Source organism: Scyliorhinus canicula, chromosome 3 (assembly GCF_902713615.1).
Source record: "Scyliorhinus canicula chromosome 3, sScyCan1.1, whole genome shotgun sequence".
Taxonomy (NCBI): Eukaryota; Metazoa; Chordata; class Chondrichthyes; order Carcharhiniformes; family Scyliorhinidae; genus Scyliorhinus; species Scyliorhinus canicula.
Genome location: NC_052148.1, coordinates 147,327,337 through 147,399,425, shown reverse-complemented (window position 1 = coordinate 147,399,425; position 72,089 = coordinate 147,327,337).

Below are 72,089 nucleotides of genomic sequence, written 5' to 3'. Positions count from 1 at the left end.
ACAGTCAAGCAGCAACCCCCCTCCCCACTCCCCCACCACTCTGCTATAGATTAGGAGTGAGTTGGTTGTGATACCGTTAATTCCCTGTGAGACCGTGAGAACGATTGAACATTAGGCTTTAATATCCATGAACTCGCCTGCCAAAGTCGGCTGTACAAATGAGTGCCACCCACAGGTGGCCGGACTATCTATGGCCCTGGTGAGGGCGGAGCCAGAGGCGGAGCCCACGGGGTTCCAGTACAATACTTGGAAGTAGCCCGTATTATCGCTTGCAGGTCATGGGTCACGTTATTATACAGGCAGTACAGACAGCTCTTGCATTAGGTGAAGTACATTCACCACATTCACCCCTTGTTAAAAAAATCAAGTCCAGCGGGGGTGACGTGGGGTCCATTAGAGATTCAGTCTGTCTGGAGGCCGGATCGATCTTTTAGACCTCCTCAGCTCTGGTGATGCGGCGGGCATGGTTGTTGCAGATGGTGACTCCGGGGGCGTCGTGTCTGGAGCTTGAGCCTCAGTCCGGCGTGTTGGAGGCGGTTGGAGGGTAGGGGTAGGCAAGAGGGTGGCGTGTGGTGGCTAGGAAAACAGCCCCAGGCATCGTTTGAGGGCCTTGAAGCTGTGGGGAAGGGGGAGTTCTGTGAGGGGGTGCACACGGTTGGGGTCAGGCCCTGGGACTCCGTTCTCCACGACGTAGCCGAGTATGGCCAGTCGTGTAGTGAGGAAAATGCACTTCTCTTTGTTGTACGTGATGTTGAGAGATTGGGCGGCCGGGAGGAACCTCTGAAGGTTGGCGCCGTGGTCCTGCTGATCATGGCTGCAGATGGTGACATTCTCCAAGTACGGGAATGTAGCCCGCAAACTGCACTGGTCCACCATTCGGTCCATCGTTCTCCAATAACCGAGACCGCGTTAGTGACACCGAAGGGGACCCTGAGGAAGTGGAAGAATCGGCCGGCTGCTTCAAAAGCCGTGTAGTGGCGCTTTTCGGGGCGGATTGGGAGCTGGTGGTAGGCCGACTTCAGATCGACCGTTGAGAACACACGGTACTGTGCGATCTGATTGGCCATTTCCACGATGCGGGGAGGCGGTACCCATCCAGTTGTGTGAACCGGTTAATAGTCTGGCTGTAATCTACAACCATCTGGTTCTTTTCCCCGGTCCGGACGACCACCACTTGCGCTCTCCAGGGACTGTAGCTGGCCTCGATAATCCCTTCACTCAACAGTCGCTGGACCTCTGACTTGATAAAAGCCATATCTTGGGAACTGTACTTCCTGCTTCTGGTGGCGATGGGCTTACAGTCAGGAGTGAGGTACGCAAAGAGCGAAGGGGGGGGGGGGGGGACCTTGAGGGTCGTGAAGCTGCACACCGTGAGGGGGGAGTAAGGGTCCGCCGAACTGTAGGGTCAGGCTTCGGTGACTGCATTGGACATCTAATCCAAGCAGTAGGGGGGGGCAGAGGTGAGGGAGGACGTACAACTTAAATGGGCGTACTCGGCGCCCTGCATTGCGAGGTTAGCGATACAGTACCTGCGGACCTGGACCGAATGGGATATGGAGGCAAGGGAGATAGTTTGGGATGCGGGGTATATGGGAAGGGAGCAGCGCCTTACCATGTCGGGGTGGACAAAGCTCTCCATGCTCCCGGAGTTGAAAAGGCAGGGGCCTCGTGCCCGTTGATCCGGACGACCATCATTGGGTTTTTCAAGTGCTTCGGCTGGGACTGGTCGAGGGTAACTGCGCCCAGCTATGGGTAGCCAGCGTGGTCGACGGTGTCGGGGTCACAAAATGGCGGCCCCCATAAGTCACACGTGTCGGGCTGGGTCCAAGATAGCGACCAAGGTGGCCGCCCCCGTCAGTCGCACTTGTCGGTCGGTGTTGGAGTCAGCGGGCAAGATGGCGGCCCCCACGAGTCGCACGAGGCTGATGATGTGTCTGAAGGGGGCGTTCCGGGCAGGCACGCAGCCGCGTAGCGGGGTCGGCGGGCCTGTGAGTCCACGGGTCGGGCCTGGTAAGTGTTCGATATCGGGGCTTTAGGTCAGCCCAGACAGACTCTGGCGAAGTGTCCCTTTGTCCCACAGTCGCTGCACGTCACTGTGCGGGCTGGGCAGCGCTGCTGGGGGTGTTGACCCTGACTGCAGACGTAGCACTGCGGTTTCCACAGTGCTACGTCTGCAGTCAGAGTCTAACGAGGTAGCTAGCTTTACCGTGTCCTGTAGGTCTGTTTTCCAGTTTTCCAGCATTCGCTGCCTGATGTAGTTCGATCGGACCCTAGCCACGTCGGTGTCCCGGATCTGTAGATTCATGTGTTCCTCTGCGTCACGTCCCGGTAGCTGCAGTTCCTTGCGAGTAGGGTCAGTTTTTCCAGATACTCATCTAGCGATTCCCCAGCGCGTTGACAGCGAGTCGTGAGGAGATGTCAGGCGTACACCTCATTTACAGGCTTTACGAAATGCGCCTTTAGGGTTGCGACTGCCGTCTCGTACGTGGCCACTTTCTCGATCATCACAGAAATTCGATGGCTCACGCGAGCGTGGAGGAGTCGCAGCTTGATGGTTTTAGTGGGAGGTGTTGTGAAGGAGTTGAGGTAGGCCTCGAACCAGCGGAGCCAATGTTCAAAGATCTCCTTGGCTTCTGACGCGCGTGCGTCAAGTTCGAGCTTATCTGGCTTTAGAGCAGCTTCCAAGATACTGTCGATGGATATCAAATTGTCATGCCGTTGATTCACTCTGAGACCGTTAATATCCATGAACACATCTGCCAGAGTCAGCTGTACAAATGAGTGCCACCCACAGGTGGCCAGACTATATATGGCCCCGGTGAGGGCTGAGCCAGAGGCGGAGCCCACCGGGTTTCCAGTACAGTACCTGGAAGACACCCGTATCATCACTTCCAGGTCATGGGTCACATTATTATACAGACAGCTCATGCATTAGGTGAAGTACATTCATCACATTCGTGATCTGGATTCTGATTTTTAACAGTTTGACCTCCTACTCATCTCAAATCCATCCATTGTTTGGGGTTAAAATTCCCCCTGTAGGTTCTGGAAATGTAAAGAAATAAGTTGCGGCCAGGAAAAAGAGAGACACGTGTTTAAACAGCATTTGCATGACCTCAGGGTGTTCCAAGAACCTTACAGTTGAAGTTAATGAAGTAATTTTGAAATGTAGTTTCTGTTGTGATGTTGGAAATACAGAATTACATTGAAACCATTATAATTTATCACTGAAAAGTGGAGTGGATGGTGCAGGATCTAGATTCTGACCTGCAAGATTTGAGTATGAAGCATTGAATATTTCACTGGGATTTGTTTGAAAGGTCCTGGTTTTGTCCAGGTCAAGTATCTCAGAAATGAATAACGTGACCCAGGAGGAATTTTCTCTTCCATCGTGCAGATGATGAACTCACCTTGAAAAGCCAGCTTGTTTGGAAGCTTTCGGCTGGATTCTCCGTTCCTGAGACTGTTGATGCAGGCGCAGGATTCGTGGATTTCCACGACAGCAAAACTGACGCAACACGTGGACCGATTCGGCGACTGTTAAGGGGCTAGCACTGGTGCCCCGTAATCAATTCCAATGAGAAACGGTGCTGGATTCGCCGGGTTCGCGATTGACACTCGGGAGGCTGACAAGCTGCAGCCGCGTATACACACTTCAATCCCCATACACACCATCCCAGCCAACAAGATGGCAGCAAGGAGAGCAGCTTCACGATTTCCGGACACTGAGCTGGAGACCCTCCTGGACGTGGTGGAGGAGAGATGGACGACCCTATACCCTGGCCCGGAAGGAGGCTAACAGCAGGCACTTTTCACCATGCATGGGCGCAGGTGGCAGAGGCAGTCAGCGCCATGGGCAACACCATTCGGACCGGCCTGCAGGGCAGGAAGAAACTGCATTCCCTTCTCAGGGCAGCCATTGTGAGTAGGCAACAGTGTGGTCTTAGCACTAACCCCGTCCCATACACCCACGACCCCACCCCCACCCCCCCACCTGGAGAGGTGGCAGAACCCCCACCCTACACCACATTTTGCCGCCCATACCCGCTGTGGCCGGGTGCCCTCGCCACTACCTACCCCCACCATGTGCTGCATGTGTCAAACTGTCTAACAATGTCATTTCTGTTCCCCCCACCACTCCCCAAGAGGCCATCCATAACCGCAGGGAGTGGGAGAAGACAGGAGGGGGATTGCCAAACCTGCGGCCCTTCACCATGGCAGAGCAGAGGGCCCTGGATGTGATCGGCGGGCTCGAAGACAGGGAAGTCACCAGGGTGGAGGTCAGCTGGGGGCGAGAAAGTGAGACTCCACTGAGTTGTGGTTTCCTGTGACACGTGTGTCAATCACTGCCCCCCCTCAACACCACCCTCACCCTCAATCCTACCACCACCCTCATCACCACCCCCACACCACCCTTGCCCTCATCCCCACCCTTACCCCCAAACCACCCTCATCCTCAATCCCACCGTCATCCTCACCACCACGCTTACCCCGAATCCCACCCTCAACCCCAGACCACTCCCACTCCAACCAGACGCACGGACTAATCATGCATCTTGTCTTGTGTCTTGCAGGACCTGCTGGTGATGGGGCGGGTCCATCTGATGTTCCCTGCCCCCAGCCAGTGCCACAGCCGGAGCCCCCTGTGAGCTGAGCAGTGACGAGGAGAGCAGCTCGGATGGCAGCCCTCGCCCCGAAAGCCAGGACACCCCGGAGCTCGAGTCAGATGTTGACACAGATTTCCCATCACGGTTGTCTCCAACACCCTCCACCATCCCAGAGACACTCGCCTCAGTTGGGCACGTTAGTGAAGAGGCTCCTGGGACACTCTCTGGAGCTCACAACACAGCTGCTTCAGTGCAGCAGGTGGCGGCAGGATCTCCCGAGGGGGTGGACAGTCAGCAGGCAGTCCCCATGGACTAACTGCCGTCCAGACGGGTTTCGGGCTTCTGGTACGGACAGTCCCATCGATTGTGGAGATGCAGTCGCAGAGCCAGTTGGAGGAGGGGCTGGTTTAGCTCACTCAGCTAAATCGCTGGCTTTTAAAGCAGACCAAGCAGGCCAGCAGCACGGTTCGATTCCCGTACCAGCCTCCCCGGACAGGCGCCGGAATGTGGTGACTAGGGGCTTTTCACAGTAACTTCATTGAAGCCTACTCGTGACAATAAGCGATTTTCATTTTCATTCATTTCATTTCAGGAGTCCAACAGCATGCAGGAGCAGGAGGTGGTGCCGACCATGCATGCCACCCAGGCCAACACTGCACGGGTGGCATCCACGGCGGAGGCATTGGGGGCAATGGTTTTGGCTATGCATCAGCCTGGGGAAATCTGTGCAGGCAATGGCTGAGGCTCAGGGCAGGGTTGCCGACTCACAGGTAGCCATATGCCAGAGCCACCCGGACATCGCAGCGGCACTCCTGAGCATGGCCCAGTCACAGCAGGCCATGGCTGAGAATGTCGACGGCATTGCCAAAGCACGAGCCAATGTGGTGCATTGTGCACAGTTGATGGTCAGATATCCCCTGCATTGTTCATCGAGTGGAACCCCTTTTGGTTTGTGTAGAGCAGCCTGTCATCCGCAGGTGCTCACAGGATGACATGCATGCCGTCAATCACTCCCTGGACCCAGGGCATCCCGTCGATGGTGGCGAACCACGCTGCCTGAGCATCCGGTTGGGCTCGGTCCACATTGAAATGGATGTATTGTGCCGATTGAGCAGACAGCAGCTCTGTGACGGTGCGGATGTACCCTGTGCTCTGAGCTCTGTGAGATCCAAGACAAGGACCCCCTGGTGTAGAAGTGCAGGGCAACTGTCACCTTGACGGTCACCGGGAGCAGGTGTCCTCCCCCATATCCCAGCAGTGCCAGGTGTGCCATGATCTGGCAGATATGTCACAATGTGTCCCTGCTCAGCCGGAGTCTTCGATAGCATTCCTGGTCCGGCAGCTCCTCGAATGACAGTGTACACAAGGCCTCATGTGGCGCCTCCTTTGCACCTCCTCCTCCTCCTCGGCCTGTTGGGCGGCTGGCTGAACGGCAGGGGCGCCGTCAATAAAGCCTCCAAACTCGTACCCTTACAAGATGCCACCTCTATTTGCTCCCTAACTGACCCCTCCCCCACTACCCACTTCCTGACCATCGATATATTGGCCACCCAGTAATAATTAATAAAACTCGGGAGGGCCAAGTCCCCCTCCCTGCGGCCCCATTCCAGGAGTGCCTTCTTCACCCTCAGAGTTTTACCAGCCCACACAAAACCCGAGATCGCACCATTAATTTTCCTAAAAAAGACCTTCGGGACAAAAATCGGGAGAGATTGAAAAAAGAATAGCCTCGGGAGGACCGTCAGCTTCACCGTTTGTACCCTCCTCGCCAGTGTCAGCGGGAGCATGTCCCACCTGCGTAAATCCCTTTTCACCTGATCGACCGCTTTACCCAAATTTAACTTGTGGAGCTGCACCCAATCCTTAGCCACCTGGATCCCCAGATACCTGAAGCTTCTCCCCACCACCTTAAAAGGTAACTCCCTCAGTCTCCTTTGCTGCCCCCGTGCCTGAATCGCAAACACCTCGCTCTTTCCCATGTTTAACTTGTAGCCTGAGAACTGCCCAAATTCTTCCAGTGTCTCCATAATTCCAGCCATCCGCACCCCCCAGCGGGGTCTGTGATATAAAGCATTAAATCGTCCGCGTAAATTGAGAAGCAAAACCCTATGCTCCACCCCCCCCCTCACTATCCTGCACCAGACATTCGATGACCTAAGGGCCATTGCCAAGAGCTCTATGACCAGGGCAAACAGTAGCAGGGAGAGCGGGCATCCCTGCTTGTCCCCCTACAAAGACTAAAATATTCTGACCGGACCCAGTTGGTTCTTACATTCGCCACCGGACCCTGGTAAAGCAATCGGACCCAATCCACAAATCCCTGCCCAAACCCGAACCTGCCTAAAATATTCCATACGTACTTCCATTTCACCCGGTCAAAGGCCTTTTCTGCATCCATAGCTACTACCAGCTCAACCTCGAGCCCCTCTGCTGGCATCATTATAACATTCAGGGGCCGTCTAATATTGGATATCAGGTGTCTGCCCTTCACAAATCCCGTCTGGTCGTCCCTGATTACCTCCGGGACACAATCCTCTATGCGTGTGGCCAAGATTTTTGTCAGCAATTTAGCGTCTGCACTCAAAAGGGAAATCGGCCTGTACGATCCACAGCTCTCCGGGTCTTTGTCCCGCTTCAAGATGAGAGAGATCGATGCCTGTGATAACGTTGGGGGGAGCACTCCCAGCTCCTTAGAGTCATTAAAAGCCTTAACCAGGAGCGGCCCCAGTAACCCAGGAAACCTTTTATAAAATTCCACTGGGTATCCATCAGGTCCCGGGGCCTTACCGATTACATTGCCCCCAACCCGTCTATCACCTCCCCGAGCCCAATTGGATACCCCAGGCATTCCACCAGCTCCTCATCTACTTTCGGGAACTCTAGCCGCTCCAAAAATGGCTTCATACCTTCCTCCCCAGCTGGGGGTTCTGATTCATAGAGTTGACTATAGAATTCGCGAAACACATTATTTATCGCCCCCGGGTCCATCACTACCTTCCCCCTCATATCCTTTACTTTCCCAATTTCTCTCACCGCCTCCATCTTCCTCAGCTGATGTGCTAACATCCTACTGGCTTTCTCCCAATATTCATATATTGCCCCTTTCACCCTCCTCAGCTGCCCTTCTGCCTTACCTGTGGACAGGAGCCCAAATTCCATTTGCAGTCTCTGACGCTCCTTCAGGAGCTCCTCATCCGGAGACTTCGTATATCTCCTGTCCACCTACCAGCCTGTCCAACTCCACCCGTTCAATCTTCTCCCTGTGGGCCCGAATCAAAATAAAATTCCTCTCTGATAATCGCCTTTAATGCTTCCCAAACCACCCCTGCTGCGGTCTCTCCTGTGTCATTGCTCTTCATGTACCCCAAATGGACTCCCTCATCCGCTCACAAACCTCATCCTCCGCTAGCAGTCCTACATCTAACCTCCACTGTGGATGCTGGGTCTTTCCTGTGCTCACCCATAGGTCTATCCAGTATGGGGTGTGGTCCGTGACCACGATTGCTGAGTATTCAGAGCCCTTCACCCCTGCTAAGTGTTTTGTCAAGTACGAAAAAGTCAATCCTGGAATACACCTTGTGCACATGGGAGTAGAATGAATACCCCTTGCTCCTTGGCCGCCCGAATCTCCATGGTTCCCCCGCCCCATGCGCTCCATGAACCCCCACAGTTCTTTTGCCATCGCTGATACTTTTCCCGACCTGGAACTCGACCGGTCTAACCTCAGGTCCAGAATTGTATTAGAATCCCCCACTATAATCAGCCGGTGCGAGTCGAGGTCCGGAATCTTCCCCAGCACCCTCCTGACAAACACAACATCATCCCAGTTTGGGGTGTATATATTCACCAACACCGCAGCCATTCCCTCCAGCTTCCCACTGACCATAATATATCTACCCTCCGGCTCTGCCTCTATCTTCCCCACCTCGAATGCCACCTTTTTATGAACCAGGATTGCCATCCCCCCTTGTTTTAAAGTCCAGTCCTGAATGGAACACCTGTCTGACCCATCCCTTCTTCAGTTGAACTTGGTCTCTCAGCATCAAGTGCGTCTCTTGCAACATGGCCACGTCCGCTTTCAGCTGTCTCAAGTTTGCGAACACACGGGCTCCCTTGACCGGCCCATTCAGTCCACGAACATTCCATGTAACCAGTCTGGTCGTGGGGGAACCTGCCCCCCTCCCCTGTCGATCAGCCATGACCTTTCCTAGGCCAGCCCTTGGCCAATGTGCCGCTCCTCACCTGGCCTGCCGTTCGGCAGCTACCGTCACCTACTCTCCCCCTCCAACCTCCTAAATGTCCCATCCTCGTCAGCTGCCTTCCCGCACCTCCAACCCCATCTTCCCCCACTACATTAATCTTCAGCTCACCCCCCACTTTGCTTCCATGAATTAGCCCTTCCAGACAGCCTAGCAGCTCCCGCCCCCGGCGCCTAGCATCCTGCCACCTGCTGGTTCCCCTCCCTCCCATATCTAGTATAAGTTCCCAGAACAATGGCAAAAAGCACAAAACAAACAAACAATCCCTCCCAAGGCCCAAGCACAAAGGCCCACCCCTCCTCCCTTAACAAAATCTTATCTATTCTAACACCCTCAAGCAGGACCAAATAAGAAAGACCGGACAAAGAAAAATGAATTATCCATGTAAAAACTCAAACAGCTTTTCAAACGTCGCTATTTAAATTACAGAGTTAAAAGACTAAGGTTTTTAAAAGGGCAACACATAACTTCCAACTCAGTTCTCCACAGTCAAGGTTTAAGATCGTTGTTTGTCTACCCGGTTATTGTCCTTCATAAAGTGTGCTACGTCCTCCGACGAGCTAAAGTACAGCTCCAGATCCTCATAGGTCACCCAAAGACAGGCCGGGTAAAGCAGACCTTATTTTCTTCTTGTACAGAGCCGCCTTGACGTTATTGAAACTCGCCCTCCTCTTTGCGAGTTCTGCTCCCAAGTCCTGGTACACCCGGATCTCAGAATCTTCCCAAATGCACCGTTTCGTCTGCCTGGCCCATCTCATGATGCTTTCCTTATTGAGGAACCGATGCAGTTATACCACCATTGCCCTCGGGGTCTCACTCCCCTGGGGCTTATGCATAAACGCTCTATGGGTCTGGTCCACCTCCAACGGCTTGGAGAACGAACCTTCCCCCATCAGCTTCTCCAGCATCTTCCCCACATACACACCAGCATCCGATCCTTCCTTCCCCTCTGGCAGAATGATGATCCGGATATTCTGTTTCCGAGAGCGGTTCTCCAGGTCCTCCACCTTCACCAGCAGCCGGTTCTATTGGTCCTGTAGCATCCCGATTTCCATTGCCATTGCAGTGGACTGCTCCTCTCGTTCCACCACCAGCTCCTCCAACTTCTGGATCGCCTGCCACTGGGCCGTCAATCTCTCCTCCACCCGGTCGACCAACGCCCTGATCGAGTCCACCGCCCGGGCCAGGTGTATCGAACTGTATTGAACTCATCCTCACACATGAGGAAGTTGAGTTCACCCTGTGCATCGCCTCACTCCACACTCCCCAACCTATCTCCTCCCCCAATGGGTCGCTGGATGGTGTAGAATGGGTCACCAAAAGGTCACCAAAAGTGATCCCCAAAGATCTCCTGATCCTTATTTCCCTTTTCTCTTTGGGTAAATTCTCACTGCAGTAGAGTGTATAACCATGTGAAGCTGATGTAGAAGCCAGTGCCGTGGACTTCCTTGCCTCTCTGGGCCACAGCTTTGTTGGGCAGTTTGCAATCAGAGACTTGCAAAATTCTCTTTGGGTGGCATTTCCTGCTACTGTGTTCAGTGTCAGGATCTGTATTATTTCTTGAGTTCAGTGTGTTACTCGCAAACCCCTTGCATCTTTTATCATTCTTTCAGTTATTATTGTTATATATATTGAGTTGTGGGGGATGAGACCCATGCAGACACGGGGAGAATGTATCATTCTCTCAGTTAACCCGGACAAACAGCCTCCTCCAGCTCTACAAATCCCTATGTCGACTGTTTTCACTTCCGAATTGTCTTTCCACATCGGGACTCCTGTCTTTGAAGGACGCTTCTTTTATTCATCATGTCCCCTGTCGCTATCCACCCCCTCTTCCCAGGTACTCAGCCCCAAGTAGCCGTCTCTGCCGTGTGGCTACCTGGACTCCACCAGCTGAATCGGTTCCTCTACAGCAAGCACTGTTGCATCTATCTTTATTGGGGCTTGAATTGTTCGCCAAGGACTGGCAACTAAACTACACTTGTGTATATAGGAGCTGGTAAAATGTTGCAGGTGTATGGAATGGAATGTGTCTGCACATTTTGCATATTGGTCAGCTGAGTTGTGCCAGCATTGCTTTTTTTTGTTGCATGCTTTCAGACTGTTATACAATTTACTGGGAACCGGTACTGACAGGCATCCAGTGACATTCTGTATGACCATGTTTTTAGTTCTGCCATTAGGGCTTCTGTTTCTGAAGTGGAAGTTTTGAGTTTCATTTCCTATTCGAGGTGGTGTTAGATCTTGAACGCGTGGACATGATGCTGTTAGTACTCTGCAATATTCAGCCTGTTAATCTTTCCAGCGCTTGCGGGCAATTCTCCAAATGCTAACAATGAGTGTGAAGATAGAAAATAATCAAATAATCCCAAATTATACCCGTAAGCAAGGTATCAGGGTGGATTTGGCGTTTCAGATGAAACAGCTGCTCAATTTACAATTTTACATTCAATAATACAGAAGTGCCAACAACGAGTGCTACAATTTTCAAAGTAATTATTGCAAATCTTTTGTGAATGTGGCGTGGAACGCAAGAGTCGGTCATTCTGTAAACGTGGGTTGCTGGAAAAAAAGTTTGAAAAACACTGCAGTAAGTTACATTTTGGCAGTTTGGGAAACCCTCTCCATAGCTTCCACTTGCATTCACCTGAATTTGCTTCCTTTCGGAAACTCCATCCTCTCCCGCAGCTGTTCCATGTAAACCTCTTATCCATGTGTAAATCCCTCGCCCTCACCAGCACCACCTCTCTCCATCTCCAATAAATGCCATCCGTCTCCCCCGGCTTAAACCTGTGTTAGCACTGACATCCCCTCCATCCCAAAGTGTCTCCTCAGCTTTTTCCACACCCTAATCTGGACTGTACCACCGGGATCTCAGTACATTTCCTCGGTCCCACGGCAGCGCTATCATCACCATGGCCCTCAGGCTGTACCCCCGACAGGACTCCTCCTCCATCCTAACCCATTCTAACCTCTCTCCTTCCCACCACCGCCTCACTTTCTCCACATTCGCCACCCAGTAGTAGTGCAACAGATTTAGTAACGCCAACCCCCCTTTTCTGCCTCTGCCTCTGTAGCAGGGCCTGATGTGTTGGGCAGGCTGGGTCTATGTGGACTGCGCTTGATGCAGTGTAGCGAGAGACAGACTTCCAACACTTGATGAGATGCAACACGATTTTATTTAACATCTAACTATATTACATGCTTAACTGTGGGTTGACACTATGCTGACTTGACTGGAGACCTGAGGCTAGCCTGACCAGACTAACTGACTACCACATGGTGTTTGCACTGGCTATGCTCACAAGCTCTGACTGTCTCAGAGGCTGGATCCCAAGAGAGCAGGAAAACTGGTGCCCTCTGGCTTTATAGTGGTCGTGTCCTGTCTGGTGATTGGCTGCTGGGTTCTGTGTGCTCATTGGTCATCCTGTGTGTCACTCACTGCATGTCTGCACTCCATTAGATACATGGATGTATATTGTGACATCTCCCTCCCATTTTTTTTGAGGTTTGTGTTCAGATAATAAATATTAAGGTGCATGTGCGTGAGGATGTGTATATGTGCGTAACTATATACAGAATGTGCTAAAATGGACTTATATACATAGGAAGGTGTCGCTATAGCAGATATAGTGCAGATGAAATGGTAAAAAAACGATATTTACAGAGGTCAAAATGATGAGGTAACAAAATTGTGCAAACGTTCAGTCTATAAGTTTAGTCTCTGTGGCGGGCGACGAATTCTGGTTGATCGAACGAGCACTTGGCCCTGTTGAGTCGGAGGCCATGCTCGTAGATTCTGTGGAATACCTGCTTGAGGTGATCGATGTGTTCTTGAGGAGTTGTAGACCAGATTATGACATCGTCAACATACACAACATACACAACATACCCTCCATCATCTGTTCCATTATGTGGTGAAATACCTCTGAGGCAGAGATGATGCCAAAAAGCATTCGGTTGTAGCAGTAGTGACCGAACGGGGTATTGAATGTGCACAGCTTGCGACTGGGTGTGTCCAGCTGTATTTGCCAGAACCCCTTGGAGGCGTCCAGCTTCGTAAAGAATTTGGCATGAGCCATCTCGCTGGTCAACTCTTCTCATTTTGGTGTCGGGTAATGTTCCCTCATGATGTTGCGATTTAAATCTTTGGGGTCAATATAGATTTGAAGCTCCCCGACGGCTTCTTGACGCAGACCGTGGAACTGACCCAGTCCGTGGGTTCTGTGACCTTTGATATGACACCCTGGTCCTGGAGGTCTTGCAACTGCTGCTTGAGGCGGTCCTTGAGGGGTGCTGGCACCCGATGTGGTGCGTGAACCATAGGGATGGCGTTTGGTTTCAGCAGGATTTTGTATCGGTATGGGAGTGTACCCATTCCGTCGAACACGTTACGGTACTATAAGACCATAAGACATAGGAGTGGAAGTAAGGCCATTCGGCCCATCGAGTCCACTCCACCATTCAATCATGGTTGATTTCAACTCCATTTACCCGCTCTCTCCCCATAGCCCTTAATTCCTCGAGAAATCAAGAATTTATCAATTTCTGTCTTAAAGACACTCAATGTCCCGGCCTCCACCGCCCTCTGTGGCAAAGAATTCCACAGACCTACCACTCTCTGGCTGAAGAAATTTCTCCTCATCTCTGTTCTAAAGTGACTCCCTTTTATTCTAAGGCTGTGCCCCCGCGTCCTAGTCTCCCCTGCTAATGGAAACAACTTCCCTACGTCCATCCTATCCAAGCCATTCATTATCTTGTACGTTTCTATTAGATCTCCCCTCAACCTCCTAAACTCCAATGAATATAATCCCACGATCCTCAGACGTTCATCGTATGTTAGGCCTACCATTCCTGGGATCATCCGTGTGAATCGCCGCTGGACCCGCTCCAGTGCCAGTATGTCCTTCCTGAGGTATGGGGCCCAAAATTGCTCACAGTATGCTAAATGGGGCCTAACTAGTGCTTTATAAAGCCTCAGAAGTACATCCCTGCTTTTATATTCCAAGCCTCTTGAGATAAATGACAACATTACATTTGCTTTCTTAATTACGGACTCAACCTGCAAGTTTACCTTTAGAGAATCCTGGACTAGGACTCCCAAGTCCCTTTGCACTTTAGCATTATGAATTTTGTCACCGTTTAGAAAATAGTCCATGCCTCTATTCTTTTTTCCAAAGTGCAAGACCTCGCACTTGCCCACGTTGAATTTCATCAGCCACTTCTTGGACCATTCTCCTAAACTGTCTAAATCTTTCTGCAGCCTCCCCACCTCCTCAATACTACCTGCCCCTCCACCTATCTTTGTATCATCGGCAAACTTGGCCAGAATGCCCCCAGTCCCGTCATCTAGATCGTTAATATATAAAGAGAACAGCTGTGGCTCCAACACTGAACCCTGCGGGACACCACTTGTCACCGGTTGCCATTCCGAAAAAGAACCTTTTATCCCAACTCTCTGCCTTCTGTCTGACAGCCAATCGTCAATCCATGTTAGTACCTTGCCTCGAATACCATGGGCCCTTATTTTACTCAGCAGTCTCCCGTGAGGCACCTTGTCAAAGGCCTTTTGGAAGTCAAGATAGATAACATCCATTGGCTCTCCTTGGTCTAACCTATTTGTTATCTCTTCAAAGAACTCTAACAGGTTTGTCAGGCACGACCTCCCCTTACTAAATCCATGCTGACTTGTCCTAATCCGACCCTGCACTTCCAAGAATTTAGAAATCTCATCCTTAACGATGGATTCTAGAATTTTGCCAACAACCGAGGTTAGGCTAATTGGCCTATAATTTTCCATCTTTTTTCTTGTTCCCTTCTTGAACAGGGGGGTTACAACAGCGATTTTCCAATCCTCTGGGACTTTCCCTGATTCCAGTGACTTTTGAAAGATCATAACTAACGCCTCCACTATTTCTTCAGCTATCTCCTTTAGAACTCTAGGATGTAGCCCATTTGGGCCCGGAGATTTATCAATTTTCAGACCTTTTAGTTTCTCTAGCACCTTCTCCTTTGTGATGGCAACCATATTCAACTCTGCCCCCTGACTTTCCTGAATTGTTGGGATATTACTCATGTCTTCTACTGTGAAGACTGACGCAAAGTACTTATTAAGTTCCTCAGCTATTTCCTTGTCTCCCATCACTAGATTACCAGCGTCATTTTGGAGCGGCCCAATGTCTACTTTTGCCTCCCGTTTGTTTTTAATGTATTTAAAGAAACTTTTCCTATCATTCCTAATGTTACTGGCTAGCCTACCTTCATATTTGATCCTCTCCTTCCTTATTTCTCTCTTTGTTATCCTCTGTTTGTTTTTGTAGCCTTCCCAATCTTCTGACTTCCCACTACTCTTTGCCACATTATAGGCTCTCTCTTTTGCCTTGATGCATTCCCTGACTTCCTTTGTCAGCCATGGCTGCCTAATCCTCCCTCTGATAACCTTTCTTTTCTTTGGGATGAACCTCTGCACTGTGTCCTCAATTACTCCCAGAAACTCCTGCCATTGCTGTTCTACTGTCTTTCCCACTAGGCTCTGCTTCCAGTCGATTTTCGTCAGTTCCTCCCTCATGTGCCTGTAATTACCTTTATTTAACTGTAAAACCTTTACATCTGATTCTACCTTCTTTCTTTCAAATTGCAGACTGAATTCTACCATATTATGATCACTGCTTCCTAAGTGTTCCCTTACTTTAAGATCTTTTATCAATTCTGGCTCATTACATAACACTAAGTCCAGAATAGCCTGTTCCCTCGTGGGCTCCATCACAAGCTGTTCCAAAAAGCCATCCTGTAAACATTCAATGAATTCCCTTTCTTTGGGTCCACTGGCAACATTATTTACCCAGTCCACCTGCATATTGAAGTCCCCCATGATCACTGTGATCTGCGCGATGATGTCATCAATTTCAGCCTGGAAGTTTTCATCAGGTGAGGCCGTCGCCTGTGAAGATGACATGGTGTGGACTCGTTGAACCAGGTTCAGGAGTTTGCAGGCCAGAGCACCGAGCAGGGATGCTCTGTCAGGTCCTACAATCTCAAACCGCAGCGTCGCTTTAATTGACTTATTGGACACTCCGAGTTGGCATGAGCCACTGGCAGCTATGGCATTGCCATTGTAGTCAAGGAGCTGGCAGGCCGGTGGAAGAATACTTGGTCTGATGCGGATGGTATTGAGATCGGATTTTGAGATGAGGTTCGCCGATGCGCCGGTGTCCAGTTTGAACCGGATGCGAGCCTTGTTAACTGTGAGGACAGCACACCACTCGTCTTCGGGATCCAGGCTGAGGATCAGGAGGTGCTTCACTATCTTGGAGAGAGGCAGCACATGCTTCGTAATGATGCCCACCCGGTATGGGGATTTGAGGCACTTCGCATCAGGATCTGTTGGGCTGTCGAGGTTGGAGTCTGTCACGGCCTGCTGTATTGAACGGATACTTCTGCACCGTGGCTGGGTTCGCTGGATGCTGGGCAGTGGAGCAGAACTGCAAAGGGCTGCGTAGTGGCCAAGCTTGCCACACTGTAGACACCGTCGTGATTTTGCCAGACTTTAAATGGGCGGAGCCACAATTCGGACACCTCATGACACCAACGTCAGCGCGTTCCGTGCGCCAACGCGCATGCGCAGTGCGGTTCAATGATGTACGCACCTGCGCAGGCTGGTCATCGGTCTCGCCATCCCCTTGGTCATGGCGCGCATGCGCTGGAGCCCGGGAAAAGCGCGCAAAATGGCCATTCTCATCGAGATTCAGGCCCTGCATTTGTGCGATGGCCTGCACCCGTTCCACCTCGTGGGGGGTTAGCTTTGCCGTTTCTGCTGCCCTGATGTGGGAGTACCGGTTGTTAGCGTGCTCGTGGAGGACGCAGTTTTCGATAGCGATGGTAAGGGTGAGCTGCTTAACTTTCAGGAGCTGCTGGTGTAGGAAATCGGAGAGGACCCCGAAAATGATCTGATCCCGGATCATGGAATCAGTTGTGGAGTCATAGTGACATGACTGCGCGAGGATGCGGAAATGGGGCAAAAAGGATTGGAAAGGTTCATCCTTACCCTGAAGCCTCTGCTGGAAAACGTACCGTTCAAAGCTCTCATTCACCTCAATGTCACAGTGGCTGTCGAACTTCAGCAGGACTGTTTTAAATTTTGTCTTGTCTTCGCCTTCAGCGAATGTAAGGGAGTTGTAGATGTGGATGGCGTGGTCCCCGGCTGTGGAGAGGAATAGTGCGATCTTCCTGGCATCCGATGCGGCCTCGAGATCAGTTGCTTCGCGATAGAGTTGGAACTTTTGTTTGAAGATCTTCCAATTTGCACCGAGGTTGCCGGCGATGCGGAGCTGCGGAGGAGGGCGGACGTTTTCCATGTCACCGGATGGCTGTTTGCTGGTCAACGCTGATTCACTCAAGGTAGGTCCGTCAATTTTCAGCATCACTACCTGGTACCATGATGTGTTGGGTAAGCTGGGTCTATGTGGACTGCGCTTGATGCAGTGTAGCGAGAAACAGACTTCCAACTCTTGATGAGATGCAACACGATTTTATTTAGCATCTAACTATTTTACATGTTCAGCTGTGGGTTGACACTGTGCTGACTTGACTGGAGACCTGAGGCTAGCCTGACCAGACTTACTGACTACCACATGGTGTTTGTACTGGCTGCTGCTCACGAGCCCTGACTGTCTCAGAGGCTGGATCCCGAGAGAGTGGAAAAACTGGTGCCCTCTGGCATTATAGTGGTCGTGTCCTGTCTGGTGATTGGCTGCTGTGTTCTGTGTGCTTACTGGTCATCCTGTGTGTCAATCACTGCCTGTCTGCACTCCATTAGATACATGGATGTATATTATGACAGGGCCCTCTTCACCGTAGGTACATTCCTCACCCATATAAACTCCAAAATCGCTGCATCCAGTTTCCGGAAAAAGGCCTTTGGAATGAAGATCGGAAGGGTTTGGAATACAAATATGAACCTTGGTAGAACATTCATTTTTACCACTTGGACCCTCCACCCCCAGTGACAGGTGTAACGTATCCCATCTCCTAAAGTCCTCCCTAAACTCCTCCACCAACGTTGTCAGTTCCATTTGAGCATTGTCGCCCACTCCCCCATCACCTGAACCCCAAATACCTAAACCTGACAACCCTAAATGACAACACCCCAAGATTGACTCCCCAACTCACCGCATTCACGGCAAACACCTCACTCATTCCCACATACAGCTTATAGCCCGAGAAGACCCTGAACCTCTCTAGTATGTCCATAATTCTCCACACACTCTGCAATGGGTCTGATACGAACAGCAGCAGGTGGCTGCATACAGCAACACCTGTTGCTCTCTCGTCCCTTTGTAATCCCCTGCCACTCTGCTGACCCCAAAAGGGCTCTATTGCCAGTGCAAACAACAGTGATGACACAAACACCCTTGCTTTGTTCCCATGTGCAACCCGAAGCCCTGCAAGCTCAAAACATTCATCTGTACACTCAGCACCGGGACCCTGTACAGCAGGCGCCCTACGCCACAAACTTTGGCCCGAACCTAAACCTTCCCAGAACCTCAAACAGGTACTGCCGCTCCACCCAGTCAAAAGCGTTTTCCGCGTCATCGAGACCACCCCCTCCGGTATTGTTCCTTCGACGGGGTCAAGATCACATTAATTTTAAAAAAAAATTAGAATACCCAATTCATTTTTTCCAATTAAGAGATAATTTAGCGTGACCAATCCACCTACCCTGCACATCTTTGAGATGTGGGGGTGAAACACATGCAAACAAGAGGAGAATGTGCAAACTCCACACGGACAGTGACCCAGAGCCGGGATCGAACCTGGGACCTTGGCGCCGTGAGGCAACAGGGCTAACCCACTGTGCCACCGTGCTGCCTAAGATCACATGTAATGACTGCCTAATGTTACTGGAAAGCTGCTTGGCCTTCATGAAACCCGTATGGTCCTCTACAACCAACCTCAGAAGGCATCCTTCCATTCTCCTTGCCACTAACTTAGCCAACACTTTCATATCTGTATTAAACAGTGATATGGGCCTATATGACCCACACTCTAGTGGGTCCTTCCCCTTCTTTGGAATTAGCGTGATCGTTGCCTGCATCAGTGTTTCCGGCAGCTCCCCCTTTTCCAGTGCCTCACGAGATACCCCCAATAAATGTGGTGCCAACTCCATCGCAAACTCCTTATAGAACTGCACTGGGTAACCGTCTGGCCCCAGGGCCTTCCCCGACTTCATCCCTTTTACGCTTTCTATCACCTCTCTCAACCCTAATGGCTCCTCAAGCGCCTGTCTCCTCTCCTCATCCAGCTGTGAGAATTCCAGCCCATCCAGAAACCTCCCCATGTCCCCTTTCTCTCCCCCCCCCACCCCGGATTGGCCCTATATAATTTCTCATAATACTCTCTGAACGCCTCATTTATCCTCCCCGGCTCCGACACTACTTCCCTCTTCCCTATCCGTACCCTCAGGATTTCCCTCGTTGCAGCCTCCCTCCATAGTTGATGGGCTAGCATATGGCTCGCCTTCTCTCCATATTCGTATTGCACCCCCCTCGCCCACTGTAGCTGCCTCACAGCCTTTCCCATTGTCGGCCTGTCGACCTGCCCCGTAACTTCTTTCTCTTGCCCAATCCCTCCAAGGTGGGGTCCCTCGAGTATTCCCTGTTCACCTCGACTATCTCACCCAATAATCATCCATTCTCCTTTCTCTTTCTCCTATCTCCATGCGCCTTGAACGAGATAATCTCCCCGAATCACTGCCTTTGATGCCTCCCAGATTGTGGCCGCCAATACCTCCCCATTTTGGTTCAGCTCCACATAATCCTTCATCACCGACCACACCTTATCGCAGAACCCCCTGTCCATTAAAATCCCCGAGTCTAACGTCCATTCTGGCCTCTGATCCTGCCTCGAGCTAAGTCGAACCTCCAGCCAGTGTAGTGCTTGGTCCGAGATCACGATTCCCGCAAACTCCGCCCCCACCGCCCCCACCAACACCTCTCGGCTCACCACAAAAATATTCAATTCTGGAGTGTGCTTTGTACACCTGCGAGCAGAAGGAGTACTCCCTCTCTCTGAGTTCCTAAACCTCCACAGGTCCACCATACCCTTTGTTTCCATGAACCATTCCAGCTCCTTCACCACCCGCAGCCTTCCCAGTGACTTGGGGCTCGATCTGTCCACCCTCGGCTCCAGCACACAATTCAAGTCCCCTCCCATAATCAACTGATGCGTGGTCAAGTCTGCAATCCCTCCCAGCAACCCCCTCACAAACCCCACGTCGTCCAAATTCAGCGCTTATACATTCACTGGCACCACCGGGTTCCCCTCCAACACCCCGCTCAATGTCTGGTATCTCCTCCCTGGATCCCGCACTTCCTTGGCACCTATAAACTCCGTTTTTGCTCAACAGAATGGCCATCCCTTATGACTTTGAATCAGACCCCGAGTGAAACACCTGATTCACCCATCCCTTTCCCAACCCAACCTGATCCCTCACTTGGAGATGCAGAAAAGCACTCCCGCCTTCAAGCTCCTCAAGCGCGCGAAGACTCAAGACCTCTTCACTCACTGGCCTGTTCAGCCACCGTACATTCCATGTTATGAGCCGTACCAGAGCCCTGCGCCTCCATTCCCCTCTACTGTCCAACACCCTCCCCTTCCAATTCTGTCCCCTTTAGTTTCACCCTGAACCGAACCCATCCAATATGGTCCCCTTCTCCATCCATGATCCCGCTCCTACTCCAACATTGCCACGTCACATCCCCCCAACCCCCAACCCCACTTCCCCTTGGCTTCCCCCCTTAACCCCTCCACCCCTTGGCTTCCCCCCAACCCCTCATCCCCTTGGCTTCCCCCCCAACCCCTCCTCCCCTTGGCTTCCCCCCCAACCCCTCCACCCCTTGGCTTCCCCCCCAACCCCTCCACCCCTTGGCTTCCCCCCCAACCCCTCCACCCCTTGGCTTCCCCCCAACCCCTCATCCCCTTGGCTTCCCCCCCAACCCCTCCTCCCCTTGGCTTCCCCCCAACCCCTCCTCCCCTTGGCTTCCCCCCAACCCCTCCTCCCCTTGGCTTCCCCCCAACCCCTCCTCCTCTTGGCTTCCCCCCCAACCCCTCCTCCCCTTGGCTTCCCCCCAACCCCTCCTCCCCTTGGCTTCCCCCCCAACTCCTCCTCCCCTTGGCTTCCCCCCCAACCCCTCCTCCCCTTGGCTTCCCCCCCAACCCCTCCTCCCATTGGCTTCCCCCCAACCCCTCCTCCCCTTGGCTTCCCCCCTAACCCTTCCTCCACTTGGCTTCCCCCCAACCCCTCCTCCCCTTGGCTTCCCCCAACCCCTCCTCCCCTTGGCTTCCCCCCTAACCCTTCCTCCCCTTGGCTTCCCCCCTAACTCCTCCTCCCCTTGGCTTCCCCCCCAACCCCTCCTCCCCTTGGCTTCCCCCCTAACCCCTCCCCTTGGCTTCCCCCCCTAACCCCTCCTCCCCTTGGCTTCCCCCCTAACCCCTCCTCCCCTTGGCTTCCCCCCTAACCCCTCCTCCCCTTGGCTTCCCCCCTAACCCCTCCTCCCCTTGGCTTCCCCCCTAACCCCTCCACCCCTTGGATTCCCCCCTTAACCCCCTCCTCCCCTTGGCTTCCCCCCTTAACCCCTCCTCCCCTTGGCTTCCCCCCTAACCCCTCCTCCCCTTGGCTTCCTCCCAACCCCTCCTCCCCTTGGCTTCCCCCCTAACTCCTCCTCCCCTTGGCTTCCCCCCAAACCCCTCCTCCCCTTGGCTTCCCCCCCAACCCCTCCTCCCCTTGGCTTCCCCCCCAATCCCTCCTCCCCATGGCTTCCCCCCAACCCCTCCTCCCCTTGGCTTCCCCCCCCAACGTGGTCAGACCCCCACGGCCACCTCGCCCACTTCACTTCCGTTCACCAGCATTACCCGCCAGGCGTGGCGGCTCCTGCCCGAATGCTCCGCCAAACGGCGGCACGGTCGCACAGTGGTTAGCACTATTGCTTCACAGCGTCAGGGTCCCGGGTTCAATTGCCGCCTTGGTTCACTGTCTGTGCGGGGTCTGTACGTTCTTCCCGTGTATGTCGGTTTCCTCCGAGTGCTCCAGTTTCCTCCCACAAGTCCCGAAAGACGTGCTGTTAGATGAATTGAACATTCTGAATTCTCTCTCAGTGTACCCGAACAGGCGCCGGAATGTGGCGACTAGGGGCCTTTCACAGTAATTTTATAGCAATGTTAATGTGAGCCTACTTGTGACACTAATAAAGATTATTATCTGCCCCTCCATCCCTCCCCCCACCTTTCCCTTCATGGTCTGTGCAAACGGCTCTCTGGACACCTCTCCCTCCCCCACCCAAAATAAAAACACATCCAAAACCACAGGTCATCTCCTCCGAAAAATAAAAAAACACCACGGGGGGAGGTGGGGGAGCAGTTGCCCTCTGACAAACGTTTTGCCCATTAGCGCACAATCACAACAACAAAATCACCCCACCCGAGAAGAACCCCCTCCCCCACCCTCGGACATCAGCCTCTCCATCTCCCGGATCTGCGACCCCTGTGCCTCCAGGCATTTCTCAACTTTCAAGGGTGCTACCGCGCCTTCGATGGCCTTCGACCAATCCTCCTCCATACTCCTCTCTGATGAACACCATCAACTGCTCCATCTGGGGTTTCCCAGCCTGCGACAACCCTTCCCCCTCTGCCACCTTTCCAATTGTTGCTGTACCACGGGTCTCTTCCAGTTCCTTGGCTAAGTCTCTAACCTTCTTCTGCCGGGTCCAATAACCACTCCTCCACACCTTCAACTACACGTTGCTGTCAAAATTTCCCCGTTTTTGGGTACAAAGAGATCTAATTGACGCCTTCGAGCCTGAGCGACCACTCACTCCATGCCCACCACTGGAAGTCGTGTTGAAACATTCCTGATGATATCATGCCAGGAAGGGGGTTGGGTCTGGTAATTCTCCAGTTCCAAATAAAGATTACACATCATTCATTTGGAATTCCACTGTTACCACATTGATATGTTAGCTGTGGCAATAGGTGTACTTTCTACTCTGCATAGCCCCTTTATGATTTTGAACACCTCTATCAAATCTCCCCTTAACCTTTGTCTCTCCAAGGAGAACAGTCCCAACCTCTCCAATCTCTCCTCATAACTGAAGTTTTGCATCCGTGGAGACAACTTTTTTTCTCTACTCCCAACTGTCTACTTAAGTCCTCTTTTGGGGCCTGCTACCTGAAACAGTGGGCCAATCCAGCCACCATTTTGTTAACCTACTTGAGGTGGATGGTGCCAAGTGCCTGGGTAAGTGATCCAGTTTCATTTTCACATTCTCTCAGCCTATGTATCCCAGACAGAGGGAGGTAACGTCAGTAGCTGTGTTGGCAGCCGAATAATATATTGTACGTTGGATGGCATAATCAGTTTGCTATTCTGCCTATCATCACCTGGCTTGTTCTGAAGAACAACACAAAAGACCTTCTGGTGTAATCATCACTGAGGTGGGGTGAAGATGAGGACGATGAACAGGTGACCAGAGTCAGAGGGGTGGATAGTGCAGCAATGAGGATGGAGTTGTTTAGCAGACGATAGGGAGGGCCGATCGTGAAGAGGCATGAACACAAAGAACAGAATTCGAGAGAGGCATTGGCGAGCACAAGAGGTGACAGGTGAACGGGTCTTCACGCAGGGAGGATATGGGAAGGACAGTTTTTTGATAACCTTGAGGGTGGAGAATTAGGGGCCTGATCAGAAGATGACAAAAGCACCGATGGTTCAGCAGCCAAGGTGCTGAATCAGGGGTGTTGCTGAGTGATATTACAAAGGTGGCAGTTGCCGCTATTTGTGATGGGGAGCATATGGGTGCAGAAAGTCAGCTCAGAGTCAAGTAGGAAGCCAATATTGAACAGTTTGCTTTGATTTAACACTTTGGCTGGAGAAGAAATAGAATTGATGAGGAAGGAAAATAATTTGTGACTATTACGTTGTGTGTTCAGACTCTGGATGAGGTTCTTCGGGGTTTGTCTATTTTTCCTAAGTAAGCTACTCAAGACTGGAGTTTGTTAAAATAATTATTATCCATTCACAACTGTATGTACATCATAGGACCACTGTATGAGATTAGGAACATTGGGGGCGGGATTCCCCTGTTGACCAGCCATGTTTTCTGGAGCGGTGTGCCCCCACCGGCAGTGGGGTTCTCTGTGAAGAAATAGGTGCTTTCCAAAAGTGGCCAGTGTGAAAACATAGCCAAAACTATAACATGTTCCCCACACTACTTCAACACATCGAAGAAAACCATGTTAGTAAGGGAACTGTCAATAGACTGGCAAGTCATATTTAGTCGCATTCTGTCTGCGCTGATCAACAGTTTTTGTCATTACTTTCCAGAGGAGACATTTCAGATTTTGAAAGAAAAGAGGTGGGTGAAAAATCCTTTTGAGTTTGAGAACCCAGAGTCAATTATCGACTAACAGCTGACTCCAAATGAAGAGACTGAACTTCTGCGCCTCACCTGTGACAGCACATTAAAAACACGCCACAAGTCAATGAAGCTGTCAGCATTCTAGAGAAGTATCTCCGAGGAATATCCAGTGCTGAGTAAAACAAGCATTTTGTTGCTATTGGCCTTCACAATGACCGGCATATGCGAGGCTGGATTTTTCGTCCTCACAAAGATGAAGCCAGCAAGAAGGAATCAACTGAACTCTGCACCTGATATGTACACGACCCTCTCCTTCTGGGAACCCGTCGCATTAAAGGTAGGTGAAAAAGGTGGGTTGCGAAGGTTGGCCAGCGTGGGTCACGAAGGTTGGCCGGCGTGGACAGTGAAGATCAGCAGGTTGGTGAAAGTGGGTTCCGTCAAAAATAAGTTGCAAAACACTGATTTGGGTGAAGGGACAAGATATACGGTAACTAAATTTGCCGATGACACCAAGATAGATAGGAAAGTAAGTTGTTAAGAGGAGGTAGAGAGTCTGCAAAGGGATATAATTAGTTAGGTGAGTGGGCAAAGGTTTCATACAATCATAGATTCCCTACAGTGCAGAAGGAGGCCAATCAGCCCTTTGAGTCTGCACTGATCCTTCGAAAGACCACCCTACCTAAGCCCAATCCCCTAACCTATTCCTGTAACTCCACCCTAAGGGGCAATTTAGCATGGCCAATCCACCTAACCTGCACATCTTTGGGCAGTGGGAGAAAATCGGAGCACCCGTAAGAAATCCATGCAGACATGGGAAAGCGTACAAAATCCACACGGACAGTTATCAGAGATCGGTATCAAACCGGGGTCCTTGGCACTGTGAGGCAGTAGAGCTAACCACTGTGCCACCCCATTTGACAGATGGACTATAATATGGGAAAAGGTGAACTTGCTCACATTAGCAGGAAGAATGGTAAAGAAATTGGAATGGAGAGAAATTGCGGAACTTGGTGGTCCAGAGGGATCTGGGTGTCCTGATAGACAAGTCACTAAAAGTATTTTGCAGGTACAGCAAGTGATTAGAAAGGAAAATGGACTGTTGGCATTTATTGCAAGTGGAACAGAATATGAAAGTAGCGAAGTTTTACTGCAGCATTGTTGAGGACACATCTGAAGTATTGTGTACAGCTTTGGTAAAGGATATAATTGCGGTAAATGCAGTTCAGGAAAAGTTAATTTCACTCATTCCTGGGATGAGGGGTTTATTATATGAAGAAAGGTTTGACAGGTTTGGCCTATACCCATTGGAGTTTAAAAGAATGAGAGGTGATCTTACTGATACATATACAAGCTTGTAAGGACTAAAAAGGCTGGATGCCGGGAGGATGTGGGGTAACTAGGCAGTCAGTGCTGGAATCCCCTTTGGTTGTCCCCCTATCGAACAGGTATACTCCTTTGGATACTGTCGGGGGTGGATAGCCCATCAGGGGAAAACAGCAGCAGCCAGAGCAGTGGCACCACGGCTGGCTCTGATGTTCAGCAGGGAGGGTCAAAGCGCAGAAGAGCAATAGCCACAGGGGACTCTATAGTCAGGGGCACAGATAGGCGCTTCTGTGGAGGTGAAAGAGACTCCAGGATGGTATGTTGCCTCTCTGGTGCCAGGCTCCAGGATGTCTCCAAATGGGTAGCGGGCATCCTGAAGGGGGAGGGCAAACAGGCAGAGGTCGTTGTACATATTGGTACTAATGACATCGGCAGGAAAGGGCATGAGGTCCTGCAGCAGGAGTTCAGGGAGCTAGGCAGAAAGTTAAAAGACAGGGTTTAACCCTCTAGGGTTGTAATCACGGGATTACTCCCTGTGCCACGTGCCAGTAAGGCTAGAAATAGGAAGATAGAGCAGCTAAACATGTGGCTAAACAGCTGGTGTAGGAGGGTGGGTTTCAGTTATTTGGACCACTGGGAGTGCTTCTGGGGCAGGTGTGACCTGTATAAGAAGGACGGGTTGCATCTAAACTAGAGAGGCATAAATATCCAGGCCGCGAGGTTTGCTAGTGTCACACGGGAGGGTTTAAACTAGTATGGCAGGGGGGTGGGTACCGGAGCAATAGGTCAGAAGGTGAAAACATTGAGGGGAAACTAGGGAATAGGGCCAGTATGGCTCTGAGGAAGAGCAGACAGGGAGATGTTGCTGAACACAGCGGGTCTGGTGGCCTGAAGTGCATATGTTTTAATGCAAGAAGTATTACGGGTAAGGCAGATGAACTTAGAGCTTGGATTAATACTTGGAACTATGATGTTGTTGCCATTACAGAGACCTGGTTGAGGGAAAGACAGGATTCGCAGCTAAATGTTCCAGGATTTAGATGTTTCAGGAGGGATAGAGGGGGATGTAAAAGGGGTGGCAGAGTTGCGCTACTGGCTAGGGAGAATATCACAGCTGTACTACGGGAAGACACCTCAGAGGGCAACGAGGCTATATGGGTAGAGATCAGGAATAAGAAGGGTGCAGTCACAATGTTGGAGGTTTACTACAGGTCTCCCAACAGGAGCAGACAGGTAGACAGATTTTGTAAACGAGTAAAAACAACAGGGTTGTTGTGATGGGAGACTTCAACTTCCCCAATATTGACTGGGACTCACTTAGTGCTCGGGGCCTGGACGGGGCATAGTTTGTAAGGAGCATCAAGGAGGGCTTCTTAAAACAATATGTAGACAGTCCAACTAGGGAAGGGGCTGTACTGGACCTGGTATTGGGGAATGAGCCCGGCCAGGTGGCAGACGTTTCAGTAGGGGAGCATTTCGGGAACAGTGACCACAATTCAGTAAGTTTTAAAGTGCTGGTGGGCAAGGATAAGAGTGGTCCTCGGGTGAATGTGCTAAATTGAGGGAAGACTAATTATAACAATATTAGGCAGGAACTGAAGAACCTAGATTGGGGGAGGATGTTTGACGTTAAATCAACATCTGACATGTGGGAGGCTTTCAAATGTAACTTGAAAGGAATTCAGGACCAGCATGTTCCTGTGCTGAAGTAGGATAAATACAGCAAATTTCGGGAACCTTGGATAAAGAGAGATATTGTATATTCAGAAAGAAAAAAGAGGCATTTGTGAGGGCTAAAAGGCTGGGAACAGACGAAGCCTTTGTGGAATATAAGGAATGTAGGAAGGAACTTAAGCAAGGAGTCCGGAGGGCTAGAAGAGGTAATGAAAAGTCATTGGCAAATAGGGTTAAGGAAAATCCCAAGGCTTTTTACACGTACATAAAAAGCAAGAGGTAGCCAGGGAAAGGGTTGGCCCACTGAAGGATAGGCAAGGGAATCTATATGTAGGGCCAGAGGAAAGGGACGAGGTGCTAAATGAATACTTTGCATCAGTATTCACCAAAGAGAAGGAATTGGTGGATCTTGAGTATGGAGAAGGTATGTGTAGATAGCCTGGGTCACATTGAGATTCAAAAAGACGAGGTGTTGGGCTTCTTGAAAAATATTAAGGTAGATAAGTCCCCAGGGCCGGATGGGATCTACCCCAGAATACTGAAGGAGGCTAGAGAGGAAATTGCTGAGGCCTTGACAGAAATCTTTGGATCCTCACTGTCTTCAGGTGATGTCCCGGAGGACTGGAGAATAGCCAATGTTGTTCCTTTGTTTCAGAAGGGTAGCAAGGATAATTCAGGGAACTACAGGCCGGTGAGCCTTACGTCAGTGGTAGGGAAATTACTGGAGAGAATTCTTCGAGACAGGATCTACTCCCATTGGGAGCAAATGGACATATTAATGAGAGGCAGCATGGTTTTGTGAAGGGGAGGCCGTGTCTCACTAACTTGATAGAGTTTTTCGAAGAGGTCACATAGCTGTTTGATGCAGGTAGGGCAGTGAATGTTGTCTATATGGACTTCAGTAAGGCCTTTGACAAGGTCCCTCATGGTAGACTGGTACAAAAGGTGAAGTCACACGGGATCAGGGGTAAGCTGGCAAGGTGGATACAAAACTGGCTAGGTCATAGAAGGCAGAGAGTAGCAATGGAAGGGTGCTTTTCTAATTGGAGGGCTGTGACTAGTGGTGTTCCGCAGGGATCAGTGCTGGGACCGTTGCTGTTCGTAGTATATATAAATGATTTGGAGGAACATGTAACTGGTCTGATTAGTAAGTTTGCAGACGACACAAAGGTAGGTGGAACAGCAGATAGTGATGAGGACTGTCAGAGGATACAGCAGGATTTAGATCATTTGGAGACTTGGGCGGAGAGATGGCAGATGGAGTTTAATCCAGACAAATGTGTGGTAATGCATTTTGGAAGGTCTAATGCAGGGAGGGAATATACAGTGAATGGTAGAACCTTCAAGAGTATTGAAAGTCAGAGAGATCTAGGTGTACAGGTCCACAGGTCACTGAAAAGGGCAACACAGGTGGAGAAGGTAGTCAAGAAGGCATACGGCATGCTTGCCTTCATTGGGTGGGGCATTGAGTATAAGAATTGGCAAGTCATGTTGCAGCTGTGTAGAACCTTAGTTCGGCCACACTTGGAGTATAGTGTTCAATTCTGGTCGCCACACTACCGGAAGGATGTGGAGGCTTTAGAGAGGGTGCAGAAGAGATTTACCAGAATGTTGCCTGGTATGGAGGGCATTAGCTATAAGGAGCGGTTGAATAAACTCGGTTTGTTCTGACTGGAACGACGGAGGTTGAGAGGCGACCTGATAGAGGTCTGCAAAATTATGAGGGGCATAGACAGAGTCGATAGTCAGAGGCTTTTCCCCAGGGTAGAGGGGTCAATTACTAGGGGGCATAGGTTTAAGGTGAGCGGGGCAAGGTTTAGAGGAGATGGACGAGGCAAGTTTTTTACACAGAGGGTGGTGGGTGCCTGGAACTCGCTGCCGGAGGAGGTGGTGGAAGCAGGGACGATAGTGACATTTCAGGGGCATCTTGACAAATACATGAATAGGATGAGAATAAAGGGATACGGACCCAGAAAATGTAGAAGATTTTAGTTCATTCGGGCAGCATGATCGGCACTGGCTTGGAGGGCCGAAGGGCCTGTTCCTGTGCTGTACCTTTCTTTGTTCTTTTCTTCTTTGTTTTTAGAACCAGGGTAGACAGTTTAATAATAAGAGATTTCCCTTTTAAGATTGAGATGAGGATAATTTTTTCATTAGTCTGTGGAATTGTTTTCCCAAAGAGCAGTGGAGGCTGGGTTATTGAAGTTATCAAGCCAGAATCAGACAGATTTATGATAGGCAACAGGTCAAGTGTTCGGGGGACTGACAAGAAACTGGAGTTGAGACCATACCCATATCAACCATCAACTTGCTGAATGGCAGACCAGACATGAAAGGCCTTATGGCCTACTCCTGTTCCTAAGTCTTATGTCATATTTCCTAAGCGGAATTCTCCAGCGGCGACATCCTCGGGCGAAATTCTCCCAAAGGGAGACAAACAGCCGCTTCTCGCCCCCTATTCTCCCCCCCCCCTCCCGTGGGGCTAGGAGTGGCGGCGTGTCAGTTTCGCGTGCCAGGCCTTGACGCTTGTGTCAAAGCGGCATGGCCGGAATGACACGGCTGGCGGTGCCTAAGTGACGTCACCCGCGCATGCGCAGGTTGGCCGGCGCCAACCCGCGCATGCACGGTTGCCGTCTCCCCCTCCACTGCCCCGCAAGACATGGCAGCTTGATCTTGCGGGGCGGCGGAGGGAAAAGAGTGCGTCTTTTAGAGACGCCGGCTCGATGATCGGTCGGCACCGATCGCGGGCCAGATACCTCCTGAGCACGCCCCTGGTGCTCGATCCTCCCTCCGCCCCCCCACAGGCCCCACATGCAGCGGTCGCGCGATGTTTACGCCGGCAGTGACCAGGTGTGGTTGGCGCCGGCGTGAACCGATCAGGTTCGGCAGGCCGCTCGGCCCATCTGGGCCGGAGAATCACCGGTCGCCGTTAGAAACAGCGAGCAGCGATTCTCTGAGTGGCCTGTTGCAAAACGCGACACACCATTTTGGAGGGGGTGGGAGAATCGCTTGCGGGTGCCAGGGCGGCGTGGCGTGATTCACCCGGCACTCCCGCGATTCTCCCACCCGGCGTGGGGGTCGGAGAATCGCACCCCTGGTCTGCCGGCACCGCACTCACTCGTTTATGACCTATTACATCCAGCAATGTATTGGTCCAATCTAATTGTCAACATAGGTCTGCTCATCGAAGGTGAAGCCATCACTATGCACCAGATATACGCAGTTCTGTATACCTTGAACTTGAGGGAATAGAGGTAAGGGTCATAATCGGCAACACAGCCATGATGAAAGCGAATATTTGTTTTAGTGGGAATAATGTGTGGGTGAGGGAGCAATTGAATAGATAGACAGCACCAGGAGTATCATGAAAAATGGAGGACCCACATCTAGGAACAAGTGGTTGACTGAGTCCCTCCCCTGCCAAAGATCTGTGTCATGCTAATAGGAAATTTTGGCCTTGGGCACTTAATTTATTTCTTTATTGGTAATATTTTATCTTCAGCAAATCTCTCCTCTACTCTGTTTAGACACTGGTCACCCTGCTGTGGTACAGTAAATTACAATTATTTATCTGCAAGCTTTTACAGTGTGTATCGGAGTGGTAGTATTAACATGGAGGCACGATATCTGAGCCCAATGCTCACTCAGTATCATACATCTACCATTTGCAACTGGGTGATCAGAACTTGATCAAAGTTTCCCCCACCCTCAGAATCAGGAGTTCTGAAGTGCTTATAATCCCCTCATGGCATACTGGCTAAGTCAATCAACCCAGACCGATTCAGATATCCAGTTGGTTTGTGTGCTCCAGTTTCTCACTGGGTAAACTAACTGAGCCCTCCAGATGGTGATTAGCTTTGCATAATTTCTTTTAGCCTTATTTCTAATTGTATCTGTAATTAGCCCTTGCACAACTGTGTTACCAGGCTTCAGATGTAAACAGTTTATGTTTTGATAGAGTATTAATCCCTGCTTTTTCATATGATTTATATTTTAAAAAAACATTGTGAGTGACATTGCTAATTTTTCAAAAGTATTTGGTGTTTAATCATGACATTTATTCCCTGCAGAGCAGACGTATTTTGATGGGAGTTAAATGGTTGGAGCGGAACTATGGTAGCGATTGCAATGGCAATGACCTGCTGTTATTTGCGTTGGTGCTGGAGGCTGGGTTTGCTAGTCATGAGAATCAGATCAAGGTTAGTGGGGACAGAGAGTTAAACTGCAATATATATCCAGAATTAAGATAGCTGGCTCAAATAGAATTTGTATTTGAATCAAAGCTTTCTGTCAAAAATAATTACAAGTTTGACATTTTATGTGAGTTTGAGAAACTGGGGAAGTGATTTGTTGTACATAATAAGTTATTTCCTTTTGTGTATTTTCTGACTTTGGTTTATGCTAATTAACCGTTTACCAATTACAAGAGCGAAACCAATGTGGGAATGGCTGATAATGATTTTGATGAAAGTGTGCATTTATTTATTTTGTTGCGAACGTTTTGTGATATTTTAGTTCATTAGTAGCAGAATTAGAAGTGTTTGGAATGCTGCATGTGTGATAGTTTGTCACTTATTGATTCCTTAATATGCTAAATGAGTTAACAAGTGAAAAACAGTGGCCTGTTGTGTGTTTGGCTGAGCTCAGTGTTGTACTAATTAAAAAAGGCTGAAGTGCTTTACTGTGGTTCTGTTATTTTGCGAAGATTTTAATCTGACAGAAAGCCAACAACAGGCTACAGTAGTGACCCATCACATGGCTGCATGTAAGTAGATGCCCTCCTTCTCTCCAATCTGGAATTTCTTCAAGAGTATTGGGAAAATTTATAATTTTATGGTGCTTCGTCCTGATTTGAGAAATGAAGGGCTGACAAATATTGTGACTATAGTTTTGGAACTCCTATAGTTGATTTTGAGAAAGTTTGAGAAGTTCTACAAATCTTTCCACGTACATGTCATAGGTGAACACTGAGTCAGAGTAGCATGTGACTGAAAAAATGGCACTGAAGGCACACTTGGGAAAAATGGGGCAGACAACCTAACAAAGAGGACTGGAGTAATTAAGAACAATGATAATGGGTGGGATTCTCCGTCAGCGGGATCCTCCGCTTTGCCGGCAGTGCACTCACGCCCGCGGATTTCCCAATGAGGCGGGGGTGGCCACAATGGGAAACCCCATTCGCCAGCTACCAGGACAGAGGATCCCACTGCTGGCGATGGCGTGCCGTGCCAGAAAACGGGTCTGGCGGGAGGGAGAATCCTGCCCTATACATTGTTTGAAAGCAAATAAAATAGGAAATGAGGATAATGTAAATGTTTTTCTCACCATGAAAGGGCCCAGTTGCTTTTGTGATAGTATCAAATCACTGGTGCCTACAAGACTCTAGCACACCCAGAATATGCTGCAATTAATGAAAATCTGGACTCATATAATGGCATGACCAAGAATGATTGCACATGGTGACTCATATTCTGGAAACAACTACAGGACGGGAGTTAAGATACAAAACATGTGACTCGTAACAGAGATGAGAGATAAAGGGCACAATTTAACCACTGATTTGCACCCGGTGTAGATCTAGATCCGCTGTTAAGTAACGGGAAAGGTCAAAATCAGGCTCAGATGAGTTTGCAATCTGACCAACCTGGGGGCCGAAGCATTCCAGATTGGGGGTTGGCCCTGGGCTGGGGTGGGGTGATGGGTTTTTCGTCTGTGAGGCCTTCAAGTCATCTTTAAATATTCTGGAGAGTCATAACAGAGGCAGCTATAGCTACTGCTGGTCTCTCCTACCAAACACTTCCAGGACAGAGCCCTGCTCCTGGTTCCATGCTGAAGGTCACTTTAACTCCTGATGACTGTGAGCAGCCTCCAGCTTCACAGACGAAGGCTATTGCTAATGAGGAAATGGCGTGGCTAGTTGTGCGAGCACTTCACAGCTCTCAAGTGAATTCTCATGGGTACACATGCCATGTCTCAGATGATGATTATTGCATCACATTTCAATCAAACTTTCAAGCCTGAACAGTTTGCCTGAACCCTAGAAGCGTCAGCACCATAGAGGCAGCAGCCAACAATCAAACACTCAAGAGCTGGGCTTCATAACTAGGGATATCCACGTGACCAAAGGGTGAGTGTGTGGATACGGGGAGGGCACCTGAATATTCCCTAATGTTCCCGCATGGGTCTGATGTCTGGGGTTTAGGGACTCCTGATGTGGCTGGGGGTGAGTGTGCAGAGCAAGGTATTCCAATACAAATGGCTCGGTGGCTGGCACTGTGAGAGAAGGCGGGACACGTAGGGGTGGGGGAGGCTTGTGGAATTTGAGGACCCCGGCGTGGAAGCCCTAATTGATTGCTAGTCTCTGTTCTTCTTCAATTTCTTACAGATGTGACACAATGGCCGGTGTTGTCGGTCCCGCAGCGGCTACCCTTGCGTAGCTTGTCGCAGCCCAGGCGGCCAGAAGAAATCACGGCCAAAGAAGCGATTGTAGTAAAGAACAAAGGAAAGCTGCAGCAGAGAGGAAAACACAGAAGGCACATTTATAAGGAGTCGTGTGTGTGCAATACCATTAAACAGGACAGACAAGAGGTCAGGGCACTGTTTGTAAATTGGACAATTTTATTGCTGCTGTTTCAGTTTCGCCAAATCCAACCGGACCTTTTAAAAGGATTGGATAAAAGAGTCCCTGGGGAATCTGTGTCATCAAAGATGTCCTGAACTTAAATGAAGAGGTCCTGGAGGAATGTGTTATTTAGCTGATGAATGTCTCTGGGGATCTTTGATGAAATAAAGCTGCTGGTGAACACAACCTGCCGGCTGAATTGTGGGAATGTGAGGAATCCTATACATCAGGCTCCTAAACGATTTTGGAACTGCACATGATGCCAAGTATCTGTGTGGAGTATCTTTATTATTATCAAAACTATCAAAAGTGAAATTTACATTTTTATTTGTGTCGTTTGCCCATTAATTCATCTTTAATTTATATTGATTCTGATTCAGGTTAAAGTTACAAAATTGGTGCCAGGGAGGATGGATGTGAGGTTTTGGAGATGGGATGAGCGAGGGGCGATGGAAATTAATGACTTGTTTTTAGAAGGCCGGTGGGCGAGTTTGAAGGAGCTGGAGGCGAAGTTTGAGATCCTGCGGGGGGAGACTTTCAGGTACATGTAGGTGTGGGATATCATGGAAAAGGTTTTTCCATCTGTTCCGGTAGCACCACGCTCCTCTTGTTGAAGGGGGTGCTGTCGGTGATGGGACTGGGGTGGGGTGGGGTCATCTTGGTGATCTATGGGAGGATTTTGGGGAGGATAAGGTGTCTCTGGAGGGGGATAAGGCTAAGTGGGAGGAGGAATCGGAGATGGCACTGGAGGAGGGGCTGTGGTGTGAGGTGTAGTGGAGCATGAATGCCTCAACCTCGTTCACGAGACTGGGGTTGATACAGCCAAAGGTAGTAAGTACATAGGGCGCATCTGACCAAGTCGAGGATGAGCTGGTTGTATGAGGGGTTGGAGGATATTTGTGAGCAGTGTGGGAGGGGCCAGCCAATCACAAATATATGTCTTGGTCCTGCCCGAAGTTGGAGAAAGTTTGGAGGTAACATAGAACATAGAGCATACAGTGCAGAAGGAGGCCATTCGGCCCATCGAATCTGCACCGACCCACTTAAGCTCTCACTTCCACCCTACCCCCGTAACCCAATAACCCCTCCTAACCTTTTGGACACTAAGGCCAATTTAGCAAGGCCAATCCACCTAACCTGCACGGCTTTGGACTGTGGGAGGAAACCGGGGCACCCGGAGGAGACACGGGGAGAACATGCAGACTCCGCGCAGACAGTGGCCGGGTAGGGAATCGAACCTGGGACCCTGGTGAAGACACGATGCTAGTCACTTGTGCTACCCTGCTGCCCTGCTTTTCAGGACAATGTCTACGATCTTGTATGTGGATTTAGAGCCAGTTCCCAGCGACCATATTCGGGGTGTCAGATCTGCCCAAGGTGCAGATGGGAGCTGGAGCAGATGGTTTAGTCTTCACCGCATTGGAGGTTCAGCTTCTCCACACTGTTTATCAATGTGGATGGGGGATTTAATGGAGTTCTTGTACTTGGGAAAAGGTGAAATTTGCTGTGGGGTTTTGGGGGGGGGGGGGGGGGGGGAGTGACAGATTCCATAAGAAATAGGATTTGTTCATACTACATTTCAAGGAGCTGGTTACTGCCAGCTGCTGGGGGGCGGGGGCGGGGGGGCTTTGCTGTCGGGGGTAAATGGTGGTTGGTTAGCGTGTGTGGGCATTTTGGGGGATTTTATGTTGGTTTTATTTTGCACTGTTGTGTGCTTTAAATGTTAAAATTTGAAAAATTTTGAATAAAAATTCTTTTAACAAAAGTTACAAAAATTTGACCATCACCTTGACGACCATCCTGAGCGGGTATCCTCCTTCAAAACCCCACCATTTCAGGTGCGCCCTCCTTTGGCAAAAGCAGCACACTGTTTCCTTGGTTAACCTTCGGCGGCACAGGTGGTCCGGTATCTCCTCAAAAGACAGGCACCAATAGAAGACACATGCCCTCATCCGCGACTCCTTTGCACCTCCTCCTCGGTCTATTGGACAGCCAGCAATTCGAGGTGTTGGATAAGGGGATAATTCATAACACTCGGCAGACATTCATTTCAGAGGAAAATAAAGTCTCTAGGATAATGACAAACCATTTATGGCTAAGTACGGAGTTTAAGGGTCATAGCAAATTGAAAGAAATAACATACCACTCTGCAAAGGTTAATGGCAGGTCAGAAGATTGGGAAGAATATAAAAAAGAGTGAAGAATGACTAAAATTATAGAATCGTAGAACCCCTACAGTGCTGAACAAGGCCATTTGACCCATTGAGTCTATACCGGCCCTTGGGCAGCGCACCCTATTTTAGCCCACTCCTCCACTTTATCATCATAATCCAGTAACTCCATCTAACCTACTGAACACTCATGGGCATTTAGCCTGGCCAATCCACCTAATCTGCACATCTATGGATTGTGGAAGGAAATCGGAGCACCGGGAGGAAACCCACGCAGACACGGGGAGAACGTACAAATTCCACACAGGCAGTCACCCGAGACTGGAATTGAACCTGGATCCCTGGAGCTGTGAGGGAGCAGTGCTTAATCACTGTGCCACTGTGCTGCCTGGATTAATAAGGAGGAAGAAATTAGAGGACAAATGAAAACTAGCTGGGAATATAAAAACAGACAGTAAGAGCTTCTACAGGTATTTAAAAAGGAAAAGAGCAAGTAAAGTGAGTGTTAGTCATTTAGAGAGTGAATCTAATAATGGAAAATAAAGAAATGGTGGATGAATTGAACAGATACTTTGTGCTTGTCTTCATAGAAGGAAAGAACAGCTGTGGGGGCTGTGCTTCACTTTCTATGAAGCACTCGAGAACAAAGAGGCACTCTTAAAAAAATTGCGTTAGAGAAACAGCTGCTACCCTGACTTTATCGATCCCAGCAGAGCTATAAAACTAAACAATCTGATTCATCACTTTGCAGTTCCAGCAAACCGTAAATCACAATGCTTTGAGCAGGCAATGCAGTCTGAATTTCAACGTAAGCAATCCAGTTCAAAGCATTCAGCCTCCGAGCCACACACAGTGACTACAATACTTCCAAAGGGAATGAAATTGATGGTGTGAAAACCATTTCAAAGAGTTCTTACCACTTTAAAGGCATAACTTTCACCTTCATCTCACAGATCTTTAAACTTGCCATACTGACAGACTTTTTAAAAGGTTTAGGGTTGCAGTTGAGAACATTTTCACATTATTATTGAGGATGTGTTTTCATGAGATAACGAATGACTGTCTAAACGGTATAGGGGTGCAGATGTGCGCATTTGCACTTTATTATGGGACAACTTTAACTTTTACATCCTGGCCGACTGTTTAATGGGTTTAAAGGCTGCAGATGAAATGAAATGAAAATCCCTTATTGTCACAAGGAGGCTTCAAATTAAGTTACTGTGAAAAGCCCCTAGTCGCCACATTCCGTCGCCTGTTCGGGGAGGCTGTTACGGAAATCGAACCGTGCTGCTAGCCTGCCTTGGTCTGCTTTGAAAGCCAGCAATTTAGCCCTGTTCTAAACAGCCCCTGAGATGAGAACAGCCAAAAGAGCAACATCCCATGGAAGACACCGACCTGAGCTCTTCTAACCCAGCACAAGTCCCCCTGACCCCACCTCCGAGGAAGGATCACCCTCGACACCCTGGTGGCTATCGTTGGAAGGGTACTTACCAACTTGCCACCCCTAAGACTGCAAGGTTCCAGGTTGGCACTGCCAAGGGGCAGGACCTGAAGTGGGTGGGGCTGTTGAATGAGGGGCCTTGGGCAGCTGAAGTGGAGATCTGAGGGGGGGGCCCTTCCCAATATTAGGGTGGGGCGCGGTGACCTGCCCAGCGATCCAGGAGGGGGCCCCTGAAGTGCTTTGATCTCAGAGGTCTGGGACCTGTCAGAGAGATTAGATCCCGCCCCTCTCAGTTCCAGTGTGGACACCAGTGAACCATTGAATGGCACGGAAAAGGCGATTTTGCCAAACAATTTTTCCAAGTGCCATTGAATGGCACATCAACATCGCTTCCAGTGCCAGCAGGAATCACTTTACTTTTCCTGCTGGTGGGAGCACTCAGATTCTGAACAGTGAATCCTGCCCATTAACTTTTTCCAGAGAGCCTATTAAACAATGAAAGTAAAGTAATCTTTATTGTCACATGTAGGTTTACATTAACACTGCAGTGAAGTTACTGTGAAAAGCCCCTAGTTTCCACATTCCGGTGCCTGTTTGGATGCACAGAGGGAGAATTCAGAATGTCCAAATTGCCTAATATCCAAATTTGTTGGTCAAGTGTTAGGATAGGGAACCAGACCAATCATGTTGGTGGTAGATGTTAGCGACCTGGCTCCTGGATCACTGTTTGGATACTGGACGAGACTCCCAACTTTTGTCAGGATATCAGGTGAGAATCCCAAACAATTTTGTTACTTGTAAAACTATGAGGAAAGGGTACTTCACCCCCGGAGTGATGGCTCTGGCCAATAGGTAGCTTTTATGTTCAAACAAACTTTAATTTAAACACAGAATTAACAACATTAACGTAAAAGCAATAACTTTACAATCATCAGTTCAACAGTTCTTAAAGGAAAGAAAAAACTTGAACTTACTATCTACACCAACCACTAATTCCAATTAAGCAACCCGATAATGTTCAAATGCCATTTATAAATAAAGTTAACAAAACAGATTACTTGCTTAGTTGTGCAGATCTTTGGGGAGAATATTCCTTTCAATAGCAGATCCAGTATATTTCTGTACATCCGAACAGCATTTGGTAAAACTACTGTTCAACTTAAAATCCTTTATCAGACTGCAAAACTACAGACATACCTGGCTCCTCCCATTATGTATTGCTTAGCTGGGTTTAAATGCAATTCCAGAGAATCTCCAGCAATCAAAACTCTATTTATTAGCCCTTTATCTATAACCAAGTAAGTGGTTGGAATTAATGATTACCTCACCTTTTATGACTCTTTAATTACAGATTTAGTAGACACACTGCCTGTCTATATTTTAAACTGTCTGTGCAGAGTCTTCACATTCTCCCTGTGTTTGCTTGGGTTTCCTCCGGGTGCTCCGGTTTCCTCACACAAGTCCTGAAAGACGTGCTTGTTTAGTGAATTGGACATTCTGAATTCTCCCTCTGTGTACCCGAACGGGTGCCGGAGTGTGGCGACTAGGGGCTTTTCACAGTAACTTTGTTGCAGTGTTAATTTAAGCCTACTTGTGACAATAAAGATTACTAAAAAAAACAGGGTTTTTAACAACATTACTGTAACAGAATATAAAATATAATAGACAACAATTTCTACATTTATCACAAGTTATAACTACTTGGATATTATAAGAGCCCAGGGATCCCCCTTCAACAGTTGTATCTTCCCACTTTCAGAAAATACAAGCGGTGGTTTATTATGCTGCATGCAGAAGACGTAATGAAACATTTGGCGGAAATCTCTAGTGATGCCCGAATCGCGAAATGCGATTGGACGGAGAATCGCGTGTGAGATGAAAGTCGTTGCTGTTGCCGACTGCCCTCCAGAATGCCATGCCCTGATGTTGCGACAGCGGCGTCAATGCATTCTACTCTGGAAGTACAGTAAACACATCATTAGCGGGCCTGATCTGGTATTCCCCGGGGCTTGGAGGAATTACTGATGGTGGGTTTCACTTGTGGTTAAAAAATTGGGCAACAGGTGCAACAGAGTCACAACCGTGGGCTGCCAGACTTGGTGCTGGCAGGGCTGGCTGGGGGGGGGGGGGGGTCTTCCAGGGCCAAAGGTGGAGTAGAGGGGGTTGGCAGCGGGGGACCAGGGGATGGTCTGTGGGGTTAGGGTGACTCCCCCAAGGGGACCGAGGTGTCTGAGCATGGACGCCTCTCCAGCAGCCTGTGACCGCCCACCATGGTTGTGCAGAATGACACCAGCCATATGGGCGCCCTCACCCCACCGCCCCTGCACTCCAACCCCAAGCACCCCATCACCTCCCCACCCCCACAACCGGCTGCTACCTGCCGGTGGGCATCACAGGGATAACCCAAGAGGGACGTCCAGAGTAGTCCTACAGGAGGACTCTGGATAGGGATGCGGAATGCACTGCTAGCATGGATAGGGCCAGCCACTGGTACCATTGCCAGCAGGGACGGGGTGGCTGCTAGCAGTGACGGGTGTGGGGAGCAGGTGTGTGGTGCGGAGGGCAGAGTGCCAGGTGGCGTGCCCGGGGAAGGAAGGGGGGTGAAGGGGACATGCAAGGGCAGGGGCGGCATTGCAGGCCGGGCCACAGTCTAGCTTGGTGGACTGGTTGGGTATGGGGGTTTGCCTTTCACCCCTGCAGACTTCGGAATTCAACCAGGCATGGTGGTCTTCATTCAAGGTGCCACAGTCCTGGGGGATGTACTGAGGTTGTACGAGCAGGAGCTGCTCGGGCAGGACCTGCAGAAGTGCTCCCTGCCCCATAGGAACCGGAACCGGCCGGTAAGGATAGAGAGCTGGCTGCCCAACAGGCTGAGGTGGTGGTGGTAAGGAGGCGCCACATCAGGCCTCCTGTGTATCTGCAGTGCCTGTCCTTTTAGGACCTGGTGGATTGGGAATGCTGTTGCAGGCTCTGGTTGAGCAGGGGGACACTGCGACATATCTGCCGGATCATGGCGCACCTAGAACCACAATGGTATGGGGAAGGATGCCTGCTCCCGGGGGCCATCAAGGTGATGATCGGCCTCACCCTTTATGCCACGGGTCCTTCCAGATGCTGAGTGGGACCTGTCTGCAATGTCGCAGATGTCGGTGCCCAGGTCCATCCACACAGTCACGGAGACCCTATATGCTCAGTCTGCACAATATATCACCTTCAATGTGGACTGAGCCCACCAGGATGCCCAGTTAGCAGGGTTCACCGCCATTCCAGGGGCATAATCCAGTAGTACATCAGCATCTTGAAGATACGGATTTCAGTGCCTGGACCGCTCTGGAGTGCCCTCCAGTGTAGCGTTAGGAAAGTCTCCCACATTGTGGTGGCCTGCTGTGTCATCCATAATATTTTGGAATCGAGGGGTGAAGTGCTGGAAGAGGCGATGAATGCCAGGCCACGTCCGACGATGAAGATGCGGAGGATGGCCAGGATCGGAAGGGCATGGGGCCTGGGAAGCACAGCAGGCCACACAACGTGTGCACCAGGGCTGTCGCGCACGGGATGCTCTAATTGCCTCCAGGCTCACTGATTAGGGGGCCTGGCCAATGGCATGAATATCCCAAACTAGACACTCTATCATAGAACTGCTTTTGCTTTGCTTTAATGTTTTGCATTTCCTGCAGTACCATTGCATTCTCCTCCTTCTTTTCCAAGTATGGATGTGTGGGACACAACCTTCTATTCATGAGTAACTCTGCTGACGACCTACCATGTGACAATGGTGACCCTCAATAGTCCAAGATATGGATCACATTGACTGTCCATTGCTTTCTTCAATAATTGTTTCACAATATGTACACCTTTCTCACTTTGCCATTGGCTTGTGGGTACAACGGAATTGACGTGACATGACTGAAATCATACGTGACTGTGAAGAGTTGCCACTCTTTACAGCTAAAACAAGGACCGTTGTCACTCACAACGACTTGAGAATTCCGTGTCCAGTAAAAATTGACTTGGTATGCTTGCCGTTATGCTTGACAGCAGAGCCATTTCAGGATAGTTTGAAAGATAGTCTATGATAATTAAATAATCTTTCTCTCGTAGGTGAAAGAGATCAAAGATACTTTCTGCCACGGTGCCGGAGGTAAATCAGATATTTGGATAGGTTCTCTTGTTTGCTTGCAATGATGCATCTGTAATCAGCGTACCTTTGGCAAGGGCAGCGCCAGCTGATGGTACCCCTGGCATCAGAAACGGATCCCAAGGTTAGAGACCCTCATGGAACTGGGCACCTACAGGCCAGGAGTCGTGTGGGGGTGAGGGTGGTGTCGGGGTGGTGTTGAGGGGAGGTTGACTCACGTGTCATGGGGAACCAGAACTCAGCGAGGTCTCAATTCATTGCCCGCGGCCGACCTCCACCCCGGTGATCTCACTTTCCTCCGGGCTGCCGACCATGTCCAGGGCCCTCTGCTCTGCCACAGTGAGAGGCCGCAGGTCTGGCGGTTCCCATCCAGCTTTTCCCGGTGGTTACGGGCTGCCTTCTCTTGGGCAGGGGAAGACACAGAAAATGACAGCGTTAGACAGTCTGACACATGCAGCCCAGGGGGTGAGTCGCTGGTGGCCTCAGTGGCCAGGGTACCCGGCCATGGCGGCCGGTATGGGTGCCGTCATGCGGTGTCAGGAAGCTACTTTCAGAGAAAGAGAGTGTAAGAGGGAGGGAGAGGATAACGCTCAGCAAGTAGCTGTGAAAAATGCTGGTACTGCATTTATGGTACACTGCAAAATTAGAATTGAAGTATTAAAGCTGCCAAGTGACTTGTGTGTATGTTAGAATTAAGTTGACTAAGCTGAAATCTCGAAGGATGTTATGAATCAAATGAACAGATTAATAGAACTAAGAAGAAGAGAAGATGAAGAAGATCTGGGATGTATAGAAAACATAATGCATTGTTCCATGCCTTGCCTAGACCGAGTGGTCACATGATGATGCAGCTACGAAAGAGGTCACATGTCAGGAAGCGCAGGGGTTACCCCCGAGAATGGGACAGAGTACAATTATTGAAGTAGTTGCTGAACTAGAGAATAATGTACCCTTCATTATTACTCCTTATTGCCTGTGATTCGAGAAGTCAATACATTTATATTGAGTATTAATCTTTGTTGTCCAATATTGTTTGCTTGTATTCTAAATTAGTGATTGCCCCTTTTTGCCCTTTTTTTCATGAACAAGAATCATCTTGCCCTGGAGTTGAGGAGAGAACCCAAATTCCTAAAAACATCTCAAGGATTGTATAGATTGAGTTGGGAGCACAGCCTTTGTCAGCTAGATTTATTTTCATTTTAACGAGCAATACTGGGACTGTTCATGTTAAACATTTAGGAGATTCTATTCAACCGACTGGCCAAGGCTAACCCTGTCAAAAACCTGGCAAAAGGCAGGTTTGTCAAGGTCAAGGTCATTTATTTGGGTCATATTATGGGTCAAGGTTAGTGTTGCCTCAAGAGAACAAACTCAGGCCACATTAGATGTTCCAATCCTGAGGATGAAGACCATAAGGGCAGCACAGTAGCATTATGGTTAGCACAGTTGCTTCACAGCTCCAGGGTCCCAGGTTCAATTCCCGGCTTGGGTGACTGTCTGTGCGGAGTCTGCATGTTTTTCCGTGTCTGCGTGGGTTTCCTCTGGATGCTCCGGTTTCCTCCCACAGTCCAAAGATGTGCAGGTTAAGTTGGTTGGCCATGCTAAATTGCCCTTCGTGTCTAAAAAGGTTAGTTGGGGTTACTGGGTAACGAGGATAGGTTAAAAGTGTGGGCTTAAATGGGATACTCTTTCCAAGGGCCGGTGCAGACTCGATGGGCCGAACGGCGTCCTTCTGCACTGTAAATTCTATGATTCTATAAGACCATGGGCGCGATTCTCCGCAAATGCGGCGAACCGTAAAGGCTGCCGTGAAACTGGCCGTGTTTCACGGCAGCTTCCGTGCCGCCTCCCGGGACCCGATTCTACCCCCTGGGCGGGGCTAGCAGCGCGGTCCCGTGAAGCACGGCATCGCGGGCTTAGCGACGGTCGCTAAGCCTGCGCACCAAGCGTCACGGCGGCTGACGCGCACGATGACGTCATCACGCATATGCGTCAAACCCGCGCAGGCACGGGCCGTCATGCCACTCAGCCGCCCCGCGGACTGATCCTGCGGGGCGGCGGGGGAACAAATAGTGCACGGGTATCGGACCCGCTGCCCGCGATCGGTGCCCACCGATCGCAGGCCCATGCCACCCTTGGCACGGCCGTGGTCCGGCCGTGCCAATCGGTGCCATGGTTGTCCGAGACGGCACTTTGCGGCCGTTTTCACGAACGGTGAGAGCAGGTGTGTTTGCGTTCGTGAAAATGGCTGTAATGGCCTGGGAACTCGGCCCATCGGCCTGGGGAGAATCGCTGTTCGCCGTAAAAAACGGCGAGCAGCGATTCATTTCGTGGGGCGGCCGTGGGGGGTGGGGGAGAATAGCGGGAGGTCGGGAAAAATGTCGGGAAGGCCCTCCTGCTATTCTCTGACCCGTCATGGGCAGCGGAGAATCGCACCCCATAAGAATTAGGAGCAGAATTAGGCCACTCGACCCATCAAATCTGCTCTGCCATTCAATCGTGGCTGCTTCTCCTGTCTTCTCCCCATAACCCCTGATCCCCTTATTAAACAAGAACCTATCTATCTCTGTCTTAAAGACACTCAGTGAATTGGCCTCCACAGATTTCTGCAGCAAAGAGTTCTATAGATTCACCACCCTCTGGCTGAAGAAATGCCTCCTCATCTCTGAAGAAGGAGATATTGCAGGGTATGTGTGTGTTGTACAGGACATTTGTCTCTAATTTCAGCACAGTGGTCACCCCCCCTTTAACAAATTTGTTGAAGGAAAATGTGAGATTTGACCTGCCCACGAAAGAGAGCCTAACGTGAGTTAGATATTAAGTAAATCTAACATTAAGGAATTATCATAACTCATTTTCCTCCTCTGCTACCCCTCTTGATCGAACATCAGCAATTACATTGCTTCTTCCTGCAATATGCGCAATGTTTACAGTAAAGTCTGTGGCTGGGAGTGACACACACACACTCTCTCTCGCAAGCACACGTCTCTCTCTCTCGCAAGCACACACACAAACAAGACAAATACTTTGCCAAACCTTGGCCCCAGGCTCCATAGTGTTTCTCTGCCAGGCCTTGAGCCAGTGTCTTAGCGACGGGACCCTGCAGTCTCTCCTCCCAGGGCCCTGCTGCCTTTGCTTCCCCATGGGCCCCATTTCCTCTCCCACTGTGGCCCCAGCAGTCTCTCTTCTCCATCCCCACAAAAACCTTTGTTTTTCCCCAGCATACTCACTGTAATTAGTATTCGCTGGTTTCCAATCACAGCCTGTTTTTCTACCAAATTTTCTGGTCAACCTATCAGCGGCAAACGTGGGAGAGGTACAGCCTGTGATTGGAGGAACAGCCACTTGCGGAATCTTCATTTACCTGTCAAACCAGCATTTTGAACAGTGGCTCCAGGGATCACAAAGAATGGCTTCACAGACCACAATCCAACCCACAGGCTGTATGTTGGAAAAACCTGTTCTAAATTTATCTAAGAATGCAAGTGGGCTGTGGTCGCAATGGACTAATATCTCCTCTGCACAATTGGCCATATAATCTTCAAAATATTGAAGAATCAGTACAAGACACAAAGCCTGCTTCCTGATGGCTGAGTATTGTCTTTGATGCTTATTAAGCTTCCTAGAGAAGTAGCTGACTGGCTGCTCCAACACAGCCTCATCATCTCGGAGTAACACCGCTCTTGCCCTGTCATTGGCATCAATATCTAATTTGAATGACTTGCTAAAATCTGCTATTGCCAGAATTGGCCCACTTCTCAAATCGACCTTTAGCTTTTCAAAGGCCACCTTGATTTGGGGCCTCACGGTAGCATGGTGGTTAGCATCAATGCTTCACAGCTCCAGGGTCCCAGGTTCGATTCCCGGCTGGGTCACTGTCTGTGTGGAGTCTGCACGTCCTCCCCGTGTGCGCGTGGGTTTCCTCCGGGTGCTCCGGTTTCCTCCCACAGTCCAAAGATGTGCGGGTTAGGTGGATTGGCCAGGCTAAATTGCCCGTAGTGTAAGGTTAATGGGGGGATTGTTGGGTTACGGGTATACGGGTTACGTGGGTTTAAGTGGGGTGATCATTGTTCGGCACAACATCGAGGGCCGAAGGGCCTGTTCTGTGCTGTACTGTTCTATGTTCTATGTTCTATGATATGATGTGGGCAGGTCAAATCTCACATTTTCCTTCAACAAATTTGTTAAGGGGTGACCACTGTGCTGAAATTAGAGACAAATGTCCTGTACAACACACACATACCCTGCAATATCTCCTTCTTCAGAGATGAGGAGGCATTTCTTCAGCCAGAGGGTGGTGAATCTATCGAACTCTTTGCTGCAGAAATCTGTGGAGGCCAATTCACTGAGTGTCTTTAAGACAGAGATAGATAGGTTCTTGTTTAATAAGGGGATCAGGGGTTATGGGGAGAAGACAGGAGAAGCAGCCATGATTGAATGGCAGAGCAGATTTGATGGGTCGAGTGGCCTAATTCTGCTCCTAATTCTTATGGTCTTATAGAATCATAGAATTTACAGTGCAGAAGGAGGCCATTCGGCCCATCGAGTCTGCACCGGCCCTTGGAAAGAGCATCCCATTTAAGCCCACACTTTTAACCTATTCTCGTTACCCAGTAACCCCAACTAACTTCTTTAGACACTAAGGGCAATTTAGCATGGCCAACCGACCTAATTTGCACATCTTTGGACTGTGGGAGGAAACCGGAGCATTTGGAGGAAACCCACGCAGACACGGAAAAACATGCAGACTCCGCACAGACAGTCACCCAAGCCGGGAATTGAACCTGGGACCCTGGAGCTGTGAAGCAACTGTGCTAACCATAATGCTACTCTGCTGCCCTTATGGTCTTCATCCTAGGGATTGGAAAATCTAATGTGGCCTGAGTTTGTTCACTTGAGGCAACACTAACCTTGACCCATAATATGACACAAATAAATGACCTTGACCTTGACAAACCTGCCTTTTACCAGGTTTTTGACAGGGTTAGCCTTGGCCAGTCGGTTGAATAGAATCTCCTAAATGTTTAACATGAACAGTCCCAGTATTGCTCGTTAAAATGAAAATAAATCTAGCTGACAAAGGCTGTGCTCCCAACTCAATCTATACAATCCTTGAGATGTTTTTAGAAATTTGGGTTCTCTCCTCAACTCCAGGGCAAGATGATTCTTGTTCATGAAAAAAAGGGCAAAAAGGGGCAATCACTAATTTAGAATACAAGCAAACAATATTGGACAACAAAGATTAATACTCAATATAAATGTATTGACTTCTCGAATCACAGGCAATAAGGAGTAATAATGAAGGGTACATTATTCTCTAGTTCAGCAACTACTTCAATAATTGTACTCTGTCCCGTTCTCCGGGGTAACCCCTGCGCTTCCTGACATGTGACCTCTTTCTTGGCTGCATCATCATGTGACCGCTCGGTCTAGGCAAGGCATGGCACAATGCATTATGTTTTCAATACATCCCAGATCTTCTTCATCTTCTCTTCTTCTTAGTTCTAGTAATCTGTTCATTTGATTCATAACATCCTTCGAGATTTCAGCTTAGTCAACTTAATTCTAACATACACACAAGTCACTTGGCAGCTTTAATACTTCAATTCTAATTTTGCAGTGTACCATAAATGCAGTACCAGCATTTTTCACAGCTACTTGCTGAGCGTTATCCTCTCCCTCCCTCTTACACTCTCTTTCTCTGAAAGTAGCTTCCTGACACCGCATGACGGCACCCATACCGGCCGCCATGGCCGGGTACCCTGGCCACTGAGGCCACCAGCGACTCACCCCCTGGGCTGCATGTGTCAGACTGTCTAACGCTGTCATTTTCTGTGTCTTCCCCTGCCCAGGAGAAGGCAGCCCGTAACCACCGGGAAAAGCTGGATGGGAACCGCCAGACCTGCGGCCTCTCACTGTGGCAGAGCAGAGGGCCCTGGACATGGTCGGCAGCCCGGAGGAAAGTGAGATCACCGGGGTGGAGGTCGGCCGCGGGCAATGAATTGAGACCTCGCTGAGTTCTGGTTCCCCATGACACGTGAGTCAACCTCCCCTCAACACCGCCCCGACACCACCCTCACCCCCACACGACTCCTGGCCTGTAGGTGCCCAGTTCCATGAGGGTCTCTAACCTTGGGATCCGTTTCTGATGCCAGGGGTACCATCAGCTGGCGCTGCCCTTGCCAAAGGTACGCTGATTACAGACGCATCATTGCAAGCAAACAAGAGAACCTGTCCAAATGTCTGATTTACCTCCGGCACTGTGGCAGAAAGTATCTTTGATCTCTTTCACCTACGAGAGAAAGATTATTTAATTATCATAGACTATCTTTTAAACTATCCTGAAATGGCTCTGCTGTCAAGCATAACGGCAAGCATACCAAGTCAATTTTTACTGGACACGGAATTCTCAAGTCGTTGTGAGTGACAACGGTCCTTGTTTTAGCTGTAAAGAGTGGCAACTCTTCACAGTCACGTATGATTTCAGTCATGTCACGTCAATTCCGTTGTACCCACAAGCCAATGGCAAAGCGAGAAAGGTGTACATATTGTGAAACAATTATTGAAGAAAGCAATGGACAGTCAATGTGATCCATATCATGGACTATTGATTTAAAGAGCGTCACCATTGTCACATGTTAGGTCGTCAGCAGAGTTACTCATGAATAGAAGGTTGTGTCCCACACATCCATACTTGGAAAAGAAGGAGGAGAATGCAATGGTACTGCAGGAAATGCAAAACATTAAAGCAAAGCAAAAGCAGTTCTATGATAGTGTCTAGTTTGGGATATTCATGCCATTGGCCAGGCCCCCTAATCAGTGAGCCTGGAGGCAATTAGAGCATCCCGTGCGCGACAGCCCTGGTGCACACATTGTTTGGCCTGCTGTGCTTCCCAGGCCCCATGCCCTTCCGATCCTGGCCATCCTCCGCATCTTCATCGTCGGACGTGGCCTGGCATTCATCTCCTCTTCCAGCACTTCACCCCTCGATTCCAAAATATTGTCGATGACGCAGCAGGCCACCACAATGTGGGAGACTTTCCTAACGCTACACTGGAGGGCACTCCAGAGCGGTCCAGGCACTGAAAACCACATCTTCAAGATGCTGATGTACTACTGGATTATGCCCCTGGAATGGCGGTGAACCCTGCTAACCAGGCATCCTGGTGGGCTCAGTCCACATTGAAGGTGATATATTGTGCAGACTGAGCATATAGGGTCTCCGTGACTGCGTGGATGCACCTGGGCACCGACATCTGCGACATTGCAGACAGGTCCCACTCAGCATCTGGAAGGACCCGTGGCATAAAGGGTGAGGCCGATCATCACCTTGATGGCCCCCGGGAACAGGCATCCTTCCCCATACCCTCGTGGTCCTGCCCGAGCAGCTCCTGCTCGTACAACCTCAGTACATCCCCCAGGACTGTGGCACCTTGAATGAAGACCACCATGCCTGGTTGAATTCCGAAGTCTGCAGGGGTGAAAGGCAAACCCCCATACCCAACCAGTCCACCAAGCTAGACTGTGGCCCGGACTGCAATGCCGCCCCTACCCCTGCATGTCCCCTTCACCCCCCTTCCTTCCCCGGGCACTCCACCTGGCACTCTGCCCTCCGCACCACACACCTGCTCCCCGCACCCGTCATTGCTAGCAGCCACCCCGTCCCTGCTGGCAATGGTACCAGTGGCTGGCCCTATCCATGCTAGCAGTGCATTCCGCATCCCTATCCAGGGTCCTCCTGTAGGACTACTCTGGACGTCCCTCTTGGGTAATCCCTGTGATGCCCGCCGGCGGGTAGCAGCCGGTTGTGGGGGTGGGGAGTTGATGGGGTGATGGGGTATTTTGGGTTGGAGTGCAGGGGTGGTGGGGTGAGGGCGCCCATATGGCTGGTGTCATTCTGCACAACCATGGTGGGCGGTCACAGGCTGCTGGAGAGGCGTCCATGTTCAGACACCTCGGTCCCCTTGGGGGAGTCACCCTAACCCCACAGACCATCCCCTGGTCACCCGCCGCCAACCCCCTCTACTCCACCTTTGGCCCTGGAAGACCCCCCCCCCCCCCAGCCAGCCCTGCCAGCGCCAAGTCTGGCAGCCCACGGTTGTGACTCTGTTGCACCTATTGCCCAATTTTTTAACCACAAGTGAAACCCACCATCAGTAATTCCTCCAAGCCCCGGGGAATACCAGATCAGGCCCGCTAATGATGTGTTTACTGTACTTGCAGAGTAGAATGCATTGACGCCGCTGTCGCAACATCAGGGCATGGCATTCTGGAGGGCAGTCGGCAACAGCAACGACTTTCATCTCACACGCAATTCTCCGTCCAATCGCATTCCGTGATTCGGGCATCACTAGAGATTTCCGCCAAATGTTTCATCACGTCTTCATAAGAAACCACCGCTTGTAGTTTCTGAAAGTGGGAAGATACAACTGTTGAAGGGGGATCCCTGGGCTCTTATAATATCCAAGTAGTTATAACTTGTGATAAATGTAGAAATTGTTGTCTATTATATTTTATATTCTGTTACAGTAATGTTATTAAAAATCCTGTTTTTTTTAGTAATCTTTATTGTCACAAGTAGGCTTACATTAACACTGCAACAAAGTTATTGTGAAAAGCCCCTAGTCGCCACACTCCGGCACCCGTTCGGGTACACAGAGGGAGAATTCAGAATGTCCAATTCACTAAACAAGCACGTCTTTCGGGACTTGTGTGAGGAAACCGGAGCACCCGGAGGAAACCCAAGCAGACACAGGGAGAATGTGAAGACTCCGCACAGACAGTTTAAAATATAGACAGGCAGTGTGTCTACTAAATCTGTAATTAAAGAGTCATAAAAGGTGAGGTAATCATTAATTCCAACCATTTAATTGGTTACAGATAAAGGGCTAATAAATAGAGTTTAATTGCTGGAGATTCTCTGGAATTGCATTTAAACCCAGCTAAGCAATACATAATGGGAGGAGCCAGGTATGTCTGTAGTTTTGCAGTCTGATAAAGGATTTTAAGTTGAACAGTAGTTTTACCAAATGCTGTTCGGATGTACAGAAATATACTGGATCTGCTATTGAAAGGAATATTCTCCCCAAAGATCTGCACAACTAAGCAAGTAATCTGTTTTGTTAACTTTATTTATAAATGGCATTTGAACATTATCGGGTTGCTTAATTGGAATTAGTGGTTGGTGTAGATAGTAAGTTCAAGTTTTTTCTTTCCTTTAAGAACTGTTGAACTGATGATTGTAAAGTTATTGCTTTTATGTTAATGTCGTTAATTCTGTGTTTAAATTAAAGTTTGTTTGAACATAAAAGCTACCTATTGGCCAGAGTCATCACTCCTGGGGTGAAGTATCCTTTCCTCATAGTTTTACAAGTAACAAAATTGTTTGGGATTCTCACCTCATATCCTGACAAATATCCTGGAGTCTTGTCCAGTATCCTAACAGTGATCCAGGAGCCAGGTCGCTAACATCTACCACCGACATGATTGGTCTGGTTCCCTATCCTAACACTTGACCAACAAATTTGGTTATTAGGTAATTTGGACATTCTGAATTCTCCCTCTGCACATCCACCGGAATGTGGCAACTAGGGGCTTTTCACAGTAACTTCACGGCAGTGTTAATGTAAACCTACATGTGACAATAAAGATTATTTTACTTTCATTGTTTAATAGGCTCTCTGGAAAGACAGGAGCCCCATAGGAGGTAGAAGAGGAGGAAAATTAGTTATGACAATTCCTTAATGTTAGATTTACTTAATATCTAACTCACGTTTTGTTTCTTTTGCTACAGGCTAAGCCTCATTGTGTTGCCAAAGGGAAAATGTCTTCTGTGTAGTATGTAATAAAGTAATTATTTAAGTGTTTAGAATGTCAAAATATGTTACACTTTGAAAGGGTTGTGAAAATATCCTTACTTCAGTAAGCCCTTTTCTTTTGAGTGAGGAGTGCATGATGACCCATATCCTAGAAAAGTCTAGGCTGGATTCTCCAATTGTGAGGCTATGTCCTCACGCCGGCGTGGGAATGATGGCGTTTTACGCCCAAACATTTGGTGCAAAACGGCCACTGATCCTCCGTTTGGTTGGGGGCTAGCCGTCTCTAGCTGCCGATATGGCCCAGAGAATTGCTGGGTCCGTGGCGGCGCATTCGATGCCGGCAGCCTGCAGCAGCCGTGACGTGCAACATGGCGCCGGTCACGTGCAGACTCGGCCTGCAAAATACTGTCCCCCCCCTCTGGATGACTCGCGATCCCCGGACCACCCCCCAACAGTGCCCCCAGCCCCTGACAAAGTCTCCCTGCCCGTGGATCGGCTCTCCCCTGACTGGCGGCGCTGGACTGAGTACGCAGCCACCACGCCGAGTTCCTGACGGGTGAGGCCATGAGAGACCCACGCCGTTGTGAACTCAGTCGGTCGGGGGTGGAGCATCGGGATGGGTGGGCCTCAGGCAACAACCTGAGGCTGTCGATAAGGCCCGAGGCGTATTCTTCAATTCTGTAATGGAGCATCACAAAATTGGCGCCACTCCACCCCCCCCCCCCACTATTTGGTTGGAAACGGGGATTGTCCGGCCAATCACCGAACGTGATTTTGCCGTGGGCGACCAGAGAATCCAGAGAATTTGCTTTTGTGCGATATCACATCCAGACCAAAGTGGGCTGGGGAGTATTCTGATTGAGGGTTAATTGGTTTCCTGATAAGGACATCATTAGGTACTACAAAATGCTTGTGTAACACAAGGTTTCCATCGGGATGAACAGCTAAGATGCGAAGGGTAAATAGGAAGCTAATTGCCTTGGGGCTGTGCCAGAATGTTTTCTGTTTGGCAGTTGAGAACATACCGAGAATTCGCATAAAGAGGAAACAAGCAAGGTTCCCTCCAAATGGAATAATTTTCTGTTTGGTAGTTTTCAGATCATAATGTAGGAGCAGGTCTCTGAGATTAGAGCAGAGACAGTGTTACTGTGAGTGTTATTCAGTTGAAAAGAACAGAGAGCTGAATACAGGAAAGGCAAAGGATTGTGGATTTAATGTTGCTGATTCAATGTCGGCAGATCCCGCCACATCATTTAAAGGGATGGAGAGGCAAATCTTTGGGGATTCTGTGCTATCAGAATTGTTGGAACCCGAATGAGAGAGCTTGTAGACATGCATGCAAATATCTTTGTTGTATCTACAATTTAAAGTGAAATTTACCTTTTTATTTGAAATCATAGAACATGAGAAACCCTATAGAGCATAAGGAGATTATTTGGCCCATTGACTTTGCACCGACCTTCTGAAAGAGCACACTAACCCTCTAACTCCCCCTAACCTTTGGACACTGAGAGGCTATTCAGCATGGTCAATCTGCCTAACCTGCATATCTTTGGACTGTGGGAAGAAGCTGGAGTACCCGGAGGAAACCCACGCAGACACAGGGAGGATGTGCAAATTCCACACACTCAACCAAGGCTGGAATTGAACTCGGGTTCCTGGTGTTCACCACTGCACCAGTCTACTACCCCCAATATCCTTCACCTGTTAATTAATATTTGAATTATGTTTTTAGTTGGTTTGTTACAGTAAAAGATTTCAAAAGTGCAATTTTGTGCAGAGGTTTTCTTTCTGTTGGCATCGACAAAATAAATTTCTTTGAAGAGTTATTGCTCTGTGGGGATCATAACAACATCCATTTGCAACCCTTGAGTTTATTGTGGATGAATGCATCAACATTGTGGTCCTGATGAAAAACCTGGCTGATGGATGATGACACCTCCCCCGCTAAGTGCTGAAGCTGATTGACAGGTAGATGTCGAGCAGATGTTTCCCGTTGCTGGATATTCTGGACCAGTGCAGGCCCTGTGGGAGGACTAGGCTTCCCCCCCACGCCCCTCTGCCTCGACCGAACTGTGGGCATGAGTCAGACGTTGCCATACAATGTGGAGTACCAGAGCTCATTGCAGAACAGGTAGTCATTATCCTCTAGCCCATGGACCAGCCAACCCAGGACCCCCAGCTCATAGCACCGCTGGTATGTAGAGCGGAGGGGTGTGCAAGCGGGCGGTTTGATAGTGTGAGAAGTGAGGGGATGTGGGTTTGGGATGTGGTGTCCATGCTCCTGGCCAGCAACCTCTCACCCCCCCCCCCCCCCCCCCCCCTCCACACCCTTCCTCTTAGTTGGTGAACCTGCAGGCGATCAGAGCATCCCATGTGCGCTGGCCCTGACAATGATGTTGTGTGGCCTCCTGTGCCTGTCTGGACCCCATGTCCTACTCATCGTCCTCCTCCCCCACATCCTCCTCACGGACGAGACCAGCCCTTCTTCCTCATCCTCCAGCACATCGGCCCTCTGTTGCGTGATGTTGTGGAGGATGCAGCAGGCTGCCACGATGCGGGCAACCCTCTCAGCCTCGTACTGGAAGGCCCCTCCAGAGCGGTCCAGGCATTGAAAGCGCATCTTCAGGATGCCGTAGCACCGCTCGATCACTGCTGGTCACTGTATGGCCGTCATTGTAGCGGGTCTCCATGTCGGTCTGTGGCCTCCAGATAGGTGTCAGCAGCCACGGCCGCAGCGGGTAACCTCTATCGCCCAGGAGCCAAACCCCTCAGCCGGGGGGGGGGTGTGCCCTCAAACATGCCAGGAATCGCTGTGTGTGCCAGGAGGAAGGAGCCGTGCGCACTGCCCGGGTTTCGGGTGCAGAGGTGCACGATGTGCAGCTGATGGTCACAGACCAGCTGGATGTCCATCGAGTGGTACCCCCTTCGGTTGGTGTAGAGTGGCCTGTTATACACGGATGCCCATAGGGAGACATACATCCCATCTATCGCCCCCTGGATCTGGGGCCATCTAGGCGATGGCAGTGAACCCCGCTGCCGGCCATCCTGGTGGGCTCAGTCGACATGGAAATGGATGTAATGATGTGCCCGGGCATATAGAGTCTCCGTGATGGCACAGATGCACCTGTGCTCTAGGGTCTATGAAATCCCAGGCAGGTCCCCACTCGGCGACTGGAAGGACCCCGATGCATAAAGTTCAGGGCGACCGTCACCTTGATGGTACCCGGGAGCGGGTGTCCTCCCCTATATCCCTGCAGTGCTAGGTGTACCATCATCGGGCAGATGTGTCGCACTATCTCCCTGCTTATCCGGAGTCTCCGATGGCATGCACAGTTCGACAGATCCTCGAATGACAGGTGGTGCCGGTACACACGAGGTCTCATGGGGCGCCTCGTTGGCACCTCCTCCTCGGCCTGTTGGGTGGCCGGTCCTCAAGCCTGTGTGGCCGCCACCTGCTCCTCTGCTGCCCACTCTGTTGCTGCAGCTTAGCCCTATTCTCCGAGCGGCCCCTACTCTCAGAGCGGCCCCCACTCACATGGCCGCAGGGCATCTTGCAGAGCTGGGACCATCGCCACGGCAGCCAGTATTGCTGGTTGAACTTCAAACACCATTGTCTGCAGGGGGTGGAAGGCCAACATATTAGCATGGTGCTTACTCCCGTGCCCAGCCAGGTTCCATGGGCTACACGGTAGCCCCGGTTGGCACTGCAGGCTCCGCCCATGCATGTCCCTCCCCCATCCCCCTCCTGTCCTGCCATTATCTGGCACCTTGGGGGGCCCTGGTCCTAGCGGCTCTCCCTGCTGCCAGGGGTACCATTGGCTGGCATTTCCATCATTGGGTGAGGCCCTGGGTGGTCCGCCATTGGGTGGCGGCTGGTTCGGTGGGGTGTTCGGGGGTGGGGGGGCCACTCTGTGGCAGGGGTTGCGGTGTGTGCACCCATATGTCCGGTGTCATTATGCAAAACCAGGGGCCGAGGTGGGTGATCAGTGGGTGCGCAGCAAGATGGCCGCCTTAATGGCGATCGGTGCCCGACACCCTTCCAATCCTGTGGGGGGAAGGTGCCCTGGCTGCCCGGCTTGTTCTCCCCCTTCCCTCCGCTGGCCCAGGAAGGGGCCCATCTGCCACAACTAGCACGGCCAGTGTCCGGGCCGGCAGGTCGCATTCACTCCACGCCATTTCCTACCTCCATCTCTTGCTCAGCAGCCAGCACGCCAAGTTCACGACTTTTGAGAGCACAAGTTAGCCACGGTGTCGGGAAATTGGTCCATCGGCGGCGGTGAATCTTGGAAGCCCCGGAGAATGAAATGAAAAATGAAAATCACTTATTGTCACGAGTAGGCTTCAATGAAGTTACTGTGAAAAGCTCTTAATCACCACATTCCACCTCGACCACACAGCCCACCTCTTGGCTAACCCCCCCCCCCCTCCCCAGCACTGGCAGAAGCCCTCCCCGGCCAGTGGCACAACTGTCAGCACACTATGGCGATGTGGGACACTTTCTGTACCCCCCTCGTTCTCCCTCAGCAGTCACCACGCCCGTTTCAAGATTTGTAAATGCAGAACTGAACCATACCGTCAGGAACTCAGCCCACCAGAGGCGGGGAATAGCAGAGGCCCTGGAGAATACTAGGTCGGGCCCGCAAATGATTTGGAAACGGTGCCTATTGTACATGCGGAGAGAAACACATCGACGCCGTTTTCGAGGTGATGGAGAATAGCGATTTGGCATCAAATCGGCACCTGCCACAATTTTGGCGTTGGAAGCTATTCTCCGCCCAATCGTTTTTCCCGATTTTGACATCGGCTAATGGATAATCCCGCCCGACCTCTCTCAAAGGGTTATGAATCTGTGGAATTCTCTACCCAGAATACCGCGGATGCTAGAACATTAAATAAATTTGAGGAGATGAAATGAAAATCGCTTATTGTCACGAGTAGGCTTCAATTAAGTTACTGTGAAAAGCCCCTAGTCGCCACATTCCGGCGCCTGTTCGGGGAGGCTGGTACGGGAGATAGATACGTTTTCAATTAGTAGAAGGGAAATGGGAGCAGGCAGGAAGGGGAGTTGAGGCTGAGAGGAGATTAGCCATGATGATATAGAATGGCGGGCAGGCTTGAGGGGCTGCATTAACTATTCCTGCTCCTAGTCCTTATGTCCTTATGTTCTGTAAATGAAGTTTTCCTGCCTGGCTGTACTGTTAACCACTTGCCTTGCCCAGACCATCATGGTCGTGGTGCAGTGGCCCTTACCACCAAATCCCATCTTGGTCTGTCCCCCTATCCCTCTGGCACATTCTTCTCCTCTGAGAATCTTACCATGGTCTACCCTTCTCACTTTTCATTTAAAATTTTATTTCTACTCTATCCACATCAGATGGATCATATCCATCTGGCAGAGCCACCTTGTCATGGACCTGCAATCCAGAGAAGTCCACGACATCCTCATCCAGTTGTGCTTAACGGGGGAGTGCTTGCAGCTTGGCACTCATGCTATCAGTGAACTTACCATTCGCACTGTAGACTCACACATCACACTCCTTCTGCAAACAAAGTTACAACCTGCAAGGTCCGTCAACACATTCCATTCTCTACATTGTATTGCCATTGAAGGGTCATGCCACTGCCTCACTTCTGTGGAGATGCAAGTAGTCTTTCTCAAAGGATATGCCTGCTGGAGACTGCTAAGGAAACGAACGAGTGATGGCTTCCAGCAGGAAGTTACACGACATTCACTTTGTCAGGCCTCAAGCGATCACTGAACTGTTTCCTGCGCTGGATCCATGTTCTCTGCAGCGCATTCTAGCTGCTCACTTCCTTTATGACCTCTAACCATGCCATTTTGTGAGTCTGACTGGCCTCCTCCTGCCATCCTCTGGAAAGAGCACCAGCCTCCATGCCCTCACAGCTTACAACATCACATTGAGTGCTGTAACCAAGAATCCAGGGGCTGCCATCCATTATCCTCCTCCCTTTGCACCTGCAAATGAACAACTCACAATGCAGAGTGATAGCACTATGAGAGCTTCTGATTGCCCTTTAAATACTCAGCCCTTATTTGGGCTTCTAACAATTCATCTTGTCCATTGTGCTTAATTGGACACCAATCCCAGAGGCCTCCTGTTAATTGTCTGTCCTTGCAGCAGAGAGACATTAGCAGTTAGCACATTAATACTATTACTAAAGCACAAGGAACATACAGGTTTGGATCTTCCCTGAAGGGATGATCATCACCGGACTGCCTCTCTGTTCAAACTTTTCCACACCTAGATGTTGCTCTGTAATCCTTGCTGAGTCTTCCAAGTCCGGCATCTCCAGAAATGTGGAGTACAGTGTCCATCGGAGAACTCCACTGCAGCGGAGTAGCATCAGGGGAAGATAAGACACATCTACTTTTTACAGCACTAACTTAACTGTCCAGTCTGAATGTTAATTAATGGGTGATTGAAAGAATGAGTGAATGGATGCGGTGAATGAGGCAAGTGGGTGAGGTGACGGGTGAGTAAAGTGGTAAGTGTGTATGGTGGCAGGTGGGTAAGGTCGCAGGTGGGTTGGTGTAGTCAGATCAGGAGTGGTAATCAGGTCGGGCAGAGGTTAGTCAGGCAGTTTTGGTTGGGGTCTGTAATCTGTTGAAGGGTTGGAGACAGATGTCGGGGGAGTGACTGGAATTAGACTAGGTTTTTTCTGTCTAACGTTTCTTGGGTAACTATCCAGCTAAGTAAGTCAGAACTGTCCAAAGTCTAGAGTTGCATACTTTTTCGGAGAGTCTCGGGGTGCAGGGTCATTTGTCCAATGGAGATTGAAACTTCCATCCGTGGAATGCCGATGCACATCGAAGGTCATATAATTCCCAGATGATCTGGGCCACTGTTTCCACAGGTCCTGCTTTACAAGCAGTGGATTGAATATCAAATGGTTAAGGAAGGTTGACATTTTCTTCCGAAAGACCCTGAGGTCCCAGCTGATGTGGTGATATGCCTGTCGACAATAGCGTATCGAGTTGGTGGTGCGACCTCCAACCAGCAGATGGGAGTACACATCCACCATGCGGTCTCGAGGCAGTGGTCATGTGACAAGGCACTCAGATATAAGTGAGGGCCGATCTGGTGATCCTCAAATGGTTATATAGAGAAATACAGCACAGAACAGGCCCTTCGGCCCACGATGTTGCGCCGAACCTTTGTCCTAGGTTAATCATAGAATTTTGGACAATTTGTCATGGCCAATCCACCCAACCTGCACATCTTTGGACTGTGGGAGGAAACCGGAGTACCCGGAGGAAACCCACGCAGTCACGGGGAGGATGTGCAGACTCCACACAGACAGTGACCCAAGTCGAAATCGATCTTGGGACCCTGGAGCTGTGAAGCAATTGTGCTATCCACAATGCTACCGTGCTGCCCTTAAGAAGTTAACCTACACTCCCTTATTCTACCCTAATCCAAGTACCTATCCAATAGCCGCTTGAAGGTCCATAAATTTTCCGACTCAACTACTACCACAGGCAGTGCATTCCATGCCCCCACTACTCTCTGGGTAAAGAACCTACCTCTGACATCCCCTCTATATCTTCCACCATTTATCTTAAATTTATGTCCCCTTGTAATGGTGTGTTCCACCCGGGGAAAAAGTCTCTGACTGTCTACTCTATCTATTCCCCTGATCATCTTATAAACCTCTATCAAGTCGCCCCTCATCCTTCTCCGTTCTAATGAGAAAAGGCCTAGCACCCTCAATCTTTCCTCGTATGACCTACTCTCCATTCCATGCAACATCCTGGTAAATCTCCTTTGCACCTTTTCCAAAGCTTCCACATCCTTCCTAAAATGAGGTGACCAGAACTGCACACAGTACTCCAAATGTGGCCTGACCAAGGTTTTGTACAGCTGCATCATCACCTCACGGCTCTTAAATTCAATCCCTCTGCTAATGAACGCTAGCACACCATAGGCCTTCTTCACAGCTCTATCCACTTGAGTGGCAACTTTCAAAGAACAATGAACATAGACCCCAAGATCTCTCTGCTCCTCCACATTGCCAAGAACCCTACCATTAACCCTGTATTCCGCATTCAGATTTGTCCTTCCAAAATGGACAACCTCACACTTGTCAGGGTTAAACTCCATCTGCCACTTCTCAGCCCAGCTCTGCATTCTATCTATGTCTCTTTGAAGCCGACAACAGCCCTCCTCACTATCCACAACTCCACCAATCTTCGTATCATCTGCAAATTTACTGACCCACCCTTCAACTCCCTCATCCAAGTCGTTAATGAAAATCACAAACAGCAGAGGACCCAGAACTGATCCCTGCGGTACGCCACTGATAACTGGGCTCCAGGCTGAATATTTGCCATCCACCACAACTCTCTGTCTTCTATCGGTTAGCCAGTTTGTTATCCAACTGGCCAAATTTCCCACTATCCCATGCCTCCTTACTTTCTGCATAAGCCTACCATGGGGAACCTTATCAAATGCCTTACTAAAATCCATGTACACTACATCCACTGCTTTACCTTCATCCACATGCTTGGTCACCTCCTCAAAGAATTCAATAAGACTTGTAAGGCAAGACCTATCCCTCACAAATCCGTGCTGACTATCCCTAATCAAGCAATGCCTTTCCAGATGCTCAGAAATCCTATCCCTCAGTACCCTTTCCATTACTTTGCCTACCACCGAAGTAAGACTAACTGGCCTGTAATTCCCAGGGTTATGCCTATTCCCTTTTTTGAACAGGGGCACGACATTCGCCACTCTCCAATCCTCTGGTACCACCCCTGTTGACAGCGAGGACGAAAAGATCATTGCCAACGGCTCTGCAATTTCATTTCTTGCTTCCCATAGAATCCTTGGATATATCCCGTCAGGCCCGGGGGACTTGTCTATCCTCAAGTTTTTCAAAACGCGCAACACATCTTCCTTCCTGACAAGTATCTCCTCAAGCTTATCAGTCTGCTTCACGCTGTCCTCTCCAACAATATGGCCCCTCTCATTTGTAAATACTGAAGAAAAATACTTGTTCAAGACCTCTCCTATCTCTTCAGACTCAATACACAATCTCCCGCTACTGTCCTTAATCGGACCTACTCTCACTCTAGTCATTCTCATATTTCTCACGTATGTGTAAAAGGCCTTGGGGTTTTCCTTGATCCTACCCGCCAAAGATTTTTCATGCCCTCTCTTAGCTCTCCTAATCCCTTTCTTCAGTTCCCTCCTGGCTATCTTGTATCCCTCCAGCGCACTGTCTGAACCTTGTTTCTTCAGCCTTACATAAGTCTCCTTCTTCCTCTTAACAAGACATTCAACCTCTCTTGTCAACCATGGTTCCCTCACTCGACCATCTCTTCCCTGCCTGACAGGGACATACATATCAAAGACACGCAGTACCTGATCCTTGAACAAGTTCCACATTTCACTTGTGTCCTTCCCTGACAGCCTATGTTCCCAACTTCTGCACTTCAATTCTTGTCTGACAGCATTGTATTTACCCTTCCCCCAATTATAAACCTTGCCCTGTTGCTCGCACCTATCCCTCTCCATTACTAAAGTGAAAGTCACAGAATTGTGGTGACTACCTCCAAAATGCTCCCCCACTAACAAATCTATCACCTGCCCTGGTTCATTACCAAGTACTAAATCCAATATGGCCTCCCCTGTGGTCGGACAATCTACATACTGTGTTAGAAAAGCTTCCTGGACACACTGCACAAACACTACCCCATCCAAACTATTTGATCTAAAGAGTTTCCACTCAATGTTTGGGAAGTTGAAGTCGCCCATGACTACTACCCTGTGACTTCTGCACCTTTCCAGAATCTGTTTCCCAATCTGTTCCTCCACATCTCTGCTGCTATTGGGGGGCCTATAGAACACTCCCAACAAGGTGACTGCTCCTTTCCTATTTCTAACTTCAACCCATATTACCTCAGTAGGCAGATCCCCCTCGAACTGCCTTTCTGCAGCTGTTATACTATCTCTAATTAACAATGCCACCCCCCCCACCTCTTTTACCACCCTCCCTAATCTTGTTGACACATCTATAACCAGGGACCTCCAACAACCATTTCTGGCCCTCTTCTATCCAAGTTTCCATGATGGCCACCACATCGTAGTCCCAAGTACCGATCCATGCCTTAAGTTCACCCAACTTATTCCTGATGCTTCTTGCATTAAAGTATACACACTTCAACCCATCTCCTTGCCTGCAAGTACTCTCCTTTGTCATTGTTACCTTCCCCACTGCATCACTACGTGCTTTGGCGTCCTGACTATCGTCTACCTTAGTTGCTGGACTACAGATCCGGTTCCCATTCCCCTGCCAAATTAGTTTAAACCCTCCCGAAGAGTACTAGAAAACCTCCCCCCCAGGATATTGGTGCCCCTCTGGTTTAGATGCAACCCGTCCTGCTTGTACAGGTCCCACCTTCCCCAGAATGCGCTCCAATTATCCAAATACCTGAAGCCCTCCCTCCTACACCATTCCTGCAGCCACGTGTTCAACTGCACTCTCTCCCTATTCCTAGCCTCGCTATCACGTGGCACCGGCAACAAACCAGAGATGACAACTCTGTCTGTCCTGGCCCTTAACTTCCAGCCTAACTCCCTAAACTTGTTTATTACCTCCACACCCTTTTTCCTACCTACATCGTTGGTACCAATTTGCACCACGACTTCTGGCTGCTCACCCTCCCCCTTCAGGATCCTGAAGACACGATCAGAGACATCCCTGGCCCTGGCACCCGGGAGGCAACATACCTTTCGGGAGTCTCGCTCGCGACCACAGAATCTCCTATCTATTCCCCTAACCATTGAATCTCCTATTACTATTGCTTTTCTATGCTCCCCCCTTCCCTTCTGAGCCCCAGAGCCAGACTCAGTGCCAGAGACCTGGCCGCTGGGGCCTTCCCCCGGTAGGTCATCCCCCCCAACAGCATCCAAAACGGTATACTTGTTTTGAAGGGGAATGGCCACGAGGGATCCCTGCACTGTCTGCCTGTTAGTTTTCTTTCCCCTGACTGTAACCCAGCTACTCTTGTCCAGTACCTTTGGTGTGGCTACCTCCCTGTAACTCTTCTCTATGACCCCCTCTGCCTCCCGGATGATCCGAAGTTCATCCAGCTCCAGCTCCAGTACCTTAACACGGTCTCTGAGGTTATAAGACGTACATCAGGTCAGTTGTGCAGGGCTAGTTCCAGGGGAGGATAAAGAAACTCCATGATAACTTGCTCTGTAACAGATCATTATCTTACCATGTGTGCTTTAATGTAGACCCTGCTTTGGACAAGCCACAAGCAGTTCTGTGGATTCCTTGCTAGACATCGAACGCAACAGCTGATACTTCATAGAATCTCTACAGTGCAGAATGAGGCCATTTGGCCCATTGAGTCTGCACCGACCCTCTGAAAGAGCACTCTACCTATCCCCTGCCCTATCCCCATAACCTAGCGATCCCTGGACAGAAAGGGGCAATTTACCATGGTCAATCCACCTAACCTGCACATCTTTGGGCTGTGGGAGGAAACTGGAACACCTGCATAGACACAGGGATAAAGTGCAAACTCCACACAGAAAGGCTAGTATTGAAGCTGACCGTGGCAGCTCTGAGGCAGCAGTGCTAACCACTGTGTCACTATGCCGCCCGTTACTTAACATACCTACCATGTAACATGTGACCAATTGATAATGATAATAAATAGTAGCCTAACTGTACATGTGCACAGAGAAGGGCCTTAGAGACACACAAACCGTTATTTAGGAATGAAGGAACACACATCCACTTTGGGATAGTTATCTCCTTGCCTCTCCACCAGAGTGATTACACATATATTCGAACATTTGAAAGTTTCAACCTATTTGTTAAAACATGAGACAAATTTGTTCACACTACTCTAACATTTAAGGAGATAAAACAAAACAAGTACAATAAGTAACATTGCACCGATATGCGAGACATTGCTGAATAAATGGTCCAAACAGATGCCAGGTAGTGGAAGCATATACGCAACTCAGCTCTTCTATATCCGAATCTTTCAGGGGTAGTCCACAGTAATATCGTTCACTGATCACAATAACTCATTCTTCTGACACCACAGTGGAACAAACTGCAGACTCACGGCATTCAAGAAAACCAATGACAGAATGAATTACAGCGGTTAAGATTTAGCACAGCAGCAACAAGAGTGATAATATCATTAAGTGGAAAGGGATCAAAAGTGAAATATTTTGGCTTGCGACAGGAAACAAGAAGCCATGGCTTTGCTGTTCTGCCAGCTGCAGAAAGCAAAAATCCAATAATGAGCGGGAAGCTTTAAATTATTATACAAGTTCAGCAACAACAATGCATACTGTATTATTAATATCACACATCAGAAGAATAAACCCATCATGATATTTAGTAATAAACGCGACAAACTAATCGAGCATTTGGCAAATATCTCCCTTTCTTGTTCATTGTGTGCTGATGCATTATGGGTTTTCAGGTGTTTGTTTTTGTTCTCAGTCTTCCACTGTGTTTCTCCTGTAGCTCTAAAAGGCGGCTGGGGAAAATGTCATTTCCCATGATATGTAATTCAATTTTTAAAAAATCCTGATGCATGGATTCTTATCAAAATGTGATTAACTTGTAAATTATTTTCTGTAGTCCTGGGCACTGTGGGATAGTTTAACTAGAACTGATGAATTGACTATCTGACTAAGTAACCTTTAACAGTGTAATAGGAATGTTCCGGGGCGGCACGGTAGCACAGTGGTTAGCACTGTGGCTTCACAGCTCCGGGGTCTCAGGTTCAATTCCCGGCAGGGGCCACTGTCTGTGCGGAGTCTGCACGTTCTCTCCGTGTCTGCGTGGGTTTCCTCCGGGTGCTCCGGTTTCCTCCCACATTCCAAAGATGTGCCGGTTTGGTGGATTGGCCATGCTAAATTGCCCTTAGTGTCCAAAAAGGTTAGGAGTGGTGACGGGGATAGGGTGGATGTGTGGGCTCAAGTAGGATGCTCTTTCCAAGGGTCGGTACAGATTCGATGGGCCAAATGGCCTCCTTCTGCACTGTAAATTCTGTGTCAAAGTTGTTGATTGTTACCACCTGACCAAATACAACAGTAAACAACATTAAACCAATTTCCTTGGTTCCGGGGTGACACTGTAGCACAGTGGTTAGCACTGTCGCTTCACAGCTTCAGTGTCCCAGCTTCGATTCCTGTCTTGCGTCACTGTCTTTGTGGAGTCTGCACGTTCTCCTGTGTGTGCGTGGGTTTCCTCCAGGTGCTCCAGTTTCCTCCCACAGTCCAAAGGTGTGTGGGTTAGGTGGATTGGCCATGCTAAATTGACCCTTAGTGTCCTAGGTGGTGTTACTGGGTTATGGGGTCAAGGTGGAGGTGTCGGCTTAGGTGAGGTGCTCTTTCTAAGGGCTGGTGCAGACTCAGTGGGCCTAATAGCCTCCTTCTGCACTGTGAATTCTGTGACAACAGGCATTATGGGAGCCTGTGGTTCTTCCCATTCCTATTACTTGTAAATCCGCAGCAGTTAAAAGAGAAATATTTCATCCGGTCAACTTCTCCAAAACGTCAGTGGAGGCAGTCAGAAAATAAGTACCATACTAAAGAATTGAAACCTGTTTATAACGTACACTTGAACAATACTCCTCCAGGCTACCCACTGGAGCTAGGAAAACTGAGTGGGTGCAGTGATTTAAATATTAGCTTGTGCCCTCTAGGGCCCAATTTCAAATCCAGCCCAGCTTGCAGAGATGAAACCTTTTTTTGAATGTGAAGCTCTTATCTGAATTGAGATTGACAGTCTAAATCTATGGGCGCAAATTATCTTTCTGTGCTCCTAGTGGGTGCTGCAAATACGTACGGGATATTGTCAAGATACTTGCAATCCAGCCTGTATTTGTGAATCCACTAGTTTTAATGGACACATTACAGGCCGGGAGTGCGCCGTTTCACAATATAACACTAATTGGGCCATGTTACTCAGACAAGTCTAAGAATGGTTGCGACAGAGAAGGAAAATGCAATGTTAGTACAGTAGGGAATATCTTTGTGAAGTATATTCTTGGGACAGAGTGGAGAAAGCTTTAACTTGCATCCTGCTATGTTATATCTGACCTGGGAATATTTGATGTCAACACAAGGGGCTAAACTTTAACCTAAAAAACCCCAGACAGGTTAGGGTTGATTAGTTAGGGGGACTAATGTCTCTACAATCTATTTCCTGATTGCCCAAATCTACCGCCAGCCCACTTTGTGGATGCAGGTTGGAAGATTAACTAGAATAATGAGGCTGTGAGGATCATTATTGTGGTGATCACAAGTTAACCAGATGCAATACAACTGAGCAAACACTAGAGGGGGCACGGGAGAGCCATATAAATAGACGGGGACAGGAAGTGAGCAGACACTTCACTAAGGGCAGAACTTGGAGCAACACAGATACAAGACAAACGCCAGCTAGGAACACTGAAGGTCACCTTAGGAAACAGCTCTGAAGAGTGAACGAACTCACAATAAAGCATCTTCTCCACACTTGAGACTACGAGCTTTATTAAGACACGAGTAACAACACATGGTACCCAGGAGTGGCTTCAGACGCTTACTGCAGGACAGCTCAGTGGCAGATACAGAAAGCTCAAAATGGCATGGAAATCTCCTACTGGACATTTGACTTGGGAAGACATCGCTAATTCGAGGATGTGGATTGGATACCCAGCGCAGCTAGACCTGACTGGCAATGTAAGAGGTGTCTGGAAAAGGTTTAAACAACTGTTTGATTTTGATCTCCTAGGTAATGGGGTACAAGACGCCTCCGACAACATTAAAATAGCAATTCTCACCGCAGGGCCTGTAAATAGGAAAGTGTATAATGGATTTAAATACTCAAAAGATGAAGACAGAAACAGCTTACAAACGTTACTAAACAAATTTGAAGAGTACTGTGAGAAATTTGAACAGCAAGACATACTCAGAGTCCAAACTGCACAGAGACTGAGTGATGCAAAACTTTAAAAATCACGAAAAGAGCAAGAAATTGCGAATGAAAAGTACAGATCAAAAAGAAGAAATAAAAAGAATTTCTCACAAAGCCAAAACGCTGAAACCCTGTCCAAATCGGGAAGAGAAGATCACTTACGAATTTTGGAAGCCCAGTCCTGGTGGGATAGAAAAATCGCTGAAATCCGCGAAAAACGGCAAAAAATGGCGTTGGAGCACATTTTGCAGTCTCCGGTAAGCAAAGAACTACAAATTGCATCTGCGCATGCGCCAGAACCGGAAGCCGCGCATGCGCAGTTTAAAAAAGATCGCGGTGCCGATCGTGATGCGCATGCGCAAGCCGCGCATGCGCAGTCAAAAGAAGTTTTGGTCGCGGATCGTAATGCGCATGCGCACGCCGCGCATGCGCAATGGAAACAAAATCGCGCAGTGAAGGCGGAAGGCCGATTTGTGCATGCGCAATGCATTCCTGCGCGTGACGTCATGACGTCTGAGCATCCCGACCACGCCCACTTAAAAGGGAAATGCCCGAAAATTGAAAATAAGACACTTAAAGTGGTAAACACAAATTTTCTTGCCTCGGAACACAGAAAAACGCCTGAACTTGTACCAACGGTTGGAAACAACTTGCACAACACCCTGAAAAAAGCAGTCTGCACCACCCAAAGTGAAGAGAACAAAAGGAATTCCGAAACAACAAAAGATGATTTGTTTTTCGAAGAATACTACTCAGACACAGCTGAGTCAGTAGGATATGCTTCTCACAGCATCAGCGACACGGTCGCAAAGTTCAACACGAATCAACTCGTGGTAGAAGAATCCAACCAGGATGATTTGTTTTTCGAAGAATACTACTCAGACACAGCTGAGTCAGTCGGATATGCTTCTCACAGCATCAGCGACACGGTCGCAAACTTCAACACGAATCAACTCGTGGTAGAAGAAGCCAACGAAGATGAAATGGGTTTCAAAGAATACTACTCAGACATGGAGGAGTTATTTGGACATGCTGATCACAGCATCAGCGACACCGTTGCAAAGCTCAACACGACTCTACTCATGGTAGATGAATCCAACACCATGAGGCCATGGCAACTCGTCGATACATTGGATGACAGCAATACCCAAGACGAAGACGACGCCACACAGAGAGCACAGGAAGACTCCACAGAGCGAGCGATGACAGGCTCCACAGTGCGAGTAATGAAAGACTCCAAAAGGGATGCAAGCAAACACTCCCTGGCGAACACCATGCATGAACAAGACCATGCAGGTAAACCCGCAGTATCTGAGCAACCGCAAGCAGACTATGAAAGTCTGACAAGCTCACATGAACAAGAAGAACACAATGCACCTCTACCCACTGCATGCGAAGACAGTAACAAGGTGATCACACTCGACGTACAGGATCACAGCGAGACTGACAGTTCTCAGCTTGTCTGTACAGAAGCACAGAGTCGGGCCACCCAACAGTCCAGAGAGACAACGCCGAAAGCAACCATACAGATTCTGACTCCAGAAGAGGAGCACCTGGAGTCCAGAGAGACCAAGCCGAAAGAAAACATGCAGATTTTGACTCCAGAAGAGGAGCACCTGGAGTCCAGAGAGACAACGCCGAAAGAAACCATGCAGATTCTGACTCCAGAAGAGGAGCACCTGGAGTCCAGAGAGACCAAGCAAAAAGAAACCATGCAGATTTTGACTCCAGAAGAGGAGCACCTGGAGTCCAGTGAGACAACATCAACAGAAATCATGAAGATTTCAACTCCAAAAGCGGAGCACCAAGAGTCTAGAGAGACCACGTCAAGTGAAATCATGCAGATTTGGACTCCAGAAGAGGAGCGCCAGAAGTCCACAGACACCACGTCAATTGTAATCATGGAGGTTTTGACTCCAGAAGAGGAGCGCCAAGAATCCAGAGACACCGCGTCAAATGGAATCGCGAAGAATTTGACTCCGGAAGAGGAGCACCAAGAAAGCAAAGATGAGGAATCCAATTCTCCACAAATGATTGATGTCACCTGCACCGATGCAACATCAGATCATTCGCACCACTCTTGAGACGAAATGCTCAATGACTCAAATTATCCACTCGGGACACGAATAGAGTATAACAAGAAAAACAACAGTCCAAAGAAGCACAGCAGAAACGGGACAAACAACAGCAAGAACAAAAGCAACATGAAGCGCGACAAGACCAACAACAATAGCAAGAAGCACAGCAGAAACGAGAACGACAACAGAAAGAACAAAAGCAACATGAAGCGCGACAAGACAAACAACAAAGTCAGGCACAAAGATAGCGACAACGACAAAGACAGAAACAACAGCAATGAAACAACGACTTGTACACAATGGTACTACTCGGCACATGAAGGACAATGCCACAGCTCACTGCAAAACGATGACAAGACTACAAACATGTCATGGGATGACAACGAATCGCACAAACTCACGTCTGCTCCAGAACGAGCAAGCACACCAGCATCCAAGGCGGATGAGACAATAAATCAACACCACAAGCACAGAAAAAAAAGTCCATGCCAGTCAACATCAGTGAGGGGACCATGCAAACACCTCGGGATGATGCAGTGGGTACTTAAAATAACAAGGAACACCAACAACATTCACAGCGGACTTGCAATATCAATATCACCACGTCATCAACAACAAAATGAAAAAAAAAAGTTCTGAACAAATTCATCAAGTTTGGACTCATAAATGTTTTTATTAAGATTGGACATATAACTACATTGGCTTTGTACAATATGCAATAGCACCATCACCTGCATAGATACGCATATCATAAGTAACTGTTTTCTATAAATTTCTTTAACGATGTACAGCAAATATGTAAAGAGAAAAAGGGGGATGTGGTAATCGTAGATTTACTAGATACAAAAACAATAGCAAACACCAGAGGGAGAGCTATAAATACACCGGGACAGGATGTACAATTTTCTTTAACGATGTACAGAAAATATGTAAAGAGAAAAAGGGGGATGTGGTGATCACAAGTTAACCAGATGCAATACAACTGAGCAAACACTAGAGGGGGCACGGGAGAGCCATATAAATAGACGGGGACAGGAAGTGAGCAGACACTTCACTAAGGGCAGAACTTGGAGCAACACAGATACAAGACAAACGCCAGCTAGGAACACTGAAGGTCACCTTAGGAAACAGCTCTGAAGAGTGAACGAACTCACAATAAAACATCTTCTCCACACTTGAGACTACGAGCTTTATTAAGACACGAGTAACAACACAATTCTCATTTCAGATTTTCAACTTTATGTCCAGTTCATTGGGTTTTTCTGAGATTCGACAGTTTGCTGGAAAGAAGGCCTTGCTGAATTCAGGAGGTTAGTGCCTTCACACCCAGGTGCTGAATCCCAGCACCAGCCTGAGAAGTTTCCACATTCGGGCAAGCCCCTGGAGGCCTCTGAGCCCACTCAAGGCCTCCACATCACCAGCCTCCAAATTCTCATACCTCCAAACCAAGGCATGACCCAGCCCCTTCACAGGAGCCATCTGAATCTCCCATACTGGCCCCCCGATCTGTCCTCAGGTTCCCGATCTCCCCTCCCATTCCCCTGTCCTCTGAGACTTGATTCCACTCCATTCCATCCCTGATTGGTGTCCCCCACCCTCCCAAGTCAACTCCTCCCCACACCCCAAACTGTCAGCCTGCCAGCTTTGAAGCTGTACCGGGACTCAGGGTGGATGGTGATGCCAGGTGTGACATTATCAGAAATGTAAAGAACTGCAAGGGTTAATGTAATGTCTAAATTAACCACTAGAGGGAGCTAGATGTACAACTATATAAAATATTGATGCTAAGCCTTGTGGGTGAAAGGTTGAGGAGAAAGCTAGAGAACATATTGAAGGAAAGATAGTGTGAGTGAGAGCAGATCAGAGTTAATATTATAGTGTAGAGATTAGTAGTAGATGAGCGTAGATTATATGTTTATTATCAATTGTGTACTATATTGAATCCAATTATGTAGTGGTAATAAATTTATAGCTTTGTTCAGTTTAAAGCTACGTGTGGTCTTTGTGAACACTACGCCAACCATCCTAAAATTAGCAAAACAAAGAACATCACACCAGGGTCTGCTGACACTTTCACATATCTGAATCAACAATTGACAGCAACCTGTCTCTTGATGCCAAAATCCACACCAGAATTGGAGAAACTTCTTCTATAATGTCAAAGCCGAGAGGTTGAGTGTGGACCAACAGCAAACTAACTGGAAACACAAAACTCTGTGTGCACCAGGCTTGTATTCTCAGAACTTTCATTTACATTAGTGAGGCATGGACAACTTACGCAAGCCAAGAAAATAGTTGAACAACTTCCACCTCCACTATCTTGTGTGAATATTGGGCACCTCCTGGCAAGACAGAGTGCTGAATGTGGGAGTACACAAGCGTGTAGGGATCCTCAGCATGTTTGCCCCCTTGAGTCAGCGGAGACTCTGTTGGCTGTGTGTTGTGAGCTGCATGAATGATGGCTGTATCCTCAAATATATGCTCTAAGGAGAGCTTGTTATCGGCATGAGGCTAACAGGGGCCTCACGGTAGCATGGTGGTTAGCATCAATGCTTCACAGCTCCAGGATCCCAGGTTCGATTCCCGGCTGGGTCACTGTCTGTGTGGAGTCTGCACGTCCTCCCCGTGTGTGCGTGGGTTTCCTCCGGGTGCTCCGGTTTCCTCCCACAGTCCAAAGATGTGCGGGTTAGGTGGATTGGCCATGCTAAATTGCCCGTAGTGTAAGGTTAATGGGGGGATTGTTGGGTTACGGGTATACGGGTTACGTGGGTTTAAGTAGGGTGATCATTGCTCGGCACAACATCGGGGGCCGAAGGGCCTGTTCTGTGCTGTACTGTTCTATGTATGTTCTAAGTCACCCATGCCTGCAATACATCGATGTCTGCAAGCAACACTTCAAGTTGACCAGGATAGGAATTGCTGCCTATTCTTGCTGCTGACCATCAGTCAGGAAGGGCACAGATAAAGCAGAAGGCCAAATCAATGACCAGATGGCTGAAAAGGGAGGAAGGAAAACAAATCAGTCAACCCCAGGCCAACGCTATTCATCTGCATCAGTTGCGGAAGGGACTGCCACTCACAAATCAATCTCCACAGCCACAACAGACAATGTTTAATCCAGAAGTGACATCCACCCTGGGCGAAGACCATTATCTTCTGAAATGGAGGATGCCGAACCAACTAATAATTCAGTTGGGGGAAATCCACAATTACAAATCTCTTTGAAAAGGGGTCCTTCAATCAAAATATTTCGAGAAACTGTAGGAGATAATGATTCTCCGAAAGAGCGAGCTGGAGTGGGAAACTGTGAGGCTATAACTCTTAAAATTAAATTCTTTAGCAAACAAAACCTAAATAAAATGATGGCAGTAGTTAAGCTACCCGTGCAGAAATCTTTAATATTTGAGGCTTTCCAACAGCATTGTGAGGTGGTATTACCGTTTCACTCTGAAGCTGATTGAGTAAATAAGGCCTTGTGGGTCGATTGAATGAAAAGGTGACGGATATCAGATTCATGTTTGGAATACAAACACCATTTTCTGGGCTTTGTTTTTTTATGTTGCTGTATTGATGATCAATTC